General features: G+C 42.8%; 1 protein-coding gene across 2 annotated transcripts; it reads left to right on the top strand.

The window, feature by feature from the left end:
• Positions 1-26,746: 26,746 nt before the first annotated feature.
• On the top strand, positions 26,747-68,052 carry SHISA4 (shisa family member 4). Of its 2 annotated transcripts, none has more exons than XM_073666689.1 (5): positions 26,747-27,015; positions 37,314-37,485; positions 48,143-48,276; positions 53,602-53,877; positions 61,023-68,052. In XM_073666689.1, the coding sequence occupies exons 1-5, from the start codon at positions 26,958-26,960 to the stop codon at positions 61,055-61,057; spliced, it is 675 nt and encodes a 224-aa protein (XP_073522790.1). In that variant the 5' UTR covers positions 26,747-26,957; the 3' UTR covers positions 61,058-68,052. The 2 variants fall into 2 exon arrangements, with proteins under 2 accessions (XP_073522790.1, XP_073522791.1); XM_073666690.1 differs by having other exon boundaries at positions 26,758-27,015; positions 48,140-48,276.
• Positions 68,053-72,089: the final 4,037 nt, after the last annotated feature.

Below are 72,089 nucleotides of genomic sequence, written 5' to 3'. Positions count from 1 at the left end.
AGGGTTTGGCATAAATAAGTACACCCCCTTTGAAAAGTAAGATTTTAATCAATGTCTCACTGAATACAAGACTAATTTCCAACATTTTTACAAGACTGACTTTGATAGCATAAAAGTAAAGTTAATAATACAACTTTCATTACAAAATCTTCAGTTCTTCTCAAATTAGTTTATGCAAAAAGGATGGAGAGTAATGCTCAACTTGTCTCTTCAGAATTCTCCATAGGTCTTCGGTTGGGTTCAGATCAGGAGACACACTTGGCCTCTGAATCACGTTTACCCTGTTCTTCTTCAGAAATACAACAATGACCTTAGATGTGTGTTTTTGATCATCATCATGTTGAAAAAGTACACGTCTACCAAAGACACGGGGTGATGGTAGCATATTCTCCATCAATATAGAGCAGTACATCTGTAAATTTAGGATACCCTCAATGAATTGTAGCTCACCGACAACAGCAGCACTCATGTAACCCCACATAAGGACACTGCTGCTGCTATGTTTCCTAGTAGGCACCATGCATTTAGAAAAATGTATTTAGAAAAATGCCTGGAGCCTAAAGTGGAACATGGTGATGGCAGTGTCCTTATGTGGTTACATGGGTTCTGCTGGTGTAGGGGAATTACAGTTCATGGAGGGCAATATAAATTCACAGATGTAATGCCACTATACACTATAGAGTAGATGCACTATGTATATTGAAAAAAGATGCTACCTTCACTCCGTGCCCTTGGTAGACGTGCTCTTTTCCAACATGACAATGATCCAAAACACACATCTGTTGCATTTCTGAAAAAGAACAGAGTGAACGTGATTCAGTGGTCAAGTGTCTCCTGATCTGAACCCAACCGAACACCTATGGGGAATTCTGAAGAGACAAGTTGAGCATTACTCTCCATCCAGTGTCCAGGCTCTAAAGGAAGTCAATTTTGAAGAATGGTAAAACAGATAGATGTTGCAATATGTCGCTGGCTTGTTCATTTCATTCCTAGAAGACTTGCTGCTGTTCTTAAAAATTATAGAGATCATACAAAATACTAGATGTAGCATTTTTGATGTGGGTTCATTTTTGCATATTCATTTTTGCATCAACTAATTTAAATAAAACTGAAGATTTTGTAATGAAGGTTATATTATTAACCTTACTTTCATGCTATGGGTTAATAAAATGTTATATGAAACTCAGTCTTGTAAAAATTGGAGACTAATCTTGTATTCAGTGAGACATTGATTAAAATTTTATTTTTCAAAGATTGTGTACTCATTTACGCCAAGCACTGCATGTGTATGTATGTATGTGTATCTATATATAATATCAACACTAACAAAAAGTCAGGGTGCCAGGCTTCCCAGGTAAAGATCAAGCCTTAAATAGAACAAGGAAAATGGAGGCAGCACACCAGTTGAAAAGGTGAAAAAAGTGCTATTTATTAGCCCATAATGGCGATGTTTCGGTTCTAAGTGAGAACCTTTCTCAAGCAGTACAGAGGTGCATGTGCATACCTTATAAAGAACGTCAATTACAAAAAGTGTTTAACAGTAATTACACAAGAGAGAGCATATCCCATCATATATAGTAAGATATACATACAGTGAATGTCAATTCATAATGATGACATTGGAATAAAGTAAAGTACATTATGGTGACCACAATAGAAAAACAATGTAACTAATACATGGAAATGATTACATATTAATTAAGAAACAGCTGTATATGACTAATCATGCCATGACTCACCCCATTGTATTTTGAAAAGAGCGCCAATGGGATATGCTCTCTCTTGTGCAATTACTGTTAAACACTTTTTGTAATTGACGTTCTTTATAAGGTATGCACATGCACTTCTGTACTGCTTGAGAAAGGTTCTCACTTAGGACCGAAACGTCGCCATTATGGGCTAATAAATAGCACTTTTTTCACTTTTTCATCTGGTGTGCTGCCTCCATTTTTCTTGTTTTATATATATCCATATATAAATATATATATATATATATATATATATATATATATATGTATGTATTTACATGAATATAAAACAAACGTATGTCCGTTTATATCAATCTATGTTAATGTGTTTAAATGAGTCACTATGTGTGTATATATGTGCTACATAGTCTCAATGTATGTACTTTGTGGGTGTGATTAAATGTATATGTTTGTATGAATTTAAGTATGTATGTGTCTCAGTGCGACATATGTGAGTGAATGTATGTTGGCGAGTGTCACCATGTGTATCTGCAGATATGTAAGCATATATGTGTATCTGTCACAGCGTGTATATGTGTGAATGTATGTGTGATTGTGTGTTCATCATTTTTAAGCAGCCGACCTTTTGTTTGTTCGTCGGGTGATCGCCCCCCTGTTTATACTGCACAATTATCAGAAAATTACGGTTCTTAAGAATGCCAATACCCGATAATTGCCCAGTGTAAGTGCGCCCTTAGTTAGACATAAGCTATAAATAGTCTAGTTATAAGATAAGATAGAAATATATGTATTTGATATGTATAAATATTCCATGTAGAGCTGTGACAGGCCCATCCAGAGCTGACACTGCAGTGGACCAGGGATTAGCCGATCGCCAGTACTTGGGGTCAGGAAGGAATTTTTCCCCACACATGGGGTTGTTTTGCCTTCCTCTGGTTCACATCCTTTTTATGCAGTAAATCCTATACATGGCACTGGATGATTAAACAAAATCTGATAATCAATAAGAATAAAGATGAATAAACTCTATTCATTGTGTTTGTGTCTTCTTTATATGATGTTCTCCCTGCTGAGACTATTATTTTAACTTTGGACTTTTGCAGTGAATGTTACAAATGGCCAAGGAATTAAGAGTAAGGCTGTGTGCCCACGATGCGTTTTTTAAGCGTTTCCGCAGCGGCAATTCCGCTGCAGAAACGCTTAAAAAACGCTTGGTAGAAGGTCTGCTATTTTCCCCAATGATAATCCGCATGTGCTGTGCACATGCTGCGGAAATTTCCGCTGCGGATTATCATTGCGGACCAATCCGCAGCACTACCAATTATTTTGCAGAATCGCGGTGTTTTCGCCGCCATTGACTTGCATTAGACTGCAAGACATCCGCATCACTGCATCTGCAGATGCGGATACCATGCGGATCAATGTGCGGATGGTACCCGGGTTTGGAGAAGAGGAGACTCTCCTCCGGACCCGGGTACCATAGTACCTGTAAAAAAAAGAATAAAATAAAAAATATACATTATACTTACCTTCTAATGGCCCCCGGTGTCCTTAGCGATGCATCCTGGCTTGCCAGCAGCTCGCGATGGTCTAAAAAGGACCTGCCATGAAGTAATTTAGTCATGTGACGGGTCACGCGACCGCCGATGTCAGCGGTCGCGTGACCCGTCACATGACTAAATTACGTCATGGCAGGTCCTTTTTAGACCATCGCGAGCTGCTGGCAAGCCAGGATGCATTGCTAAAAACACCGGGGCCATCAGAAGGTAAGTATAATATTTATTTTTTACCATTCTTTTACGGTCACACTATATAAATCCATGCCGGTTGCATGGATTTATATAGTGTGACCAAGTTGTCAAGCACTTTTCCAAGTGATGCTAAAATCGCTTGGAAAGCGCTTGACAACCCGCATGCGGAAATGCATGCAAAAGCGCTTGACAAACGCTTCTACATGGCAGGAAAAACGCATGTAAAATCTGCATGTGTTTTTTCTGCCAGGGAGATGCAGAAACGCTCAGGAAAAATCCGGAGCATTTCTGCATAGTGGGCACATAGCCTGAATCCCATTTTTTTTTTGCGGGGAGTTGGGTAACGTGATCTCGCTGCCGATTCTTTCATGACAGTGATGTTCTGGCCATCTGTCATATGGCTTTCCCAGACTAATGTCACTGCCCCAATATGCAGCAGATCATCAATCACATGTTGTGCATGCAGGGGTGGATTAAGAGTAACTAGGGCCCTGGGTAGTTTATAATGTGTGGACCCCCCCCCCCCTTAAGCAGAGGAAAGCGGTGCTCGTAGCGCGTCGAGCATGTTTTTCCCTTATGTACAGAACTATACATAACGTAGCGCTATACAGAATAGAGCAGAGGTGGGATATTAATTTTCCCAAGGGGCCACATGAGAGACTGTAACTGTTGTGGAGGCCTAACCAATAGGCTGAAATGAATTCTGCTCAATATTAATATTTTTGTATATTAATTGTATGACTTAATATTAAGCAGAATTAAAGGGAACCTGTCAGGTCCCCTATGCCCTCCAATCCATCAGCATTCAGCTATATGTGATTATACCTCCTCCCTAACTATCCCTGTATAACATAATTCAATAAATAAATGCTTTAAAAAATCATTTATAACCTCCGCTTTCCCTATGCTAATGAGGGCTTTGACTAGTCGATGGGGCGTTAGTTTCCCAGACTAGTCAGTCCTCTTCTATGTTATCACACCCCTGTGGGCGTGATAACATAATTTGCATGAGTGGCATTATCATCGGCTAATGCAAATGTGCGCAGGCATGCTGCTCATTCCGGCAGAGTCACTGCACCTTTGCAGCCAGGTGTATGCTTCCCAGCTTCTGAGGGGAGCACTGTGCATGATCGGAAGTTCAGACGATGGCTTCTGGTTAAGCGCAGTACGCACCTCTGAAGCTCGCATATCAAAGTCACTTATAAAAGTCAGATGTCAAAGATATGTTGGTATGTGACTTTGACATGTGAATTTGATAAATGACTTTGATAAGTGACTTTGATATGTGACTTTTACAACTGAAAAAAAAGTTCTCTGTTCGCTGCTCGGACTTGAACCCAAAACTCTTTGTCTAGAAGCCAGTGCACTTACCATTGAGATATACACTCAGTTGAAGAAACCTAGGCGTTCTATTTGGTTATGTGATTTTCAGTGAAAACCTGTCTGAAACTCATTGGGACTTTCACACAGACCTCCTTTGAGCCAAATTCAAATAATGTGTGACTTTGATATGTCAGACTAATATCTGACTTTCTTCAAACATCAGAATCAGAATTACAATGACTTTTAGACACCCTAAGTATTTTCATGGTTTATCTCATAAGCCAAAAAAACTGCTAGCTGTTATCATTTAACCTTATGGCTGAATGGTAAGGCTTCAGACTCATAGCATGGAGCTTCTAGGTTCAAATTCCAGGTGCAAAAGAACATTTTTTTTAAATTATGCTGGTTAACACACAAACTACAGTGATGTTTTACTTTTAATATCTGACATTCTGATTGTCATCTAGCCGTGTTAAGAAAGAGTTTCAGACACGCTGTCTATTTGCATGGCAAATCACTCTAATAATCAAATTTCTTTATTGTACATTTTTCTTTCCATCCACCCAAGAACTGGCTTCAAACTCCAGCATTAAAAAAAACAAGTTCGATTGCTTCTGGGATTTGAACCCCAAAGCTCCACTCTGTGAGGCTGAAGCTTTACCATTCAGCCATAGGGTCAAGTGATAGTGACTAGTAGCTTTTTTTGTCTTATGGGATCAACTATGAAAATACTCAGTCATTGTGATTCTGATTCTGATGTTTGAAGAAAGTCAGATATTAGAATCGCATATCAAAGTTACACATCATTTGAATTTGGCTTGGAGGAAGTCTATGTGAAAGTACCAATGAGTTTCAGACAGGTTTGCACTGAAAATCATATAACCAAATAGAATGCCTCAGTTTCTTCAACTGAGTGTATAGCTCAATGATAAGTGTACTGGCTTCCAGACATACAGTTTTAGGTTCAAGTCCCAGCAGCGTACAGTGAACTTTTTTTTATTATTATCAGTTGTAAAAGTCAGATGTCAGTCACTTATCAAAGTCACATACCAAAGTCAGTTCTCAGACAGGATATTTAGCCTCAAACTGACATTATTCTGATGTTTGACTTTGATATCTGATCATGTCCTAAAATGGACACTGTACGTCTGAAAGAATTTCCTTGGCAGAAAATGAATCTGAAGATAGATATGGGAGAAGGGGCTTTCAGGAGAGATTTTTTTTAACTTTCTCTTCCTTTTTCTGCTCTCAACATGTAACCCGTATATCTGGAGGCAGATAAAAATATTGTTAAAATAATTTGCAAATGACTGGAAAAAAAAAGCAGCAAAACCGCCTAATTTCTACACAGAAGAAATTTAGTGGAGTAATCATTTTGCAATGTTGAAAAAACACAACAGAGGGTATGAAATATCGATTCTAGAACTAGAAATAAGCAAAAGCAGCCGCACACAAATACATAGAGAATATGCATATATAACACTTGTCATGCTAAGCCCCATAATGACCAGAACAGAGCAGTATATACAGTAAGGCTAAAGCACAATGATGTGAGATCAGCAGAAGGCAGCAGCTTGCAGTGAGCTTCATAGACTACAGCTCTGTACAGGATCTCCCATGATGGTGAATACCTTACAGGCAGAGCGGTACAGTGTTCTGGCAGAGCGCACTGCCAGCATCTATAAACATGGATTATTCACATCAGCAGTGTACCAGAGCTGAGAACCAAGACCCCACAACTGAATAGCACATGGCCTTAGTATAATCTGCCATGCTTTGAGGGAGAGCAGATTGCTCCCTTACCAGCTGTATAAAACAGGAGATTTAGGCCGGGGTCACACTAGCGCAGTGATGGCGAACCTTTTAGAGACCGAGTGCCCAAACTGCAATCCAAAACCCACTTATTTATCGCCAAGTGCCAACACGGCAATTTAACCTAAATATTGAGGTTTTAGTTTAGAAAAAACAACTGATACAATGAGCAAGCGAGCGCAGTATAGAGCAGCCACAGGAAGGAGCAGGGGTATGAGACTGCAGAAATAAAGAATACAGTGGGTACGGAAAGTATTCAGACCCCTTTACATTTTTCACTCTTTGTTTCATTGCAGCCATTTGGTAATATGAGATTGAAGTAATATAGTCACAAGGCACAGAATATGCCAAGATAGCAAAAGAACAAGAGAAAAGGAAAAATGTTGTAGTATAAATAAAAGCTATCATAAAGAACAGAAAGTAACGTCTGAACAGTAAAACCATCAGGGTAATCCAAGACAGAAGCAAAAGTTTTGCACTAAAGCAACAGGATTTAAACTTCCATGACAACACAAATTGAGTAAGAGATCATAGCCATAATAAGGATAACAAAAAAAAGAAGAAAGCATAGAAAAGAAAAAGGCAGAAGAAGAGAGGAGGATTATTTAGATAGTATGGGGTGTCTTTCATGTGGCCTACATATCAGTTTTGAAACCTTCATTAATGCAAAGTCTGCCAACTTAGAAACAGCTCATTAAAGGGAATCTGTCACCCCCTGGGCCGTATAAAACCTATTAATATGGGCATACAAGTGATAGAAATGTAAATCTAGTCCTACCTGTATGCCTCATATTAGCGGTCTTGTTGTTGAGAAGTCTTATTTTATTTCTTTATGCTAATGATTTCTTCCAGGCTCCGGGGCGTAGGGTGCATGGAAGAAATCTCCGGCCCCTCTCTTTATTATAAAACCACCCCCTTCCCATGCACGTCACAGTGCCCTGTGACGTGCAGTTGTGGCGCTGGAATCTCCCGCCTAGTGACATGGACGGACAGTGGGTCCATCCGACTAAAAGGCGCAGCCTCGCTCAATACTAGTGTATGGAGAGTGAAGCCTCGCCCACTGGCCGGGGGTATATATAACTCATACATACCCTCCATAACCGGGTCTCATACTGGCGAATCCCCGCAGCGCACAGTGCCTGCGCTGGGGGGATTCAGAAGTCTGCAGTCTCACAGAGTGACTGCAGACTTGTCACTTTTGACCAGATAACCTCTTTAAATGCAAAGCTTCTATCAACTACAAATCACAGACAGCACACGGATGGCAATGTATGCTGCCCATGATTTTCATAGACACAGACTTGCATTGGCAAGTTTGATCTGTGACTCAAAACCAATGATTCCGTTTTTAGTAAAATAGAATACTTTATAACAACAGCTTGAAAAATGTTTTTAAAATCCAAAATGTTGGCCTACTGAAATGTATGTTCAGTAAATGCACTCAATACTTGGTCGGGGCTCCTTTTGCATCAATTACTGCATCAATGTGGCGTGGCATGGAGGCGATCAGCCTGTGGCACTGCTGAGGGATTTTTCCTTCCACTCAACTTTCCATTTATATGCTTGGATACAGCACTCTATGAACAGCCAGCTTCTTTAGCAATGACCATTTGTGGATTACCCTCCTTGTGGAGTGTGTCAATGACTGCCTTCTGGACATCCTTGATTGTGGAGCCTACTGAAACAGACTAAAGGACATTTTTAAACACTTAGGAAGCCTTTGCAGGTGTGTTTTGTTAATTATTCTTATTTACTGAGATAATGACTTTTGTGTTTTCATTGGCTGTAAGGCATAATCATCAACATTAACAGAAATAAACACTTGAAATAGATCACTCTGTTTGTAATGACTCTATTTTATGAGTTTCACTTTTTGTATTGAAGAACTGAAATAAATTAACTTTTTGATGATATTCTAATTAAGTGAGAAGTATTACACTGCAGGTCTCCTCACAGTGGGAAATCCTTCACTGCTCATGTTATATTTATAGAATTCAAGCAGTGGGAGATTTGCAGTATCTATCACATAGGGGACACAGACTGCTGTATATTAGTGATGAGCAAACGTGCTCGCTGATACAAGGATATCACTCGAGTATCTGGGTGCTCGGATATGCTCAGCAGTCACCGAGCAATGGCTGGTGCTAGGATTTAATGCTCAAATTCTCGCCCCGCATGTTTGGCGTCTGTTACACAGCCAATAAACATGCGGGAATGGACTGCCAGTCACTGCAATGCCGTAGCCATCTTGGTAGTTTCATTACTGTGATTGGCTGGTTGCATTACCTCATCAGAGATTATAAAAGGATCAGCGCCATCATGCTTGGCACACTGCTGCCATTGCACAGCTCAGGGACAGTTGTGATTGGTGGGAGAAAGTAGTTGTCCAGGCCTGTGTGCACAGTTTCAGGAATCAGAGTCCTCTAGTGGTGATACTGTTGCGGATGCTGAACCATCATACTAAAAGTCCTCTTAAGGGTTAATCTTGTGCTTTGCTGCTTCTATGCGATACATTCTGCATTTAGCCTAGGGAAAGCTGCTGGAGCAGGGAGAGTGGCTGAATACATCCTCTAGGCAGGACTTAGGGCTTTGCCGTCCGTTGCTAAATATATAGCTGCTGCAGCCTGCAGGTGACCTCAATTTTTTTTTTTGGGGGGGGGGAGGGGTTGACTATATTGTCATCCACACAGTTTAATGTTAAATTCCAGTGGTATTAAGCTCCAAAAAACGTTCAGAAAAAAATTCGGGATTTAATTTGTCATCCATACAGTTTAACACGCTTTGTTAAACTACAGTGGTATTAAGTTCCAAAAAATGCTTTGCCTGCTGCAGGTGACCAATTTTTTTCATGAAAAAACTTGGTTTCCAGAGATCTAGCAAATAGAAAATGTGTAAGGCATGCGGTAAGGGATGGGGAAGTGCTGATCATGGTGCATGCAGACGTCGAGGACGTAGGGCAGGTGCGACTGCGCCTGTTGCTGGAGCACAACAAACACACCCATTCACAAGACATAGCTTCCTGTCCCACTTTGCAGGGAGGCACGGGACACCACTTCTGAAGCCACACTACTGCAAACAGGTGGTCGGTTGGAATAGCAGATAATGCTTCCAGCATGCTTGCCAGCACCACCCACTCTTCTACATGGTCCAGTCTCACCAGCCAAGAGTCTGGATCACTTAATCCTCACCCTGATCATCCTTCCTCCCACCATGTCAAGTCCCAGGAGATGAGTGATCCCACACTGTGACACTCCAAGGAGCTCTTTACATCATCATTTCTTGATTGTGGCATCTCATCCTGCATGTTTCAAGAGGGACAGGAGGACATGCTGTGTTTAGCGATGCACAAAACTTAGAACAGCCACGGTCACAAGAAGATGACGGTGGGGAACGGCAAATTGTGTTTCAGGAGGTAGATGATGATGAGAGACAGTTGCTGATAAGTCATGTTGTTGTTAAATCACCAAGTCAGGAGGACCAGGGTGCGGCAGTCAAAGATGAGGTGGTGGATGATGAAGTCACAGACCCAATCAGGGAAGCTGGCAGGCAGAGCGAGGACGGCAGCACTGAGGGGGAAGGATTGGCAGCACCGAAATAGGCAGGAAGAGACAGTGGGGTGACCATAGGGAGAAGGCGGGCAACTGTTCCGCAGACCACTGACACTCGAAAATTTCTCCATCAAAGAGTTAGGTGTTCCCCAGTCTGGGACTTTTTTAAAGAGAGTTCTGAGACCAAAAAATAGTCATTTGCAAGCTGTGCCATGCTGAGATCAGCAGGGGCCTGAACAGTAAGAGCCCAACCAGCACCAGCATGATCAGGCAGATGTCATCTAAGCACCAGCCTCAGTGGGCCGAACCCCTGGGTCCACAATTGGCCAGCAGGTGACACCATTGCCTCTTCCCCTGTGCTAGGTGCTTGCCAAATCCCTGTCCATGACACTGGTGCAGATGCCTCCCACCCTGCACCTGTCCTTGCACATTTTGAGGCACAATCATCAGCCACGCCAAAATCCTTGTCCCAGCAGAGCATTCAGCAGTTTCTACCCCAGGCCTTGAAATGAAAAAGAAAGTTCCCAGGCACCCGCCCACAGGCCCAAATGCTAAAAGTGCACATTTCCAGGCTGCTTGCTGTGGAAATGTTGCCATTTAGGCTTGCGGACACGGATTTCCGTGGACTCATGGAGGCAGCTGTCCCTTGGTACTCAGTCCCTTTATCCTGGTGTGGTGTCCCCGCCTTGTACGAGCACGTGTCCAGGAACATCATCCAAACCCTTACCAACGCACTTACTGGGATTGTCTATTTAATGACCGACATGTGGACAAGCGCTTGTGGCTAGGGATGCTACATTTCCCTGACAGTACGCTGGGTGAACATTGTGGAGGCCGGGGCGGAGTCCCACCCTGGCACGGCACATGTGCTACCGATGTCGAGGATTTCTGGCCCTACCTCTATCAAGGTTTTCTCCACCTCCTACATCAGTTCCTGTACCCCCTCCTGCTCCGAAGGTGCAACAGGCTCTGCTGAAGCTAATTTGTCTAGGAGACAAACAGCACCCCGCCGCAAAATCATTGAAAGGAATAATAGACCAGACAGATCTCTGGCTCTCGTCGCTGAACCTACAACCAGTAGTTAACTGTGAAGCTTGGCAAGCTCGCACACGTGCCATGCTTAGCCCACGTGCGCAATTTGGCGGTTCAGCTGTTTCTGAAAACCTACCCAGATTTGCCAGAACTTCTTGTCAAGGTATGCCGCATCAACGCCAATTTATGCAAGTCATCTACAGCTGCTGCTGCCCTGGCAGTGCTGCAGCAGCGCATGCAAGTATCAACTCACTGAAGTGTGTGACGTGACCACGTGCTGGAACTCGACACTGCGCATGCTGGCAAGGCTTTGTGAGCAGGAGAAGCCAATTGTTGAATACCAGCTCCTACACACCCGTAGGTATTCTGGTCAGTCTCTGCACATAACAACTGAAGAGTGGGCATGGATGTCTGACATTTGTGCGGTTCCCCAAGACTTTGAGGACTCCACAAAGATGGTGAAGCTTTGCATGTGGACCAGGTGGAGATGGAGGAAGCCATGAGACAGGGAGATACTGTTCAGTCCAGCCTCATCTCATCTGTTCAGTACGGATTGGGTAACAATGAGGGAGCTTGGCACATATGGCCAACTTTATGTACCGCTGCCTTTCCAATTTCCCATCAGACAATGCCAGCGGCAGGGGACAAGCTTCCTTGCCCAAGCAAGGAGAAGAGGCGAGGGAGACACACATCAGGTACAGCAGAGGTAGGGGTACTCTTTCAAAGGCCTGGGCAAATTTACTGACACCCTCCCAGCGTCCAGGCCCTGGTGACCGGGTATTTTTGACAAGGAGGGAAAAGTTTTTAAATATGATCAAGCAATACCTGGCCGAGTAAACCAGTGTACTCCCGAATTCTTCTGCGACCTTCAACTATTGGATCTCAAAGCTGGACACCTGGCATCAGCTGTCCCTCTATGCTTTGGAGGTGTTGTGCTGCCCTTCCGCTAGCGTCTTGTCTGAGCGGGTTTTTAGTGCCACTGAGGGGCGGGGGAGTCATAACAGACAGGCGTTTTCACTTGTTAACAGAGAATGCTGACAGGCTCACTCTGCTAAAAATGTTTAAACCTGGATTAGCCCAGACTTTTCCACACCACCAGATGATAGCAGCACATACAGTGTTTTTAATCTTCAATATTTGAAAGAGGCCCTCCTGTTGTTGCCTTCAAGGGTCTATGGATGACCCTTCTTATAATTTTTTTTTCTGCCTTTGCACTGTGTGCAGAGCCTTTGAGTGTAGAAGTACCACAACTACACATTCTTAATATTTGAATGAGGCCCTCCAGTTGTTGCCTTCAAGGGTCTATGAATGCCCCTGCTTGTAATTTTAGGCAGGCTTTGCACTGAGTGCATAGCCTTCATGAGTCTAGGAGTACCACTACATGACAATTTGAACAGAATGTGTATGAGGCCCTTCTTTATGTTTAATAGAGGGTGTATCTGAGTCCCTCTTCCATATATTTTTTGTCAGTTCTTGCTTACTTCATAAATTACACTGAAATTTCCAATTTGTCAATAAACATTTCAATTTTGGTTTACTTACAATTTTTTTAAAATCCTTTTTAAATTTTGCCTTATATACAAGTCATTATACAGGAATGTTATTTAACGTGTTTTTTCTTGTAATCTCCAATTTCTCTTTGATGTTGAATGTTTTATTGTCAACCCATAAAGTGGAGTAAAAGTGTGACACCATTGTTCTCAGCAGCGATCTGGGAGTCAGAGATGCTTCCCCATGCTGTTCTCCTTCCATTCAGCACTTTTCCATCTATTTCAACATTTTCACTGCCCCCCAGACCTCCTTGTAGGGTCTGCCGGAAAAAAGATATGAGGCTGCGGCATAGACATCACAGGAGACATGGGGCTGCGGCATAGACATCGCAGGAGACATGGGGCTGCGGCATAGACATCGCAGGAGACATGGGGCTGCGGCATAGACATCGCAGGAGACATGGGGCTGCGGCATAGACATCGCAGGAGACATGGGGCTGCGGAATAGACATTGCAGGAGACATGGGGCTGCGGCATAGACATTGCAGGAGACATGGGGCTGCGGCATAGACATCGCAGGAGACATGGGGCTGCGGAATAGACATCGTAGGAGACATGGGGCTGCGGCATAGACATCGCAGGAGACATGGGGCTGCGGCATAGACATCGCAGGAGACATGGGGCTGCGGCATAGACATCGCAGGAGACATGGGGCTGCGGTATAGACATTACAGGAGACATGGGGTTGTGGTATAGTCATCACAGGACACATGGGGCAGTGGCATATACATCACAGTAGACATGGGGCAGCAGCATAGACATCAAAGGACAAGACATGCGGCTGCGGCATATATATCACAAGAGACATGGGGCTGTGGTATAGTCATCACAGGAGACATTGGTCTGCTGCATAGATTTCACAGGAGACATGGGGCTGCAGTATAGACATTACAGGAGACAAGGGCTGCGGCATATACATCATAGGAGACATGGGGCTAGAGTATATACATCACAGGGGACATGGTGCCGCTGCATAGACATCACAGGTGACATGGGCCTACGGTATAGACATTACAGAAGACATGGGGCTGTGGTATAGTCATCACAGGACACATGGGGCAGTGGCATACACATCACAGGAGACATGGGGCTGCAGCATAGACATCAAAAGACAAGACATGCGGCTGCGGCATAAATATCACAAGAGACATGGGGCTGTGGTATAGTTATCACAGGAGACTTGGGTTTGCTGCATAGATTTCACAGGAGACATAGGGCTGTGATATAGACATTACAAAAGACAAAGGCTGCGGCATATACATCATAGGAGACATGGGGCTAGAGTATATACATCACAGGGGACATGGTGCTGCAGTAGACCTCACAGGAGACTTGGAGCTACGTCATAGGCATGACAGGAGACCTGGGGCTGTGGCACAGACATCACAGAAGACATGGGGCTGCGGTATAGACATCACAGAAGACATGGGGCTGGGGCTGCGGCATAGACATCACAGAAGACAAGGGGCGGCAGCATAGACATCACAGAAGACATGGGGCTGCAGCATATACATCACAGGAGACATAGGACTGAAGTATATATAGGTGCTTCTCACAATATTAGAATATCATCAAAAAGTTAATTTATTTCAGCTCTTCAATACAAAAAGTAAAACTCATATTACATAGAGTCATTACAAACAGAGTGATCTATTTCAAGTATTTACTTTGTTTAATGTTGATGATTATGGCTTACAGCCAATGAAAACAGAAAAAGTCATTATCTCAGTAAATTATAATAATTAAAAAAAACACCTGCAAAGTCTTCCTAAGCATTTAAAAAGGTCCCTTAGTCTGTTTCAGTAGGTTCCACAATCATGGGGAAGACTGTTGACTTGACAGATGTCTAGAAGGCAGTCATCGACACACTCCACAAGGAGGGTAAGCCACAAAAGGTCATTGCTAAAGAAGCTGGCTGTTCACAGAGTGCGGTCTCCAAGCAAAAAATTAATGGAAAGTTGAGTGGAAGGAAAAAGTGTGGTAGAAAAAGGTGCATAAGCAACCGGGATAACCGCAGCCTTGAAAGGATTGTTAAGAAAAGGCCATTCAAAAATTTGAGGGAGATTCACAAGGAGTGTACTGTTGCTGGAGTCATTGCTTCAAGAGCCACCACACACAGACGTATCCAGGACATGGGCTACAAGTGTCACATTCCTTGTGTCAAGCCACTCATGACCAATAGACAACGCCAGAAGCGTCTTGCCTGGTCAAAGGAAAAAAAGACCTGGACTGTGGCTCAGTGGTCCAAGGTGTTGTTTTCAGATGAAAGTAAATTTTGCATTTCATTTGGAAATCAATGTCCCAGAGTCTGGAGGAAGAGTGGAGAGGCACACAATCCAAGCTGCTTGAGGTCTAGTGTGACGTTTCCACAATCAGTGATGGTTTGAGGAGCCATGTCATCTGCTGGTGTAGGTCCACTGTGTTTTATCAAGACCAAAGTCAGCGCAGTCGTCTACAAGGAAATTTTAGAGCACTTTGTTACGCTCGCGCCCGTACTGACTGGCGTGAGCGTGCTTCGTGATCCCACTGTACCATGAACCGAGGAGTGCCTGGAGGGGCGTAACTAAGTATCAACCCGATCCGACCAAGGTCGCACAGCGGCTAGTCGACTCCGTGAACCAGGGAGGAACCGAGCAGAGGGACCAGGTGCTACTCCAGGTCTGACCCCGGTCACAGCTGTTGACCCACACGGCGGAATGCAGGAACAGACAGGTTAGGCTGGCATAAAGACAGGTGGGTGTTGGCTGGCACGGCTGGTATGCAGACAGGGGGGTACTGGCAGGCACGGCTGGTATGCAGACAGGGGGGTACTGGCATGCACGGCTGGCATGCAGACAGGCAGATACTAGTAGGTAGGAGCGCAGGCTGGATAAGGACCAGTACAGACTGGGGTACAGGAACAGAGCCGCAGGTGCGGTGGACAAGCAGAGCAGAACCGCAGGCGCGGTGAGCTAGCAGAGCAGAGCGACACCGCAGGTGCGGTGAGCAAGCAGAGCAGCGCGAAACCGCAGGTGCGGTAGACAAGTGTAGCAGAGCGAAACCGCAGGTGTGGTAGATAAGCGAAGCAGAGCGAAACCGCAGGTGCGGTAGACAAGCTGAGCACAGCGAAACCACAGGTGCGGTAGACAAGCGGAGCAGAGCAAAACCGCAGGTGCGGTAGACAAGTGGAGCAGAGCGGAACCGCCGGAGCGGTGAGTAAGCAGAGCAGAGCGGAAACGCAGGTGCGGTAAACAAACAGAGCAGAGTGGAACCACGGGAGCGGTGAGCAAGCAGAGCAGAAGGTGTAGGCAGACAGGACAGGGCTCTGTTCACATGGAACAGACTGGAAGATACAGGAAGATAGTTAGAATACAAGAAGTAGATGCGGAGGCAGGGAAATGGGACAAGCAGAACCAGATACACACAAGGTACTTACAATGAAGTAGCAAGTGGACACTAAACTCACAAACGGAAGTACAGAGACAACGAGTAGGAGTTAGGTGCAGGTTCAGACACTGCAGGACAAGGGAGGGTACGGACATAGAGACAAACAAGTAACTGACTAGGACACTGTTCAGACAGGAACTGAACCAGGAACAAGATACAGGAACGAGCCTGGAAACTCGGCCCCCAGGGTGGCGGACAGACTAGAGTCAGGATACAGGTAGCGGCTCTGGGTACTCGGCCCCCAGGGTGGCGGAAATAGACTAGAAGTCACAGGTACAGGAAAAGGCCCTGGGTACTCGGCCCCCAGGGTGGCGGAAAGACAAGAGTCAGGACAGGACCTGGCACATCAGTTGCAAGGCACAACTGAAGGTAAGTGTTGCTCAGGCACCTCCCACTGGGTGGAGGGGGTTTAAGTATCCAGTGACTCACAGCAATAGGCTGCGGATGCATTGGGGCTGTGCACACAGTAGCTATAAGAAACAAGCAGAAAGCCGCGCCGACGCCCTAAGTAATCAGACAAGAGACATGGACAAAGCAGGAGCTGGAGCAAAGAGTGCAGCATGGACTGACAGGTAAGATTGCGGTCTTGCATGGTGGGAGGTGGTGCACTATGCAAGCACGCCGCCAGGGATGTTACAGTATCCCCCCCCCCCTTTATGCCCCCTCTTCCTCCAGCCAGCAAGGATTTTCTGCAGAGGATTTGGAGGCTGATTCTTCTCCTCAAGAAGATTTCCTCTTCTGTCCACTAGAGGGAGCAAAGCTGGTCTCATCATCTTGGTAACTAGGATGCTTCCTTCCATCGGGCCATCCTGAGCAACAGATGAAGTGGGCGAGGTACCAGGAACAGGACCCAGGAAAGTCTCTCTCCACTTATCAATATCGGGTAGCACCCCAAACGATTCACGGGACAACTGGAGGTCCTCCACCAGGTTGGAGGAATGCAGAGACTCGGGGTTAACCACCGCTCTGACATACACTTTGCCAAGCTTACTGGATGAAGTGGGCGAAGTACCAGGTACAGGGTGCAGAAAAGTCTCTCTTCATTTGTTATCAGGTAGCACCTCAGAGGATTCAGGAGACAACTGGAAGTCCTCCGCCTGGTTGGAGGGGTGCAGAGACTCAGGGGTAACCACCGCCTCGACGTACACTTTGCCAAGCTTACTGGATGAAGTGGGCGAAGTACCAGGTACTGGGCGCAGAAAAGTCTCTCTCCATTTGTTATCAGATAGCACCCCAGAGGATTCAGGAGGCAACTGGAGGTCCTCCGCCTGGCTGGAGGGGTGCAGAGACTTGGAGATAGCCACCGCCTTTATGGACTTATTGCCAGATTTGTTTGAGATGGAAGATCCTTGACTAGGGACCAACTTCGGTCTGGTTACTGAGATGACATGTTTGCGAGGCGGGGCGGTACCTAAAGCCAGATCATTGGTACAATCGTCGAGACTGTGTGGGAACAATGCCTCCGCTTCCCTTCCTTCGGAGACTTCAGCGCACAGCGAGTCAGCGACTAGCAGATCTGGTGAAGAAGAAGAAACTGCTGACTGTCCTGAAGATATGGGGACTGGACACCTCTTGCACCTCAGCAGTCCCCCAGGAAACACCATACAGGATCTCCAGACCTGAGCGGGCACTAGATCTCTCTGTTCTGGACGACCTGTGGGTAAACCAGACAGCACCTGGAATGTGAACTTCTTCATGTGTAATTCTCCAATCTGGAGCTTAATTTGTACAGACATATTTTGACTGTTTCTGAGTAGGGCTCGTCCTTCCGCAGACAATACCCAAACCGGCTTCTGGAGTTGTCGGACGGGAATCAGACACTGACTCTTCAAGGCTTTACGCCCGAAACTTCCGGTTAATCCGAGGCCTTCACTTGCCACGGACACAGTCATGGTCATCTGTAGAGAGGAAACACTAACGTCAAAGACAGACTCTCCTACAGGCCTAATGTCTTGGGATTCTCCAACCTTCGCTGGACAAAGACCATCAGGGGTCCCAAACAACCGCAGCGGGACTGTAATCCGATTTTGTGACTGAGTTCTGGCCTCTGCTTTGCCTGACGAACATAGTCATCCTTCATGGATTCTGTGCGGAGAGCTGCTTCTACAGGCTGGGGAACAGGAGGTCTTTAGGAGGACAGAACCTGGCGTGACTGTTTACTTCTACGCCTTGCACGTCTGGACTGCCTCTTGAGGTTGGGAAGGGAAGTATTCTGTGGAGCATTGTCATCCTGTGTGGATTCTGTGTGGGCAGCAGTCTCTTCAGGCTGGAGAACTGGAAGGCTACCTACACACATCACCCATCGGGGCTGCTCCAGGATATTGGGAAGGGAAGCTTTAGCAGAAGCTTCAGGATTAGGGTCATCAAAGACCATTAGAAAGGCCAACAGGAAGGCCTGTAGGTCAGAGACGATAGGATCCCATGCTTCCCATAGGGGGGTGATCCATTTCAAGGCATCACCCGCTAGGTAGGACATCATGAATGCTACTTTAACCCGATCAGTAGGAAAATAGTGAGCATAGAACTTGAAATGCGGTATGCATTGCTCCACAAATGCACGGCTACGTTTTGGAACCCCATAGTACCGTGGTGGATCCGCAGGAACGAGTGCTGATAGATCCATTTGGGTTGGTGCGTAAATCGCCTGGGCCACAGTTTGAGAAAAAAAAAAATTATTATTTTTTTCTTGGTGCACGTATTTGCCAGACAAGGATTCAAAATGTCTCTGAGAGTGAAGGGCCGTGGGGCTCAACGGGAATCATGGCCTGAGCAAACTGTTACGCTCGCGCCCGGACTGACTACCGTGAGCGTGCTTAGTGATCCCACTGTACCATGAACCGAGGAGTGCCTGGAGGGGCGTAACTAAGTATCAACCCGATCCGACCAAGGTCGCACGGCGGCTAGTCGACTCCGTGAACCAGGGAGGAATCGAGCAGAGGGACCAGATGCTACTCCAGGTCTGACCCCGGTCACAGCTGTTGACCCACACCGGGGAATGCAGGAACAGGCAGGTTAGGCTGGCATACAGACAGATGGGTGTTGGCTGGCACGTTTGGAATGCAGACAGGGGGGTACTGGCAGGCACAGCTGGTATGCAGACAGGGGGGTACTGGCAGGCACAGCTGGCATGCAGACAGGCAGATACTAGTAGGTAGGAGCGCAGGCTGGATAGGGACCAGTACAGACTGGGGTACAGGAACAGAGCCACAGGTGCGGTGGAAAAGCAGAGCAGAACCGCAGGCGCGGTGAGCTAGCAGAGCAGAGCGACACCGCAGGTGCGGTAGACAAGCGTAGCAGAGTGAAACCGCAGGTGCGGTAGACAAGCGGAGCAGAGCGAAATCGCAAGTGCGGTAGACAAGCATAGCAGAGCGAAACCGCAGGTGCGGTAGACAAGCGGAGCAGAGCGAAACCGCAGGTGCGGTAGACAAGTAGAGCAGAGCGAAACCACAGGTGCGGTAGACAAGCGGAGCACAGCGAAACCACAGGTGCGGTAGACAAGCTGAGCAGAGCGAAACCGCAGGTGCGGTAGACAAGCTGAGCAGAGCGAAACCGCAGGTGCGGTAGACAAGCTGAGCAGAGCGAAACCGCAGGTGCGGTAGACAAGCAAAGCAGAGCGAAAACGCAGGTGCGGTAAACAAGCGGAGCAGAGCGGAACCGCCGAAGTGGTGAACAAGCGTAGCAGAGCAAAACCGCCGGAGCGGTGAGTAAGCAGAGCGGAAACGCAGGTGCGGTAAACAAGCAGAGCAGAGTGGAACCGCCGGAGCGGTGAGCAAGCAGAGCAGAACAGAGCAGAAGGTGTAGGCAGACAGGACAGGGCTCTGTTCACATGGAACAGACTGGAAGATACAGGAAGATAGTTAGAATACAAGAAGTAGATGCGGAGGCAGGGAAATGGGACAAGCAGAACCAGATACACACAAGGTACTTACAATGAAGTAGCAAGTGGACACTAAACTCACAAACGGAAGTACAGAGACAACGAGTAGAAGTTAGGTGCAGGTTCAGACACTGCAGGACAAGGGAGGGTACGGACATAGAGACAAACAAGTAACTGACTAGGACACTGTTCAGACAGGAACTGAACCAGGGACAAGATACAGGAACGAGCCTGGGAACTCGGCCCCCAGGGTGGCGGACAGACTAGAGTCAGGATACAGGTAGCGGCCCTGGGTACTCGGCCCCCAGGGTGGCGGAAATAGACTAGAAGTCGCAGGTACAGGAAAAGGCCCTGGGTACACGGCCCCCAGGGTGGCGGAAAGACAAGAGTCAGGACAGGACCTGGCACATCAGTTGCAAGGCACAACTGAAGGTAAGTGTTGCTCAGGCACCTCCCACTGGGTGGAGGGGGTTTAAGTATCCAGTGACTCACAGCAATAGGCTGGGGATGCATTGGGGCTGTGCACACAGTAGCTATAAGAAACAAGCAGAAAGCCGTGCCGACGCCCTAAGCAATCAGACAAGAGACATGGACAAAGCAGGAGCTGGAGCAAAGAGTGCAGCATGGACTGACAGGTAAGATTGCGGTCTTGCATGGTGGGAGGTGGTGCACTATGCAAGCACGCCGCCAGGGATGTTACACACTTCATGCTTCCCTCTGCCGACAAACTTTTTGGAGATGGAAATTTAATTCTCCAGCAGGACTTGGCACCTGTCCACACTGCCAAAAGTACCAATACCTGGTTTAAAAACAACAGTATCACTGTGCTTGATTGGCCAGCAAACTCGACTGACCTTAACCCCATAGAAAATCTATGGGGTATTGTCAAGAGGAAGATGAGAGCCACCAGACCCAACAATGCAGATGAGCTGAAGGCTGTTATCAAAGCAACCTGGGCTTCCATAACCCCTCAGCAGTGCCACAGGCTGATCGCCTCCATGCCACGCCGAATTGATGCAGTAATTGATGTAAAAGGAGCCCCGACCAACTATTGAGTGCATTTACTGAACATACATTTCAGTAGGCCAACATTTCGGATTTTAAAAACATTTTCAAGCTGGTGTTATAAAGTATTCTAATTTACTGAGATAATGACTTTTGTGTTTTCATTGGCTATAAGCCATAATCATCAACATTAACAGAAATAAACACTTGAAATAGATCACTGTTTGTAATGACTCTATGTAATATATGAGTTTCACTTTTTGTATTGAAGAACTGAAATAAATTAACTTTTTGATGATATTCTAATTTTGCGAGAAGCACCTGTACATCACAGGAGGCATGGGACCGAAACATAAATATCACAGGAGACATGGGACCGAAGCATAAATATCACAGGAGACATTGGGCTGCAACATAGACATCACAGGAGACATGGTACATAGATCACAGGAGACATGGGATTATGGCATAGACATCACAGGAGACATGGTACATAGATCACAGGAGACATGGGGCTGCAGCATAGACATCACAGGAGACATGCGGCTGCGGTATATATATCACAGGATACATGGGGCTGCGGCATACTCATCACAGGAGACACTTTGGTGCTGGGACATAGATATCACATGAGCAATGTTGCGGGGGCATAGACATAACAGCAGCGCTAACTCCGCCCACAAAGTACGCCTTGACGCTGGCACTGGCCAGCGTGAGATCAAAAACTATCAATACATGTGCCGCAACGTTCAGTAGTGAACACTGCGTGTGCATGCTTGGCAAGTAAGCGGAATTTAAAGAGCTGGCGGCTGTCAAAACACAGCTGCTGGCCCAAGCACTGGAGAAGAGGTCATCGTGGGCAGTAAATGGCCTGCAGTTCTGAGGTTCCTCACCCCTGGTCTAAATTATGCCTAAATATACTAAATATGAACTATGGTTTGCCATGCCCCTTCCGCTACATCTCACCCATTTTTTCTCACAAATGTCTCCACAAAAATGGCGTGCACCAAAACATGCACCTTGTTTATACCATGAAAGAACAGTCCTGATAACCCCCCCTCAAAATTAAAAAGGTAAATACAGTATAAAAATTTAAAGGGGCTGTCCACTACCGAGCGACGTCAGCGTTGCTGTTCCCAGAGAGTGATGTGACTTGATATGTTATGTAATGGCAGAAGCTCATCAATATTCCATCAAGGCAGACAACCGCCCTGCAGAAGTCACTCTCCGGGAACAGTGTCGCTGACGTGGCCGGAACAGGGCTGCTGCAAGAGATGAGTATCCAGTTTTTATTTGTATTGGGCTTCTGAAATTATTAAGTTGGAGATGTCCAATAGTGGAAACCCCCTTTTAATGGCGATATGGAGGTCATGCCCCATAAAAAGCCTAAGGACAACCCTTGAGCTTGGTCATAAGAACTGTCCGTGTTGGTCTTTTAGCATATGATAGTTTTCTTGTAAGTACCAAGCACTTTCTACTATTGTACCCCCCTTATTTCCTTATAGATTGTAAACCTGCGAGCAGGGCCCTGACTACTCTTGTAACTGTTGAACTATGTGTTACTTTGTAATGTCTTTATTATTTGTTAATTTCCCCGATTAATTGTAAAGAGCTGCGCTATAGAAATAAAATAGTTATTAAGTATGGTATATCTGTGCACTCATCCCGTTACTGCACTAGAAAAAAACAGGTTCCCATTCTTTTCCATTGTGGGGAGCCATGATCAGCAATCGTGGAGGGGTTTCCAATAAAACCCTGTTTTTCTTAAAGGGGATATCCGGGACTTTAAGAAAAACAGAAAATGTGCTTAAGCACCAACAGGCAGGTAGTTGCTACCTACCTGTGAGTTGTGCACAGTGCCGTTCTTCCCTGGCATAGGCCGCTCCTGACGGGGATTCAGCTGCCTCTGTTGATGTCACGTCGACAGAGCAACAGCTTTTTTTCCGCCCTGCTCTGTCGACGGGATGTGACTTCCGACGTCATTCTGATTGACAGCTGGCTCCCCCAATTAGGCAGCAAGAATCCAGCTGTCAATCAGAATGATGTCAGAGGTCCCGCCCTGTCAACAGAGGAGAGCATAAAAGAATCCGCCACTCTGTCGTCATGACGTCCGCAGAAACAGCTGAATCCCTGGCTGGAGGAGTTTGTGACCGCTCTGTGCCAGGCAAGAACGGCACCGGGCACAACAGGCAAGTAGGTAGCAACTACCTGCCTGTTAGTGCTTAGGCACATATTTTGTTTTTCATAAAGTCCCAGATATCCCCTTTAAGTCCAAGTTTCTCATCCTAGCTAGATGAGGAAATGTCAGACTGTACTTTAGTGCCAGGGGAAACGTACCCTTTGTGAAACCTGTGCAACAGCTTGGGTGCCAACATCTACCTCCAGAGCAGCAAGCGGCTTCTGTCACAGACATACAGTGGGTATGGAAAGTATTCAGACTCCATTAAATATTTCACTTTAGATTCCCCCCCATACATATTCAGACCCTTTGCTCAGTGTTGAGTAGAAGCACCCTTTTGAGCTAGTACAGCCACGAGTCTTCTTGGGAACGATGCAACAAGTTTTTCACACCTGGATTTGGGGATCATCTGCCATTCTTCCTTGCAGATCCTCTCCAGTTCTGTCAGGTTGGATGGTGAACGTTGGTGGACAGCCATTTTCAGGTCTCTCCAGAGATGCTCAATTGGGTTTAAGTCAGGGCTTGGCTGGGCCAGTCAAGAATGGTCACAGACTTGCTCTGAAGCCACTCTTTTGTTATTTTAGCTGTGTGCTTAGGGTCATTGTCTTGTAGGAAGGTGAACCTTCGGCCAAGTCTGAGGTCCAGAGCACTCTGGAAGAGCTTTTCATCCAGGATATCTCTGTACTTGGCTACATTCATGTTTCCTTCAATTGCAACCAGTCGTCCTGTCCCTGCAGCTGAAAAACACCCCCATAGCATGATGCTGCCACCACCATGTTTCACTGTTGGGATTGTATTGGGCAGGTGATGAGTAGTGCCTGGTTTTCTCCACACATACCGCTTAGCATTATCACCAAAAAGTTCTATCTTCGTCTCATCAGACCAGAGAATCTTATTTCTCATAGTTTGTGAGTCCTTCATGTGTTTTTGAGCAAACTCTATGCGGGCTTTCATATGTCTTGCACTGAGGAGAGGCTTTCGTCAGGCCACTCTGCCATAAAGGCCCGACTGGTGGAGGGCTGCAGTGATAGTTGACTTTGTGGAACTTTCTACCATCTCCCTACTGCATCTCTGGAGCTCAGCCACAGTGATCTTGGGGTTCTTCTTTACCTCTCTCACCAAGGCTCTTCTCCCATGATTGCTCAGTTTGGCTGGATGTCCAGGTCTAGGAAGACTTCTGGTGGTCCCAAACGTCTTCCATTTAAAGGGGTTGTGCGGTACTTTAGATTACCCCCCCCCCGTGTAGCCCCCCCAGGTCCCTAAGACTTTTTATAAATACCTTCTGCTGCGGATAATGCCTGTGAGCGGCGCTATCGGTGGCCGCTCACAGGCATCACGTGACCACCGGCTGCAGCCGGCTCTGACATCCACTGATGTCACGACAAGTGCTGGCAACAGCAAGGGGGGCACCATCTTCCTGGTTCCAGGTCGATGCCAGGCTGTGGGTGGGGTCCCCCCGTGTCACACCGGGTATCCACCGCGCGCTCTGCCTCTCCCCATTCATTGGGAAAGCGTGCGGTGGATGCCGGGTGTGACGCGGGGGGTAACCCCGCCCACAACCCAGCAGCCACCGCGGGGACCCCAGCGCTGAGTCACGCCTCACTTGTCGTGACGTCAGCGCTAGGGTCACGTAATGCCTGTGAGCGGCCACCGATAGCGCCGCTCACAGGCATTATCAACAGCAGAAGGTATTTACAAAAAGTCTTAGGGACCTGGGGGGATACATGGGGGGGTAATCTAAAGTACCACACAACTCTTTTAAGGATTATGGAGGCCACTGTGCTCTTAGGAACCTTGAGTAAAGCAGAAATTCTTTTGTAACCTTGGCCAGATCTGTGCCTTACCACAATTCTGTCTCTGAGCTCCTTGGCAGTGCCCTTGAGCTCATGATTCTCATTTGGTCTGACATGCACTGTGAGCTGTGAGGTCTTATATAAACAGGTGTGTGCCTTTCCAAATCAAGTCCTATCAGTTTAATTAAACACAGCTGGACTCCAGTGAAGGAGTAGAACCATCTCAAGGAGGATCACAAGGAAATGGACAGCATGTGACTTAAATATGAGTGTCTGAGCAAACGGTCTGAATACTTATGACCATGTGATATTTCAGTTTTTCTTTTTTAATAAATTTGCAAACATTTCTACTTTCTGTTTTTTTCCAGTCAAGATGGGGTGCAGAGTGTACTTTAATGAGAAAAAAAATGAACTTTTTAGAATTTACCAAGGGCTGCAATGAAACAAAGAGTGAAAAATGTAAAAGGGGTCTGAATACTTTCCTACCCACTATAGAACGCTGCGGTTTGCACGCATCCAATCCACAGCATTTACTGATCGTGTGCACGTACCCTAATAAGACTGTGCCTCCTAATGAGCGTCCGAGTCCTACACGACCCCTCATCTTGATTGGTGAGATTATCACAAGTGTTAATAAATGGGGGCCATAATGCGGAGCTACTGGCCAGCCAAGGGCCCATACACTGCCCTGCACAGGGACCCCATTCTGTCTGGTGCAGTAAGGCTGTGTGCCCACGATGCGTTTTTCAAGCGTTTACGCTGCGGAATTTTCGCAGCGTGAACGCTTGGTAAACCTTCCCCCATGGTCTCCAATGCAATTCTGCACTTTCAATGCCCATGTTGCGGATTTTTCCGCAGTGTTCATGCTGCGCTCAAAAATCCGCAGCATGTCCATTAATTTTGCGGAAGCGCTGCGTTTTCGCCGCCATTGACTTGCATTAGAACGCGCCAATTCCGCAAGACTGCATCTGTACTTGCAGAATTGGCGCGTTCTAATGTGCAGATGGTACCCGGGTGTGGAGGACAGGAGACTCTCCTCCACACCCAGGTACCATAAAAAGCTGTAAAAAAAAGAATAAAATAAAAAATAAAGATTATATTCACCTTCCGACGGCCCCCGGACTCCTTCCCTGTGCTTGCCGACAGATCGCGCAGGACTGAAGGACCTGCGGTGACGTCAGTCATGTGACGGCAGGTCTTTCAGTACAGCGTACCGCGATCTGCCGGCAGCCAGCACAGGAGAGCAGCAAGTCTCGGGGGCCATCAGAAGGTAAGTATAGATTTATTTTTAACCATTCTCTCGGGTCACAGTATATAAATCCATGCCGGTTGCATGGATTTATATAGTGTGACCAAGTTGTCAAGCACTTTCCAAGTGATGCTAAAATCGCTTGGAAAGCGCTTGACAACCCGCATGCGGAAATGCATGTGAAGAGCATCCGCATGTCCCTGGCAGGAAAAACGCATGTACAATCCGCATGTGCAATCCGCATGTGCAATCCGCATGTGCAATAAGCATGTACAATCCACATGCGTTTTTTTCTGCCAGGGAGATGCAGAAATGCTGCAGAAATGTTCTGCTTAATTTCTGCATCGTGGGCACATAGCCTAACTGACATGGGCGCCACACTGGTGACTGGGCAGCACTGGGGACTTGAGTGGTTTGTGCTGGGGTTTGCTGAGCAGTTTCTTGTTGTCTCCTCCAGCCATTCTCTTCAGCACGCTCATCCCCCTGACACACGCCCAGCCAGCCATCACTGCCTCCGGAATCCATTGCGTTCAGGACGTCTCCCAGCCGCCAGCCTCCCTGTGCAGACTCCCACTCCTGGCGTCTCAGCTCCGCACAGAAGCAGGAGAGGTCATGTGACCGAGTGTCTTCTACGTCATCAGCCGTAGCAGCCGCGTCTCCACTGGGACTCGGGCTCACAAATACTTCATCAGTTCTGCTGAAGATGGCAGCGCCGCTTCTGGGAGCCGCCTGCCTCGTGCTGTCCGCCTTGTCACCCACCGGTGAGCTGCTCTCTTATGTACAGCCGTATTATAGGAGCTGCGTGTCGTTACTTTGTCTGTCATTTGTATGGGATACAGTGAATGTACTTCTGGGTGGCGCTGACGTGTTGTATGTATGGATGAGGACATCTCTGAGCTGGATATGTACGTCATAATAGCGGTGACGTCATTGTGGGGTCTCAGTGGGGCACAGCTTCCTTCCCTTGCTTGGGGGCGGGATCTGATGACTACAGACCCCTCTTCTGGGTGTTATGAGACCATGCTCACATCTTGGTGATAGTTTGCCTGTGGCTACCATGTAACCACATATTTCTGCCTGTCCAGACCCGTAGCCATGTGTATTCCACATGGGGAGGTGGTCTCAATAAGATATTGTCATCCAGAGGGGTCCTCACTGTGAACCCTCCAGAGATCTGCCATTATAAGGAAGAGCTGCTATTATGTACCAGCACATGAACGCTGCCGCCAATCACTGGCCTTAGCAGGGATGACATGTGAGTGGAATGATCAGTGATTGGTGGCAGTGTTCATGGCTCCTGGAATATAAACAGAGAAGGACAGGGAACATTGGAGTATCAGCCATTGGTCTGAACCCGTGCACATGCATGCAATGGATTTCTCAGTTGCAGACATTTCTGGTAACAAACCTGTTGTGTGTGAATTCATACTTAAATAAGTTGTCCACCACTTGGACAACTCCTTGTCATCCCTCACGCTTGACCCAAATAAAACAAAAAGCCTATACTCACCTCCTGTGCCAGCACTGGTCCAGCGGTGTTGACACTTCCGGTCCCGGGATGCCCGTGATGTTGTTGTGACATGTGAGTCCGGCGCCCAATCAGCGCTGGTGTCACTGTCTCCATCTTCGTGCGAATTGAACAGGAAGAGGAAGTCAGAGATCAGTTGCTGCCCGGACTACGTCTTCAGGAGGCGCGGACAGTGACGCCAGCGCTGATTGGGTGCCGGACTCTCGTGTCATAACAACCGCATCACAGCTCCGGGATCGCGAGTGCTGACACGACTGGAATGGCGCCAGCACGGGATGTTAATATAGGCTTTATTATTTTATCAGGGCCAAAGATTTAGATCAAGAAGGGGTTGTCCCTAGGAGCAGACAACCCCTTTAAACCACTTTCTCTCTCATGAGCGCGTTTTACATTAGTATTTGTATGTAAAAATACGGAGTGTATTCAACATTGAAAAAGGGCAAGTCTTTGCATTATAGATTTCTCTATGTAGATGCTGATTACAAATACTCCTCACAAGACACACGTATGAATGAGACCTTGGCACCGCATGAACCCTTAAGCAGATGTTGTACTACACATTTTACAGATGGTGGGGGCATGGACGTGCGAGCATGCGGTGGGGACTTGTCTCTGGAGAGCTCCCGCTGCAGTCATCCTGTAAGACACGTGGAAAATATTTTCCTAAAATTACTGTTTTTGAACTCTATGATAAGTTATATCACAACTGACGTAACTTTCCCCATTATATTGTCAAAATATTTTGAAAGTTATATTTATTTCTTTATTATGTGGTGCATGTATATTAAATTCCAGTTGAAACGTGTTTCATAAACTACCACTGACAATAAGGCTGTGATCAATATGTATATGAGGAGCATCTCTCGATATACACCACATTCCAAATTATTATGCGAATTGGATTTAAGTATCAAAGGTGTAATTTTTTTTGTTTTTTCAATTAAACCCATGGATGGTATTGTTTCTAAATACTCTTTGGATCACTGAAAGCAGTCTCAAACACCTGTGATGATTAGTTTGCTAGTTGAGCCAAATTAAAAGAAAACTTCTTAAGAAGGACATTCCACATTATTAAGCAGGTAACAGGTTTCAAACAATATGGGAAAATGATATCTCTACTACTGAAAAGCATCAAGTAGTGCAATGCTGCTGGTGCCATTTGTTGTTCCGCGAACCTCAAGGTGTAGGATCCTCCTGAGGCTTGCAATTGTGCATAATCCTATTATTCGGCCACCCCTAAACACTGCATAAAAGCAGAAACTGTTGCAGTGAGCCCAGAAATACATGAAGACTAATTATAAAACAGTCTTGCTTATTTATGAGTGCCGTGGAACCCTGGATGGTCCAGATGGATGGAGTAGTGGATGGACACCATGTCCCAACAAGGCTGTGACGTCAGCAAGGAGGTGGCGGAGTTCTGTTTTAGGCCGGAATCATGAGGAGAGACCTTTTAGGGTCCCTAAAGGTGTAAAAATTACCTCAGCAAAGTATATAGAGTTTCTGACTGACCTCTTTCTTACACGGTACAAAGAAAAGAACCGTGTCATCCATAACAAAATCATCTTCGTGCGTGATAATGCACCATTTCATGCTGCAAAGAATAACTCTGAGTCATTGGCTGCTATGGGCATAAAAGGAGAGAAACTCATGGTGTTACCACCATCATCCCCAGACTTCAACCCTATTGAGAACCTTTGAAGTACCCTCAAGCAAAAGATCTATGAGGGTGGGACACAGTTCACATCAAAATAGCTGCTCTGGGAGGCTATTCTGACATCCTACAAAGAAATTCAAGCAGAAGCTATTCAAAAACGTGCAAGTTCAATGGATAAAAGAATGGTGAAGGTGATTTCAAAGAAGGGGTTTTCTGTTAACATGTAACTTGGCCTGTTAAGATGTTTTTGATTTGAAAAAGATTTTGATTTCAGTGAATGTGACTCTTATTTCTGGAAATTCAACAAATGACCATTTTCAGTTCTTTACAACCTATAAAATGTTTGGAGACTGTTGTGCATAAGAATTTGGAACAGTACTTTTTGAGGGTTTTTTTGTTTTGAAAAAAATACTGTTATCATTGGGAGGTTTGTCCAATAAAATCTGATTTATACACAAAACGGTTGATGATTTGAGCATTATACTGACTCACTTACACCGACCATTTAGGAAAATCAGAGAAAAATAGCATTTGCATAATAATTTGGCACACGGTATACATGCCAATGTGCCTACAGAGTGTCCTTTTCTTGTATGCTTCTCTCCTTTCATTATATTGACAAACTTGGTTGACTACCTTTTTTGTGCAATGGGATCCTACAAAACAATATATCCTGTGGTATACATTCTTTTATAATGGGACACACTTATGTAAATTTATAGACAGAGTAAATTACATCTACTGCATATGTTCTGTGACATATTTCAATGTGTATGTCAAACTCCGTGTTAACACAACCTAAAGAAGCAAATGACAAAGTAGTTTTTTTCCTGTCCAATATCCCAGCTTAGCCAAAATAAACATAGTCCATCTTGACAAACATAAGCCTACCGTCACATACTTTGTGATATATATTGTAGGGTTTTCTGCTCTCTGATAGCAACTTGGATATGCACAGGGTGTTTATATCAAAACAGAATAAAGTTTATTGTCCTTCATAAACGTTTAGCTCCAAACTGAAAACAGCCTTTCTTCAGCACAAATGAATAACAAGAAATAGTCCTTTTTCTGGTTAAAGCAATATAAATCAATACAATCTCACCAACTTGGTATTACAGGCACTTCTCAGTCTCTAGCATAGACTGGTCTTTCTCCAGCTCCAACACAACACACTCTGCTAAGTTAACTCCGTTGTATGTTATTATGCCTGTAAGACCTCGACTGGAGTATAGGAGCGACCTTTCCAATCTAGGCTCTTTTTGTTGCTCCTAAATCCTGGACCCAAAATCCAATCAAATGAAACCTATTGTTACTTGTGCAATTTATCCCAGGACTTGCATCACCGAGGCCAACTATCCCGGTGACACATACCTGCCATCCAGGACCTTGCCTCCTACTTTCTTACATAACCCGCCCCGTCCGTCCAAAGCAGGGGGCTGGGCACTTTCTGCCAACAAACTGTGTACCCTCGATAGAGCATCGTCATTTCCAAGTAGCTTACCGGGTGTGAACCTAGCCTTACTTAGCCAATCACATTACTAATGCACACATATTTACGCAGGCTGGTCAGCAGTTTTTGATTACACCTGATTCAATACAATAAACTTCAGGATATGATCACACACAAGAGCTCAGCAAATGAGGTGCAAACGTGTCCTGACAGCACACAACTGTAAAATAGATTATAGGAAAAACTGCTCAAAGAGTGTTGTTCACTATTTTAAGACATTTTATTACTGGGCTCAGGTTTGTTAAAAAGTTTAAGATATTTACCTATTAGAGCGTTAAAACTCCTACCATACGGCTAACGGCATCCCCTGCCTGTCTGCTCTTCTTCTGTGGGTAGGAGGGAGTCAGGTGACTGCTGGAGCCAATCAGCAGCTACTGATCAAATATAGCTTTAATATACACTACTCAAAAAAATAAAGAAAACACTTAAACAACAGAATATACCGTATTTTTCGGACTATAAGACGCACCGGACCATAAGACGCACCTAGGTTTTAGAGGAGGAAAATGTTAAAAAAAAATTTAAGCAAAAAATGTGTTCATGATGCACTTTTAAGGGGGAGGGGGTCTTCTGCTGACACTGGTATAGGGGTAATGTCCCACAATTCTGACAATATCCCCTATCCTGGTATATATGCCCCCCCCTTCCTTTTATATGTGGTCCCCATCCTGGTATGCCTGGCATCCCTCCATCCTGGTATGCATGGCACCCCTAATCCCTATCCTGGTATGCATGGCACCCCTAGTCCCTATCCTGGTATGCATGGCACCCCTAGTCCCTATCCTGGTATGCATGGCACCCCTAATCCCTATCCTGGTATGCATGGCACCCCTCATCCCTATCCTGGTATGTATGCCCCCCTCATCTTTTTCCTGTTATGTATGGCCCCCTCATCTTTATCCTGTTATGTATGGCCCACTCAGCGTTACCCTGGTATGTATGGTCCCCTCATCCTTATCCTAGTATGCATGGTCCCTCTAATCCCCCTCAGGCTGCTCATAAAAAAAAACACTCATACTCCCCTTTCTTCTCTCTCCTCCAGCGCTGCGTCCGGTCTGCCCGCACTGATCTCTCCATGTGAGCCGCGCATGACATCACTACCATGCGCGGCTCACAAGGAGAGATCAACTGCTGGAAGTCACTGCTCCCCATGCCGGGACTGTGTGCGCGGGGAGCAGAGCAGTGACTTCACTCTCCTTCATAGCCGGCACGCAGTGTAGCCGAGCTGCGGTTCCCGCTGCTGCCTGGCTATCGCGTGTGCCCGTTTATTAAAGGGCATGAATATTCACCCCTCCCCACGCCCATGGGCATGGAGAGAGGTTGAATATTCATGCCCTTTAACAGCGAGCACAGGCGATTCCGGCAGCAGCAGGAGCCGCAGTGCAGCTACACTGTGTGCTGCTATTAAGGAGCATGAATATTCCGTGCTCCCCATGCCCCATGGGTGTGGGGAGCAGTGAATATTCATTTTCTTTAGCAGCGGGGACAGTGTAGGCTGCTACCGCTCCCCCCACACCCCACATATATATACACACACACACACCCCTCCCCCAACATTCGGACTATAAGACGCACCCCCCATTTTCCTCCAAAATTTTGGAGGAAAAAAGTGCGTCTTATAGTCCGAAAAATACGGTAACTCCAAGTAAATCAGAATTCTGTGAAATCAAACTGTCCACTTAGGAAGCAACACTGATTGACAATCAATTTCACATGCTGTTGTGCAAATGCAATAGACAATAGGTGGAAATTATTGGCAATTATCAAGACACACTCAATAAAGGAGTGGTTCTGCAGGAGGGGACCTCAGACCACATCTCAGTACCAATGCTTTCGGGCTGTTGTTTTGGTCACTTTTGAATGTTGGTTGTGCTTTCACACTCGTGGTAGCATGAGATGGACTCTACAACTCACAGAAGTTGCTCAGGTAGTGCAGCTCATCCAGGATCGCACATCAATGCGAGCTGTGGCAAGAAGGTTTGCTTTGTCTGTCAGCGTAGTGTCCAGAGGCTGGATGCGCTACCAGGAGACAGGCCAGTACACCAGGAGATGTGGAGGGGGCCGTAGGAGGGCAAAAACCCAGCAGCAGGACCGATACCTTCGCCTTTGTGCAAGGAGGAACAGGACGAGCACTGCTAGAGCCCTGCAAAATGACCTCCAGCAGGCCACAAATGTGCATGTGTCTGCATAAACTGTTAGAAACCGACTCCATGAGGGTGGTATTAGGGCCCGACGTCCACAGATGGGGGTTGTGCTCACAGCCCAATACCGTGCAGGACGCTTGGCATTTGCCACAGAACATCAGGATTGGCAAAGTCGCCATTGGCACCCTGTGCTCTTCACAGATGAAAGCAGGTTCACACTGAGCACATGTGACAAACGTGACAGAGTCTGGAGACGCCGTGGAGAGCGATCTGCTGCCTGCAGCAACCTTCAGCATGACCAGTTTGGCAGTGGGTCAGTAATGGTGTGGGGTGGCATTTCTTTGGAGGGCCGCACAGCCCTCCATGTGCTCGCCAGAGGTAGCCTGACTGCCATTAGGTACCGAGATGAGATCCTCAGACCCCTTGTGAAACCATATGCTGATGCGGTTGGCCCTGGGTTGCTCCTAATGCAGGACAATGCCAGACCTCATGTGGCTGGAGTGTCAGCAGTTCCTCCAAGATGAAGGCATTGAAGCTATGGACTGGCCCGCCCGTTCCCCAGACCTGAATCCGATTGAGCACATCTGGGACATCATGTCTCGCTCCATCCACCAACGTCACGTTGCACCACAGACTGTTCATTTGTTAGTGGATGCTTTAGTCCAGGTCTGGGAGTAGATCCCACAGGAGACCATCCGCAAGCTTATAGGGGCATGCCCAGGCGTTGTAGGGAGGTCATACAGGCACATGGAGGCCACACACAATACTGAGCCTCATTTTGACTTGTTTTAAGAACATTACATCAAAGTTGGATCAGCCTGTAGTGTGTTTTTCCACTTTAATTTTGGGGGTGACTCCAAATCCAGGCCTCCATTGGTTAATAAATGTGATTTCCATTGATGATTTTTGTTGTCAGCACATTCAACTTTGTACAGAACAAAGTATTCAATGAGAATATTTCATTCATTCAGATCTAGGATGTGTTATTTGAGTGTTCCCTTTATTTTTTTGAGCAGTGTATTTTGTCCAAACAGGAATAGGCATCCTATTTGTACAGAATGTCAATTCTGCTGCACGTTGATTGGCTGATGTGGTCATCTACTCCCTTTCTGAAAGAAGAGGAAACATCTGCTATTTGACCATTTTGGACCCATTAATTAAATGTCTTGAAATACTAGACAACCCCTTTCGTAACAGGAGCTGGTTATATTGTACCGCCATCATCTGCCTCTAACAGCTATCAAAGTTAGCTCTGATCGCTACTGTTTAATCACTTAAATGTTGCTGTCAATTTCTTGGCAGCACCGTTGGTGTGGCGTGATCCTGGTGGAGGGGGGGTGTTTGTAAAATGAGACCTCTGGGTGGATATGGGTTGCCATGGCAGCCAGTGGACAGCTGAAAGCCCCTTTTAACCACCATCATGGTATTGTAATATTTACTATATATTGAACATTTCAGTATATAGAACAAAAGATTAACCCCCCCACCACCGACATTTGCAGTATGAACCAGCAAAGTATATATAGTCGTGCTCATCATTATTGGCACCCATGAAGTTTAAGTACATAATGTGGAATATCTCCTGAAAAAAATGAATCAAGTGAAACAGTTTTTTTTTGTATAGAGCAATCGAATAAATACAAAAGTGCAAATGATAAACAATAATTTAAAATAAAAAACAATGGGAGGGAAAAATAGAAAAATCTAAAGCTTGCTGTGATACTGGTATTGGCACCCTTTCCATTAATTTAGTATGGAAACACATTTTGACTCGTTTGTGATAAATCACAAAAGAGATTCACCTGTGATTAATTGTCGGTGCCCATGTGACATGAATTAGCCAATGAATGATGACTTCAGTGTTTTAAAAAGCCACATGGTAGGCCTTGTTTCTTTGTCAGAATGGTGAACACAGGACTTCTAAAGGGTATAAGGCCATCTCCAAAGACCTTGGTATCCCAGTTTCAACAGTGCGGAATGTTATTAAGAAGTTTGCCAAGCATGGAACGAACCATCAAGAACCTCCCTGGACATGGGGGAAAGAGAAAAAAGAGATGTCTTCGAAGGTTCATGTGAATGGTGGAAAAAACACCACGTCAAACATCCTGAAGGCCAACCTGGAACAGTCTGGGGTCATAGTTTCAACAAGTACCATACGCCGCATACTAAACCAAGCAGAGCTTTATGGGCGAAGGCCAAGGAAGACACCATTCATGAAGAAAAGACATAAAAAGGAATGACTGATGTTTGCCAAAGAGTACTTTTACAAACCACAATCCTTCCGGGAAAATGTTCTGTGGACAGATGAAACAAAAATAGAGCTTTTTGGCAATGCAAAGGAACAGTTTGTTTACAGATGGTGCAATGAAGCTTATAAGGAAAAGAACAACTTACCACAGTTAAGCATAGTGGAGGATCCTTAATGCTGTAAGGTTGTTTTGCTGCGTCTGGTGCTGGAGGCCTTGACCATATTACAGGAATCATGAAATCAGAGAATTATCAAGAGATTTTAGAGCGAAATGTCCTACCCAGTGTAAGAAAATTTGGTTTGAATTGAAGATCATGGGTCCTCCAGCAAGACAAGGACCCAAAGCACACGTCCAAAAGTACACAGGAATGGTTGAAAAAGGAAAAATGGGCTGTTTTAAAATGTCCAGCAATGAGTCCTGACCTCAATCCAATTGAAAATCTTTGGGGTGAGCTGAAATCTGCCATTGGGAAAAAGAACCCTGCAAACATTCAAGAGCTTGAACAAACTGCAAAGGAAAAGTGGGAGAAAATTCCAGCTGAGAAGTGCAAGAAGCTTATAGATGGCTACAAGAAACGTTTGGAGGCTGTCAGCAATGCCAAAGGGTGTACAACCAACTATTAATTAGGAGTGCTTTTATTGCTGTACATGCTGTTTATTCTGTTTCTGGTTTGAAATTGCAACATGGAAGTTGAAAAACAATGTTTTATTGTTGTATTACTTTGGACCACTAATTAAAAAATCCTGAGGATATAACTTTGGTACATTTACATTTATTTCTGAAGATATTGTACAGTCTATGAAAAAATTGAAGGGGAGCCAATAATGGTGAGCAGCACTGTATATGTAATGTCATTCATGCTATCACCGTGACTAAACACACGGTGATCGCATGAAGGTGCTTGCTATTTCTGACAGTAGGGCACTGGGACTCGTAGCCGGGAGGGGGGGGGTTCGCGCCGCCCCAACTCCCCTGCAACTACGATCGCTGTGATTGGCTGTTCAGAATTGAACAACTAATCACATCGATTTCAGTGAAATTGCCTGAAACACTGATGTCCAGCCTATGATTGGTGCTGTACCAGCACCGATCATAGGCTGGAAGCTAGCAACACCTGCATCACCAGGCCCAGCACTGATTGGTGCGATCGGACGATGACGTCGATCTCAAAAATCAGACGTCACTGCACCAACTCACTCACTAAACGTGGTTTATTGTCTACCTCTCCTGAGATCAGCCCTCTGGTTGGGCTGAGATACTAACACTCCACCCCTTTAAACATTTCCTGCAGGTAGCTCAAAGGATGAAGAATGTTCCCGAAGCCCAATCTCCAGCCTGTTTGTAGGGTTGTGTATTAGGGATGCCCCCCGCAGACAGGAACAAAGACACATATAGTAACGTAGGCTGAATAAAGACCTAGGTCCATCATGTTCAACCTTTCTCCCCCAATTGTACTCCCTACACTAACTTACTGGGACTAGGCCTCACAAATGTGTTATTATTACCATTTTTATTATTGCTGCACTATAATGTCCCCCCACCAAATGCAGGACAGAAATGCTAATGTAGACCTTATGTATACATGAGATCCTGCCCGCATGTCTTCCTCTGCTTACAGTCACTGAATAGAAACATTGATTCCTGAGGCTGAATACTTTCCAGAGATTTGTGCACCTTAAACTGACGAGCAAGCAAATCTCTAATAAAATACAACAATAAGATCGACGTAACTTGTGGTCCATGCTGGAAAAAGTCTGCATCACTTAGAGCTGTGGACCCCGCTCTACGTCCATTGGTTGAATAGTCTTTAGTCCGTGGCCAGCTCTTCACAGGGTGTGAAAGCTTTTTGGCAAGCTTTCTTTTAAAAACTGATGAACTAAAAAGTTTACTGTGATGCTTCATTCATAACATTATGCAATGCCCCTTATTGTGATTATACAAAAATTAATACATAGCTTCTATTTTTTTTTTTAGTTTTGGGAGATGAAGACTGCATTGGATATCATGACCCTGGAGGTTATTGGCGTCCCAAGTTTGATTGTAGGTTTGGTACCTTTTGCTGTGGGAACTGTGAGCACAGATATTGTTGTATCGACCCTATGAAATTGATCACGGAGAGGATGCAAAAGAGCTGTCTATTTATAAGGTGAGTTTTTGGAGTATGATTCTTTAACACATTTTCATACACAATTGGGTCCATAAATACTGGTATGTAAATTTTGAACAAGTTGTTATTTTGGCTGTCTAGTATAAAAAGGCTATGTGCCCACGATGCAGAAATGCTCCGGATTTTTCCTGAGCGTTTCTGCATCTACCTGGCAGAAAAAAACACATGCAGATTGTACATGCGGATTGTACATGCGTTTTTCCTGCCAGGGACATGCGGATATGAAGCGTTCTTCACATGCATTTCCGCATGCGGGTTGACAAGCGCTTTCCAAGCGATTTTAGCATCACTTGGAAAGTGCTTGACAACTTGGTCACACTATATAAATCCATGCAAACGGCATGGATTTATATAGTGTGACCGTAAAGAATGTTTAAAAATAAAAAATAAATCTATACTTACCTTCCGATGGCCCCCGGTGTCTTGCTTCACTCCGTCCTCTCATGCCGGCAGATTGCGGTACACTGAAGGACCTGCCGACGTCAGCGTCGTGTGACCCGTCACATGACTATGACGTCAGCGCAGGTCCTCCAGTCCATCGCGATCTGCCGGCATGAATGGACGAATTCACCGGGGGCCGCCCGGTGAATTCGTCCATTCATGCCGGCAGATCTTTTTTTTACAGTTTTTTATGGTACCCGTGTCCGGAGGAGAGTCTGCTCTCCTCCACACCTGGGTACCATCCGCACATTGAATTCATGTATTCCGCATGTGCTTATCTAGTGAAGCGGAATCCATGCGTTCTAATGCAAGTCAATGGCGGTGAAAACACAGCGCTTCCGCAAAATAATTGGTAGTGCTGCTTTTTTTTACGCAATGGCAATCCGCAGTGGAAATTTCCGCAGCCTGTGCACAGCACATGCGGATTATCATTGGGGAACATGGCAGGCCTTCTACCATGCGTTTTTTAAGCGTTTCTGCAGCATTTTTGCCGCTGCGGAAACGCTTAAAAAACGCATCGTGGGCACACAGCCTAAGAGTTGAGAAATAATGGGGACAGATTTGCTATAAGGGTATTTCTATCCAAATTGAAGTATTGGCGCAAAAATTACTGATAATTTTCATACGTCACCAACTCATTTTAGGGACTCAAAAGTAATTAGATTATGCTAGAATAACACAGATCATTATCCAACTGATATGTAAGAAAATGAGAAGTCTGCAGGCAATTTAAAATGCTGTCCCCGACAGTGAAGAAAGTCATTTCTGGACTATAAAAATCCAAACAAATCAATAATAATGATGGCAAAAAATATTAGGTGAAAAAAGAGAAAAAGAAAAATCCCTATAAACACTATGCTGTCTAGTGTAGATATCCTAACATAAAAGAGAATATGATGGTACTGTATATAGTAGGTAAAAAGCGCTTATCTTTTTGATTTTTAGCAATCCTGGCATAACATTAGCATACAACAATAGTATAGTTAGCTCCTGATCCTCCCATTGGGTGGATGTAAAGACTTTCACCAACGCTGGATAAACAGGTGCATGATAAAAATTCATGATATACGCGACTGACAAGTAGAGTCCAAAAGTCTAGATTTGTAATATCACTTCTTTATTAGTAATCAGTAGATACGTGTTTAAGTACTAAATTGGTATCTTCTTTAGGCCAAATATTTGAGAACCATACCAATTTAGTATCAAAACGTCTGTCCAGTGATTACCAATAAAGTACTATTACAATTCAGGATCTTTGTTTTTCAGATGTTAAAAAGGGTAAAACTCTGAAAGATACCGTCATCAAGTTTTTCTACCCCAAACTATTACCATCTATCTAAAGGCGCTGTAATGCTGATTACATTAATACATTTATTTTAGAAATCTGGGTTTACAGTATAGACAAATGTATTGCTAAATTGTTGTGCAAATGAGCCGCAAGTGCAGTGGGCGGGCATAGCACTTACAGCTCTACTGTCTCTCTTCTCTATTCCCCATCCACCGCCTGGCTCCTGTCAGTGATTGACTGGTGACTGCTCATTCCGTGACCTGCATCTTCCCCCTGAGATGTAGTTCAAGCATTGTCATTCACTGATTGCTGCACAATTAGTTCCTGGTGAAGAAGACTGTCAGTGCCTGGCACAGTCTACATAGTTTGGGGGTGGGAGCGAGCAGTAGGAGTGAAGTATATGGTCCATGTCTGGCCTGATCTGAAAACTATTCAAATTGTGCCAAACAAGGACAGTCTTCTTCATCTGGACCTTACTATGGGAAACGACGGCACTTGCACTAGATCTCGGGCAGGAGATGCAGGTCCTTGAAAGAAAAGTGTCCTGTCAATCACTGACAAGAGGCAGGCAGTGCTTAGGGAATAGGGAAGAGAGACAGCACAGCTGTACATGCTATGCCTGCTGTCTACACTTGTGCTTCATTTGCATAACAAAGTATTGGATGTAATTAGCATTACAGCGCTTTTACATACAGTGCTGGCCAAAAGCATTGGCACCCCTGCAATTCTGTCAGATAATACTCAGTTTCTTCCTGAAAATGATTGCAATCACAAATTATTTGGTATTATTCTCTTCATTTAATTTGTCTTCAATGAAAAAATCACAAAAAGAATTGTCCTAAAGCCAAATTGGATATAATTCCACACCAAACCTAAAAAAGGGGGTGGACAAAAGTATTGGCACCCTTTGTAAAATCATGTAATGCTTCTCTAATTCGTGTAATTAACAGCACCTGTAACTTACCTGTGGCACCTAACAGGTGTTGGCAATAACTAAATCACACTTGCAGCCAGTTAACATGGATTAAAGTTGACTCAACCTCTGTCCTGTGTCCTTCTGTGTACCACATTGAGCATGGAGAAAAGAAAGAAGACCAAAGAACTGTCTGAGGACTTGAGAAACCAAATTGTGAGGAAGCATGAGCAATCTCAAGGCTACAAGTCCATCTCCAAAGACCTGAATGTTCCTGTGTCTTCCGTGCGCAGTGTCATCAAGAAGTTTAAAGCCCATGGCACTGTGGCTAACCTCCCTAGATGTGGACGGAAAAGAAAAATTGACAAGAGATTTCAACGCAAGATTGTGCGGATGGTGGATAAAGAACCTCGACTAACATCCAAACAAGTTCAAGCTGCCCTGCAGTCAGAGGGTACAACAGTGTCAACCCGTACTATCCGTCGACGTCTGAATGAAAAGGGACTGTATGGTAGGATACCCAGGAAGACCCCACTTCTTACCCCGAGACATAAAAAAGCCAGGCTGGAGTTTGCCAAAACTTACCTGAGAGCCTAAAATGTTTTGGAAGAATGTTCTCTGGTCAGATGAGACAAAAGTAGAGCTTTTTGGGAAAAGCATCAACATAGAGTGTACAGGAAAAAAAAGAGGCATTCAAAGAAAAGAACACGGTCCCTACAGTCAAACATGGCGGAGGCTCCCTGATGTTTTGGGGTTGCTTTGCTGCCTCTGGCACTGGACTGCTTGACGGTGTGCATGGCATTATGAAGTCTGAAGACTACCAACAAATTTTGCAGCATAATGTAGGGCCCAGTGTGAGAAAGCTGGGTCTCCCTCAGAGGTCATGGGTCTTCCAGCAGGACAATGGCCCAAAACACATTTCCAAAAGCACTATAAAATGGTTTGAGAGAAAGCACTGGAGACTTCTAAGGTGGCCAGCAATGAGTCCAGACCTGAATCCCATAGAACACCTGTGGAGAGATCTCAAAATGGCAGTTTGGAGAAGGCACCCTTCAAATATCAGGGACCTGGAGCAGTTTGCCAAAGAAGAATGGTCTACAATTCCAGCAGAGCATTGTAAGAAACTCATTGATGGTTACCGGAAGCGGTTGTTCGCAGTTATTTTGGCTAAAGGTTGTGCAACCAAGTATTAGGCTGAGGGTGCCAATACTTTTGTCTGGCCCATTTTTGGAGTTTTGTGTGAAATGATCAATGATTTGATTTTTGCTTCATTCTCTTTTGTGTTTTTTCCTTGCAAGCAAATTAAGTGAAGATAATAAGACCAAAGAATTTGTGATTGCAATCATTTTCAGGAAGAAACTGAGTATTATCTGACAGAATTGCAGGGGTACCAATACTTTTGGCCAGCACTGTAGATGGCACTAGGTTGTGGTAGAAAAATCTGATGATAGGTTCTCTTTAACCCCTTAACAATATGCTTCGTACATGTATGGCACTGCAGGAAATGTGTTCCCGCAAACCGCTTTACATGTACAGCGCAACGATATCACAAGGCTCACTAGCAGAGCCGGCAAAATCATCAGCGGACGTCATCTATACATCATAACCGACACCCTGTAGCAACACCCGCGATCGCCACAGCGACATAGATCTGCTTGTAGATGTAGGGGGCTTGCTTGCGTCATGCCAATGGTCTCCATGGTGAACTCAGGTCAAAAATACGGTGGCCTGTAAGGTCCTGGCTTCAGAAGAAACTGACACGCCTCCTGCCTGGGTCTGATTGACTGCTCTAATGCCCTCCAATTAGACCAGCGATCAGACTAAGGAAAGTTGTTGTCCCATACTGGAACTAAGTAAAAAAGTAAAAGAAAGTGAAATAAAGTTTCTAAAAATGTGAAAAAATAAAAGAGAAAGTCCAAAAAAAAGGAAAAATGTTTTGCATATGAAAACGCTGTTTTTGTGTAAAATGTAAAGGAAAAAAAGTGACCATATTTGGTATTGCCATGTCCAGAACAATCCAATGTATAAAACGGTCACATTATTTAACCTGTTTGATGAACACCGTAAAGAAAAATAAAAAACACCCAAAAAAAAACAAGCCCTTATAGGGTTCTGTCGTCAAAAAAAAAAAAAAAAGTTGCAGATATCAGAGTTTGATGATAGAAAAAAGAATTTTGTAAAAGGAAAAAAAAAAATTGATTTTATTGTGCACAAGTAGCAAAGCATAAAAGAAACGTATAAATCTGGTATCACTGCAATTGTAATGAATCTATGAATAAAGTTGCCAGATCACTTACCGCACTGTGAATGACGTGAAAAAAAGAAATAAAAACCATTTATGAATTTTTGGCTTTTGTTCACTCTGCCACCCAAAAAAAAATCTATCAAAAAATGTATGTGGTCCAAAATGGGATGAATAAAAATGTCAACTCATCCCACAGAAATCAAGCCCCTCACACAGCTCATTTAGCGGAAAAATAAAAAAATTATAGCTCTCAGAATATGGCGATACAATAACAAATACTTTTTTTTGTAAATCAGTGTTTTATCATTAAAAAATAACAAATTATTAAAATACTTTATAACCCTGCAAATGTACTATCCCAAAGAATAAAGTCACCTTATCACGTTTACGGCATCGTGAACAGCGTAATATAGCATTAAAAAATTAAAGAAAATTCCTGAATTGCTTTTTATTTGTTCATACTGATTCTCAGAAATTAGAATAAAAGAAAAGAAAAAATGATACATACCCCCAAATGACACCAAAAAAACTTCATCTCATCCCGCAAAAAAACAAGCCCCTATTCAGTTCTGTCATATGTAAATTCAAAAATAGAGGTTGTCCATGTTCCTAGTAGTTCAGAGGCGCTGGAAAAGTGATATGGCTCCCAAAAAAACAATACAGTAAAATCCAAGCTCTAAAATCCAAATGGCCCCCTCTTCTGAGCCCTGCAGCGTGCCTAAACTAGACTTCATGTCAACATGTATGGCACTGATGTAGAGAGGAGAACGCACTTAAAATTTCTCTGGGTCCTTTCATTGATTATCCACTGGGCAGTTCTTCAACTTAAGATCGGAGCAGGTCCAACACCAGCACACCTATGCATCAGTTAAAACTGCTTCGGCAGTGGCTGGACCTAAGCGATGTACAGGCTGAACACAGCAGTCCTGCACATTGCTTAGTTGACCAGTACGGAGCTTTATCTCCCATTGAAGTGAATGTATTGGGCTAAGTGCCCACGATGCAGAAATGCTGCATATTTTTTCCGCTTCTCCCTGGCAGGAAAAACGCATGCGGATTTTACATGCGTTTTTCCTGCCAGGTAGAAGCGTTTGTCTAGCGTTCTTCACTTGCATTTCTGCATGCGGGTTATCAAGCGCTTTTCCAAGCGATTTTAGCATCACCTGGAAAAGTGCTTGACAACTTGTTCATACTATATAAATCCATGCAACCGGCATGGATTTATATAATGTGACCAAGTAATAGTATAAAATAATAATAAGAATGGTAAAAAATAAAGATTATACTTACCTTCTGATGGCTCTTGGTTGTTTTCTCCGCTACTTCCGGTCTGTTGTATGGGTCGCGGTGGTGTGAAAGGACCTGCCATGACGTTATTTAGTCATGTGACAGGTCACGCAACCGCCGACGTCAGCGGTCCTGTTGCATTTGAAGAGCCCCCTGGCACCTTGGGGGCTCTTCAAATGCAACATGGCATTTATAGTGTATTACTGTCAAATCTGCGTTCGAAAAGTCAAATAGCGCTCATTCCCTTCCAAGTCCTATTGTGCACCCAAACAGTAGATTTCCACCACATATGGGGTATCTGTATAGTCAGGATAAATTTCACAACTAATTTTGGGGTCCATTTTCTCCTGTTACCCTCATCAAAATGAAAAATTTGGTACTAAAGCATTATTTTTGTGGGAAAAATTAAAATTTTCTTTTTTTCCTTCCACATTGCTTTAATTCTAGAGAAGCACCAAAAGGGTTAGTACACTTCTTGGAGGTGTTTTTGATTACTTTGAGGGGTGCAGATTTTAAAATGGTGTCAGTTTTGAGTATTTAATGTCAAATAGGCCACTCAAAGTCACTTCAGATGTGATGTGGTCTCTAAAAAAATGGTTTTGTAAATTTTGTTCGAAAAATTAAAACTTATAAACTTTTAACCTCTAACTTCTTAACAAAAATGTATTTATTAGCTATTTTGTGTGGTATAATTATCTGGTTTAGGGGCATAAAAATTGTCAAATTTTTGCTTTTTGCATAAATAAACGTAAATTATATCAACCTAATGTTACCACTAACATGAAGTACAAAGTGTCATGAAAAAAGAACATTTTACAGAATCGCCGAGGTAAGTTGAAGTGTTCCAGAGTTATTACCACCTAAAGTGACATTGGTCAGAATTCAAAAATTTGGCCTGGCCAGGAAGGTTAAAAGAGGCTTCGAGTGAAAGGGCTTAAATACATCAAAAAGGCCCCGAAGACAGAATTTTATTAATACAATCAAGAACCCCACCAGGGGGCAGGCATATCTGAATGGAGTTTGTCTTATAACCTCTAAACCGGATCAACACGTGCTAAAGTGATGGAAAGAGAAGAAGGCAAAAGGAATGGAACTGGTGATTATCCAACGCATACTGCTGTCAGGCGTTGTGCAGATACTGTTCTGGAAAGCGTATGTATGGCTGCCAACAAAGCTGCCATGTATATATTGACAATGTGATTACTAATAAAAGCAGTAGAATGATTTTTGAGGGTGTTTAGAGCTATATTCTCTGCTCAAATCCACACAAATGCCTCAAAATTAATTGGATGGCCCTTCACCGGGTAGACATGCACCCAGTGCATACTGCTGAAGCTTCCCAGGGCTTTTTTCTTTTTATAAAACTGCTTTGTTCTGCAAAAGTCCTGAGCATGCAGTTTATACCAGGAATGGAGACCTGGCAGAATAATAAGTAGGTAAGAAATCCCTCTGTGTGTCTGTGGGTTCCAGACTTCCAGACTTCAGGCAGTCATTGACTGCAAACAATTTGCAGGCCAGAATGGAGAATTGACAGTTTAATTTATGGTTCTTAGTTTACTTTGTCCAACTGCTTTTGAATCTATAAAAATATTTTTAATTCCTTCACTTGATTTAGTTGTAATACTATAATATTAATCCCTTGCAAACTTCTAGCATCATGTGTCTGGTGAACAATTGTGAAGTGGGCACTGTAGATAAGTATAAGGGTACTCTCACACTGGCGTATAACACGGCTGTGTTATATAGAGGAAATATAGGGGGCTTTCCACGTTACTCGTAGTACTAAGGCTCTGGAAAAGTGCTATGGCTCCTTGCCCCCCAAAAGAAATCCAGTGAATTCTGCTCTCCCAAATCTAAATGCAACCCTCTCTTCTGAGCCACAGTGTGGCTAAATCACATTTAATGTCCACATGTTTGGCATTTCTGTAGTGATGAGAGCCCGCCTAATTTATGGATGCGTGTCTCCAAAAGCACGAGCTGGACACAATGTACAGGCACTACAACGTGCTGGTCACTACAACGGCAGTTTGCAATTTTCACTCAGCAACATCCACTGTTGGTTGTTTCTGGAAAACACTCATGGAGTCAAAATTGTCATTACACCTGTAGATAAGTTCCCAAAGGGGTATAATTTCTAAAATGGGGTCATTTGAGGGTGGATCTGCTCTTCTATCCCTTAGGGGCTCTGTATATGGAGTCTTCAAACTATTCTAGGAAAATTTGTGTTCCAGGATAATAGCACAAATACCCTCCTGAATCTCACTGGTGTAGTGCTGTAAAGCCACATATGGGGTATTTCTACATTCAGCAGAAATTGGGGGACAAATTTTGGTACCATTTTTACCCATTTCCCAGTGTGAAAATATAAAATCTGGGGCTAAAACAAAATTTTGGTGGTAAAAATGTAATTATTTTTTCTTCACTGCCCAATGGTATAAAATGCTGTGACACACTTGTGGTGTTAATATGATCACTGCATCTTTAGATTAATTCATTGAGAGGTGTAGTTTGTAAAATGGGGTCACTTATGGGGAGTTCGGCTGTTATCGCACCTTAGGGCTGTACCAATATGATATGGCACCCTCAAACCAGTTCATCAAAATGTGAACTCCAATATGGTGCTTCTTCCCTTCTGAGCTTTGCACTGTGCCTCAAAAGTAGTTTTCGACCACATATGGGGTATCTGCGTACTGAGGAGAGATTGCACAGCAAATTTTGGGGTTCATTTTCTCCTGCTATTCTTGTGAAAATGAAAAGATTTGGGGCTAAAACAGCATTTTTGTGGAAATCTTCTTTTGTTTTCATTTTCACATATCAACGTTGTAAAATTCTGTGAAGCACTTGTGGGTTCAATGAATTCCTTGAGGGGTCTAGTTTCCAAAATGGGGTCACTTGTGGGGTTTTTCCACTGTTTAGGCACATTAGGGGCTCTCCAAAAGCGACATGACACCCGCAGACCATTCCATCAAAATCTGCATTCCAAAACGTCACTTCTTCCTTTCTTACCCCTACAGTGTGGCCAAACAGTAGTTTTCACCCACATATGGGGTATGTGTACTCAGGAGACATTGGAGAACAAATTTTGGGGTCCATTTTCTCCTGTTACCCTTGTGAAAATGCAAAATTTGGGGCTAAAAAAAAACATTTGTGTGGGAAAAATTAGATTTTTTTACATGGCTCAACATTCTAAACTTCTGTGAAGCACCTGGGGGTTCAAAGTGCTCACCACACATCTATGCAAGTTCCCTGAGGGGTCCAGTTTCCAGAATGGTGTCACTTGTGGGGGGTTTCCACTGTTTACGCACATCTGGGCTCTCTAAACGCAATATGGTGTCTGCTAATTATGCCAGCTAATTTTGCATTCAAAAAGTTAAATGGCGTGCCTTCCCTTCCAAGCCCTGTCGTGTGCCCAAACAGTGGTTTTCCTAGACATATTGGATATCTGCATACTCAGGAGAAATTGCACAACAAATTGTATGGTGCAATTTCTCCTGCTACCCTTATGAAAATGCAACATTTGGGGCTAAAACACATTTTTGTGTGAAAAATGTCTATTTTTTTATTTTTATGGCTCAACATTATAAACTTCTGTGAAGGACTTGGGGGTTCAAGGTGCTCACTACACAGCTATGCAAGTTCCCTGAGGTGCCCAGTTTCCAGAATGGTGTCACTTGTGGGGGGTTTCTACTGTTTAAGCACATCAGAGGCTCCCCAAACGTGACATGGTGTCCGCTAATTATGCCAGCAAATTTTACAAACAGTCAAATGGTCCTCGTTCCTTTCCGAGCCCTGCTGTGCACCCAAACAGTGTTTTTACCCCAAGTGTTGTGGGCTCAGGAGAAATTGCACAACAAAATTTGGGGTCCTCCACAGTCACCAGACCTGAACCCAATCGAGATGGTTTGGGGTGAGCTGGACCGCAGAGTGAAGGCAAAAGGCCCAACAAGTGCTAAGCATCTCTGGGAACTCCTTCAAGATTGTTGAAAGACCATTTCTGGTGACTACCTCTTGAAGATCATCAAGAGAATGCCAAGAGTGTGCAAAGCAGTCATCAAAGCAAAAGGTGGCTACTTTGAAGAACCTAGAATATAAGACATATTTTCAGTTGTTTCACACTTTTTTGATAAGTATATAATTCCACATGTGTTAATTCATAGTTTTGATGCCTTCAGTGTGAATGTACATTTTTCATAGTCATGAAAATACAGAAAAATCTTTAAATGAGAAGGTGTGTCCAAACTTTTGGTCTGTACTGTGTGTGTGTGTGTGTGTGTGTGTGTGTGTGTGTATGTGTGTATATATGTATATATATATATATATATATATATATATATATATATATATATATATATATATATATATATATATATATATATATATATATATATATATATATATATATATATATATATTTCTCCTGCATTCTGATCCTCCAAACTAATAAGCTTTTCTTCCCCAGTAGCCCAAAGACGATTGCTGGAATTGGCTTTGCTGTCGTTCTCTTCTTTGTGGTGATCGTCACACTCATTTGCTGCTTCATGTGTTCTTGCTGCTATTTGTACAAGCGGCGACACCAGCGAGGAACACCATACTTTGGTGAGTCTGATCTTAAATGTACATCACAGTCAACATGTGTTTTTAGATAAGTTAAAAGAAGTACAGTAACATTTCTTTATTCCAACATCATTGTCAGGATAAAGTCCATCATGAAGACAGCTCAGTTTAGAATGTGCATGGGGTTTTATCACTAATGTGGCATTGAGGATTTATCCTGTTTTGTGGCTGCTGCCCAATAATGCAGATCAGCTCCTGTTATTGGAATAGGTACTGATCTGCAGTTCCTGGTAGCTGCCACTAAGCAGTGTCACAGAGGGGTAGTGTTCCGCCTTTGGGGGTACTGGGTGCTGATGTGGATGTGATAATCAGAATCAAGGTTAAGGCTGGTTTTAGACAAACAAATTGCAGTAGAAATTCAGCTCACCTCTAGTCACCAATGTCAGACTCAGTGAGGTCCAACAAACGGAAACTTGACTACGACAAGACTGTTCCCACACCACACACTCCAACGCATGTTTCGCTTAGACTTCCACAGGGAGCATGTGGGAGAGAGAGGTCTATATATACCAGAGAGGTCGGCTGTATGTAATTACCCAATAAAGGTTGGTGTCATCTTATCGGGTGCTGGATGCCACCCTGATATGGCTGGTGGGACCGATGTCAATAAAATGCAATCGGGTTTGCAGTTTATAATGGTAAGTCACACCGATCACATCATGAAGGGAATCACAGACATACGCAGAGTGACCCATAACATCACCCGCTGCTATGTTGGAAGATGTAAAAGTGCAAGATAAGGAAAGGAATATTAACCCCTTTAAAAATGCAATGCACTGTCATCAATTGCTGACAGTGCGTCATATTTTATAAATAGTTAAGGTAAAGAATATTATCACATACTCTTGTACTTTTCCACCTTCCAATATGGCTGCAGGTGACATTGTGCTCCGCTTTGCACATGTCTAGCGTCAAGTAATGATCTGCAACCTCGATTGCACTTAGTGACCCGGTCCCCCCAGCTATGTTACAGCGACATCTATGTCGTGTGCAGGGTGGTGGTCCGGTAAGATGACACCACCCTTTATCAGGTAATTACCTACAGCTGACCTGTTTGGAATATGGACCTCCCTCTCTACTGCTCTCACCCTCACTGAGGAAGCCTACGTGGAACACACATTGGACTGTGTGGTGTGGGAACAGTCCACCTTCATCATGCAATGGGGTCTGTAATTACTTTCTGGCCATGATTGATGTAATATAACATATTTGGGTTGGTAAATCATTATATCTCATCGCACTGTCACTTTATTATACACTTTATTATACTTTTCACCCATTATACACTTGACTTTATATTTTGGTATTCATATTTTGGAAGTTTTATCCGTTAGTCAGTAAATTCTGTATAAATTTTTATATTGGCCTTCATATGTATGAATCACATCACCCAATGTACCTCCAGTATATACATTACTTGTGTTCACTATGCATGAACTTCTAACTCTTTTTATCTATTTATCCATGATATATTTTTGAGTAATTACATATCTGTTCCCTTGCCGTTCTTGTCTTTAATTCATTTTTATATGTCTGGCGTGGTATATACGAGTATGTTTTTTAAACAAGGTCTTTTTTTGACAAATAAAGTAACATATTTTTGTCCATATATCGTCCTTATATTTACCTCTTTCATCAATTCATTCACTAAGGTATTTCCTCCTAAAATAAGTCCACAAAATTAAATCTGGAGGCCTCAAATGCTAACATATTACACCATCACACTGAAACATTTAGGGTACATTTACATGAGCCGATTTCAAGCCATTAAACAAGCGCCAATCCACCATGTTCAAATCGCTTGGTGTTTGTCAGTCTGTGTAAAGAGGCTGGTAAACAAAGAATGATGGGGACAGAACAATCGCTTATATGGTCATTCCCCATTCACTATCATGTTATTGCAAACACATTTCCTGTTTACACCTTGTAATGTGCTACTGGGAACGATAATTGTTCAGCCATAAACAATCCAATCACCCCATGAATGAGCGTTTTGATCATGTTTGCACTTTGAACAGTCATCTGCACTGCTGGTATTTTTAAATGTGGATGGTACACACTCTCTATGTTAGACACATAATGTATGTTACACACACACACACACACACACCATATTGCTAAACACACAATGAATGCTACACGGGTATACACTCTCCATGTTAAACACACACAAACACACTATGCTACATGCACTGCATGATACACACACTGTATGTTACACATACACTCCATGCTACACACACACACACACACTGTATGTTACATACACCTACACACTTCAAGTCACACAAACACACGCACTGTATTTTACATACACTCTGAATGTTAGAACCAGGGCTGTGGAGTCGGAGTCGTGGAGTCGGAGCCCATTTTGGTGCAGGCAAAATCTGTGATTATCAGCCTGCAACAATTGGAAGACAACATTGATGGCAGAAATTTACCCACTGAGATACCATGATAAATACTAATTGGAGCATCATGAAAGTCACAGGGCTCGCTTCGTCACACTATTGTTAGGCCTGGCATTGGAGTCTCCTTGGCTGAAGCTTTTATAAGGACAACTCAAAGCTTAACAAAGGCCCCCAAACTGCAAAAGATAAAGAGTAACATGGTGATTTGAAATAAATAATTACGATATATATATGTGCCAGGTTACTTGACTAAGGGTAGTGTTAATACTAGACCATTTACTGACTGATGGCAGAATTACACTAGATTAACCATTCTCTGCTATTGCATTCCCTTTCCTCCCCACCAAGTCAACCTTGTGCTGTATTCTATTATTCTACGGACACCATTCTGCTACTATTAGTTTATATTAAAAATATGACAACATATATGCATAATTACTGCATACTATATTGTATGATTATATTGCACTGTACCTGGAAAGCAGCTTAGTAAATGTTTTATACCACCTATATTATATAGCTGCACTGGGCACCTGATTCCAGAGTAATATTCAGTCATTCATTAGGCTCTTTTATATAGATCCACTAGAACATTTTGGGGTACATATAATAGAAGAAAAATCTGATATTCCTATGGGTGAGGGCAGATGGCAAAAAATAACTTGTCAGTATGAATATAGGGATACTAAATTATTATTTTTTTAATTACTTTTGCACAACAAAAACACTTTTTTTAATTGCTCACATTTATCAATGAACCCTGAGAGACATTTTTTTTTACTGACCCCCGAGCTTCCTGGAAGGTAATTTTTACTTTTCAGTGCTAACCTTTTTTCCCTGAAATGTTTTTTTATTTTTTTTGTAGTCGCAATATGGGACTTGACTATGTGTTTGTTTGATCACTTATAAAATGCTCTGCAATGCTTTTGTATTGCAATTTATTATATCTCTCAACATAGCACTTTACAATTTAGGTTAGCATTTGCGTTTAACCAGTTAGGGCTGTCTACAGTAGAGAGAAAGCAGGAGAGAATAAACAAAGCAGTCAATAGGTAGGATTTGCAAAGGAAGCCGTTCCAAAAATATTGGAGTGATAATAAAAAAAAACAGGATAGTTCATTGTCTTTTGTAGTCAACAATAAAAGGGATCATTCATACAATTTTATGTGAGAACCCGTAAAAGGGGTGACATCTTCTATCCTTCTAGTATTGACATTAAGAGCCTCTAATTTTCTGTATAATGACAGCCAAAGTTCTCCCACAGTAATCACATAGAGACCTTGTGCTCTCCACTTACCTTTTACAACATTTTATGCTATAGTAGCTTTTCTGTGGGCTCAGATGAAATTGGCTACCTTTCCCTACTTTCACTCATCAGTGAGCCTTGGGTTCTTTTGCTGGTTCACTGGTTGTCCTGACCACTGCATAGTGGGAACACCCCACAAAACCTGCCATTTTGGGGATCCTAGGACCCAGTTATTTTTGTTTAATAATAGGGCTTGACATAGGGATACTTCAGGGTTAGCTGTCGATGAGTGGGGTGGCACTGTCGTTATTTAGGGTGCCAACCTCCGCGGCAAGTTAGGGAACATATTTTTGTAAGGGCCATTAATAGGGACTTTTAAGCTTTTGACATTGCCTTAGGTCTGCTTTCCCAGATACATTATTGAACCCTGTATCCCTCTTGTACTTAATGTGCATATTTTGGGAAATATATATGGATGATTTTGTTACTATTGGTTACATCCACTTACCATACTTCTTCCCTATGAACTAATAATATCACATATAAATAGTTTTTGTTTTGTTTTTCTTGTGTTGGTGGGCCATTTTAAACATTCTGAAATAAACATTTAATATTTTATATATAAGGGTAGCTATTGTCCTGGACACTATTATATTTTATACCCCAATATGCTATCATTTGTAAGCTATAACAATCTGACTCTTGTCAAAGTAACACATGAACTTCAAGATGCCATTGTTATGAGATAAGCAATGTTATTCATTTCACCTGTGATATTGGGGTGAACAATTAACAGTTGAATAACCACTAACTTTATAAACATAGACTGAACACATTATTAACCCCTTCCCAATATCCAAAAATACACATACAGGCTGTGAAGTCGGTTTCCACTTTGGTGGAGTCGGTATAAAATGGGCCGACTCCAACTCATATATTAAATTGGGTTCATTAGTAAAATGCAGTATGTGCTGTAAATTTTTTAATAATTTAGGAAAGTTATGAAATGTCCTGTAAATGTCTGCTCTGTCCCTAATCTAAGGATTTAGGCTTTCAGTTCAGATGAATTTGTGCTGTACTTTATGCTCATTAGTCTGGCAGTGCCATGGAGTCTGAAATCAAAGAAATTGAGGAGTCAGAGTCAGAGGTTTGGCTTATCGACTCCAAAGCCCTGTAAAGCCCAAGTCAGGTGCGGAAGTATGGAGCAGACTCAGGAGCTGATCCTGTACCATACCCTCATATCCAGCAGATTCTGGCTTTGTTCCACAGCCAGCATCTGCTTTTAACCAAATTTCTGAATTTTTTTCCACCAGTAAAATAAAAATATATGTACTGCATATAAAAATTTGGTACAGTTGTACTGACCTCTATAATTATGTTGACAGATCAATTTTACCACACTATGAATGCCTTAAAAAAACTAAATAATGGTGGAATTGGAGTTTTTGTTCCATAATTTCACCACATCTGGATTTTTATTTTCCATTTTCCAGTAGGTTGTATCAAAAAATAAATGGTGCCATTCAAAACTACAATTCCTCCCACAAAAAAGCATATGGCTATATCAACAAAACAATACAAAAGTTATAGCTCTTGTAAAAAGAGAGGAAAAAACAAAGTCACTAATTTTATATTTATTTTGTCTTTTAGTGCAAGAAACCCAGATGTCAGGAATTTCTCAGCAACCACCATATCCTACACAGCCTTCATATCCTACACAGCCTACATATCCTATGCAGCCCGCATATCCAATGCAACCTCCTTACCCTATGCAGTCTCCTTATCCCCCACAACCACCGTACCCAATGGACCCTAAGTTTGCACCACCACCACCAGGATATGAACCTGTGCCTGTGTATCAACCAAGTGGTCCAACACCACAATATCCGATGTACCCTCCAGGACCTCCAATGTACAATCCAAATGGTAAGACACACATAGTTTTGTTTAAAGGGCCTGTCAGCACAGAATAACTGTTCAAACAAAGTACAGGCGCTCAGTGCACCATGGCGGGGACAAACATTTCAGTGCACCTTCCTACCTACTTGTTTTCTTTCTATCTCCGCCCTTCTATGGCTCTTAGCTTCATTGAGTGACAGCCAAAGTTCTCAATCAATGTATGGAGGGGTGGAGAAATAGGGAAAATAAGTAAGTGAGAAAGGTTCACTTAAATGTTTGGCCATGCCAAGGGTGCACCGAGCACCTGTACTTGGTTTGAACATTCATTCTGTGCCTTTAAAGGAGGAAAGTTTCTACTTGTGGAGAGTGTCAAGTCGACTTACAGGGGTTGTCCGGTCAAAAGTGATAAGTCTGCAGTCACTCTGTGTGACTGCAGACTTATGAATCCCCCTAGCGCAGGCACTGTGCACTACGGGGATTTGCCGATATAAGACCCGGGACTGGAGGCTATGTATACGTTATACATACCCCCCCGGCCATTCAGCACCGCCTCACTCCATACACTTGTATGGAGTGAGGCCACGCCCTGTCTAGTGATGTGGACGGCCAGTGGGCACGTCCAACTAGAAGGCGTGGCCTCGCTCAATACAAGTGTATGGAGAGCGAGGCTGCGCCCACTGGCCGGGGCTATGTATAGCACATACATACCCTCCATTACCAGGTCTAATACCTGCGAATCCCCACAGTGCACAGTGCCTGCGCTGGGGAGATTCATAAGTCTGCAGTCACATAAAGTGACTGCAGACTTACCACTTTTGACCTGACAACCCCTTTAAGGATGCTAATAGGCTGTGCAATGCTTCTTTAGGAGTTTAAAGCGAACCTGTCACGAAGAAAATGCAGTGCGATCTGCGGGCATCATGTTATAGAGAAGGAGGAGGTGAGCAGAATGATATGTGATTTTGTGAGACACGATTCAGTATAACATGTGATTTATTAATTTGTACCTCTGCTCTTTCTGGGATTTCCAGTCCAGTGGGTGGTTGTATCAGTGACTGACAGCTATTTCTGTATGCACACTTATACACGGATAGCTGTCAGTTATTAATAGCCCCGCCCACTGGACCAAAAATGCCAGAAAGAGCAGAGGATTAAATGATGAAAATACAGGTTATACCTAGTCTTTTCTCACAACCCTATACATCAATCTGCTGAGCTCCCCCTGCTTTATAACATGATGCCTGCAGATTATACTGCATTTTCATGGTGACATGTTTCCTTTAAATAGTTTCTTCAGGAACAGAACTGGACCTCAAGAACTGGACCTATTGGATGACCTACAGTATTGGAAATAGGAATTAGTAATCCTGAAAGTCAATATCAATCCTTTTAATTTTTCTTGCCACAGTAGTTAGAATAAGAAGCCAAACCAGAAACTCTATTTGCAAACACGTTTCAAGGTGTTTACCCCTCAGTTTAAAGTAGGAAGTCTGATTTGGCTGGGTGAGAGGCCTCTGATGAGGGTCTAAGACGTTTTTAAAACGTCCTGGTTGGGAAGGACTTCCCGACCTTGGACATATGGACATGCCATGGCAATTTTGCAGAGTGTTCAGCGAATATGACAGCTGACATCCGGTCCTCACTGCCGGGAGCAGTGCCCGCACCGTTCCTGGCAGTTTAACCCCCTAAATGGTGTGACAGTTATAAAGCATTGCAATGCTTTATAACAGTGATTAGAGTGCTAAAAGTGAAAGTCCCATAAAGGAATTAAGTAATAAAGTAAAAAAAATTGTAAAAATATTTTTTATAAAAAAAATATGTCTACTTTTTTTCCCATAAAAATACTTATTTATGGGTAGATTACATATTTGATGTTGCTGCGTCCGGAACGACCCAATTTCTAAAACTGTCACACTAGTTAACTCCTTCAGCGAACAGCGTAAAAAAAAAAAAAAAAAGGCAAAAAACGTCATCTTGTCCCGTAAAAAAACAAGCTGCCATACAGTTCAATGAGCGGAAAGTTAAAAAAGTTATCGCTCTCCAAATACAGCGATGCAAATATAATTCTTTTTCTATGAAAGTTTTTACTGTGTAAAAGCGCCAAAACATAAAAAATTATATAGATGTGGTATCGCTGTAATTGCACTGACCCAAAGAATAAAGCTGCCTTGTCAATTTTTGACACACGGAACGGCATAAAGAAGACCTTCCCGCAAAATAGAATTCCTGAACTGCTGTTTTTGGTTTATTCTGCCTCCCAGAAATCAATGTGCCTTGAAAATGGTACCCATAAAAACGTCAAATCGGCCCGCAAAAAAAACAAGCCCTCACATGACTGTTGGTAGAAATATGGAAAAAGTATAGCGCTCACAATTTGGCGATGCAAAAACTATTTTTGCTAAAAAAAAGCGTCTTTTAGTGAACGAAAGCATCCCGACATAAAAAACAACATAAATCTGGTATCGCTGTAATCGCACCGACCCGAAGAATAAAGTCGTCTAATCACTTATACCGCATGAGGAACAGAGTAATAAATAAATAAAATCAATTCTTCACCTGCTGTTGATTTGTTCATTCTGACTCCCAAAGATTGCAGTATGGCTCATATTAATCCTGCGCTGAGCTCTTACACTCTGGTTTATCTCTATTTATCTCCATGTAAAACAGAACTCCCAGCAGAAGATTCCCTATAATGAGGCAGATCGAGGCACTGTAGAAGCCATCTGGCCTATAATCCGGCGGTGTCTGTCTTTTTAGGCGTGCATAAAAGTGCCGTCGGTCACAGTTTTATGCACTTCTGAAAAGAAGGACACTGCTGAACAGAGGCCAGACGGAGTTCAGAGTAAGTCTGCTGCCTCATTATAGTGAATGGATCCCTCGGAGGTTTCATGTGAATCACTTCACTCGTAGATTTAGATGGAATCCCGATGTAAGTGCTCAGCATTGAGTAATCCCAAACATTATGTAAAATGTTCCCAATAAAAGCTTCAACTCAATCCACAGAAAAGCAAGTCCCCACTCAAGTCTGTCATCTGTTAATGGAAATATAGGGGGCTTCCACGGTACTGGTAAAAACAAAGGCTCTGGAAAAGCATTATGGCGCCTGACTCTCACCCCCCCCCCCCCCCCAAAAAAAAAAAAAAAAATCCAGCAAATTCTTATTTCCAACAAAATTTCTGTTGGTAAATTGGTATAAAATTCTGTGACAGACCCGTGGTGACAATATGATCACTGCACCCTTAGATGAATTCATTGAAAGGTGTAGGTTGTAAAATGACATCAATTATGGTGGGTTCTGCTGTTCTGGCACCTCAGAGGCTCTTTCAGTGGGTCGTGGCAACCATAAACCATAACCGTAAAATCTACACTATAATATGAAGCTCCTTCCCTTCTGAGTTTTGCACTGTGCCTCAAAAGTAGTTCCTGATAACATGTAGGGTATTGGCTTACTCAGGAGAAATTGCACAACAAACTGCGAGGTCCATTTTGTTTCTTATTAGCCCTTATAAAAATTAAACATTGGGGGCTAAAACAACATTTTAGCAGTAAAAATTTAATTATTCTTTCTTCACAGCCCAATGGTATAAATTTCTATGAGGCACATGTGGTGTCAACATGCTCACTGCACCCCTATATGAATTCATTGAGAGGTGTAGTTTGTAAAATGACGTCACTCATGGGGGGTTTCTGCTGTTCTTTCACCTCTGGGGCTCTGCCAATGTGACATGACACTCGCAAACCTTAACAGTAATATTTGAACTCCAATATGCCGCTTCTTCCCTTCTGAGCTTTGCGTTATGCCTCAAAAGAAGTTTTTGACCGCATATGGGGTATTTGTGTAATCAGGAGAAACTGTACAATAAATTTTGGGGTACATTTTCTCCTGTTCCCTTGTGAAAATAAAAACATTTGGGGCATAACCAACTTTTCTTGCGGGAAAAATGTATTTTCTCATTTTCATGGTTCAACGTTATAAACTTATGTGAAGCACCTGAGGGTTCAAAGTGCTCACCACAAATCTAGATACATTTCTTGTAGGGTTTAGTTTCCAAAATGGCATTACTTGTGGGGGGTTTCCACTGTTTAGGCACATCAGGGGCTCTCCAAACCCAACATGGTGTCCGCCAACGATTCCCGACAATTTTGCGTTCAAAAAGTCAAATGACTCTCCTTCCATTCCTGCTATGCGCCCAAACAGTAGTTTTCCCCCACATCTGGGGTATTGACGTACTCAGGAGAAATTGCACAACAAATTGGTGTAATTTATCCTGTTACTTTTGTGAAATTCAAAATTTGGGGCTAAAAGAACATTTTTGTGGGAAAAATGTGACTTTTCATTTTCACGGCTCTACATTATAAACTTCTGTGAAGCACCTGGGGGTTCAAGGTGCTCACAACACATCTAGATATGTTCCTTGAGGGGTCTAGTTTCCAAAATGGGGTCATTGGTGGGGGGTTTCCACTGTTTAAGCACATCAGGGGTTCTCCAAACGTGACTTGGCGTCTGCTTTTGTTTCTAGCCATTTTTGCGTTCAAAAAGTCCAACGATGCTCCTTCCCTTTCAAGTTCTGCCATGCGTCCAAACAGTAGTTTTCCCCCACATATGGGGTATCGGTGTACTCAGGAGAAATTGCACAACAAATTTTGGGGTCTAATTTCTCCTGTTACTCTTGTGAAAATAAAAAATTTGGGGATATAGTAAAATTTTTGTGAAAAAGGTAAAATGTTTATTTTTTTCTTTCCACATTGTATTAATTCCTGTGAAGTAACTGAAGGGTTAATAAACTTATTGAATGTGGTTTTGAGGACTTTGAGAGGTGCGGTTTTTTTTAATGGTGTCGCTTTTGGGTATTTTCTGTCATATAGGCCACCCAAAGTCACTTCAAATGTGATGTACTCCCTAAAAAAATGGTTTTGTAAATTTTGTTGGAAAAATTAGAAATTGTTGATCAACTTTTAACCCTTCTAACTTCCTAAAAAAAATAGTTTCAAAAATTGTGCTGTTGTAATGTAGACATTTGGGAAATGTTATTTATTAACTTATTGTGTGACATAACACTCTGGTTTAAAGGCATAACAATTAAAAGTTTGAAACTAGTAAAATTTTCACCAAATTTCCGACATTTTCACAAATAAATGCAAGTCATATCGAACAAATTTTACCACTATCATGAAGTACAATATGTCACGAAGAAACAGTCTCAGAATCAGGGTGATCCTCTCAGAATCAGGGTGATCCGTTGAAGTGTTCCAGAGTTATTACCCCATAAAGTGACACTGGTCTGAATAGTAAAATTTGGCCTGGTCATGAAGGGGAAAACTGGCTTGGGGGTGAAGGGGTTAATCCCTTTAAAGCCTGGCCATCACCCCCGGGTTCAGTGAGGGCTCCGGCGCTGAGCCCGCACTAAACCAAGCACATGTCAGCTGTAAGAATCAGTTAACATGTGCCACAACAGCCGCAGGTGGAATCGCGATCCACCCACAGCTGTTAACCAGATAAACGCCTCTGTCAATCTCTGACAACGGCATTTAACAGCGCCGCGCCAGAAGCGCGGCCTTAGCTTCGCTCATCAGTAACCCCATGACGTGATCGCGGGTCACTGATAAATGGGCATGGCAACCCGGGGTCTGCAGCAGACCCCTGTGGTTGTCATGTCTCGCTAGCTATGAGCGCCACCTAGTGGTCGGCGCTCATAGCACTGGAGCATTTCTCCTGCATACAGGTGATCTGCTCCCTTGCCTGTATGCAGGAGAAACGATCAGGAAACTGCAGCTTCTAGTCTCCTGTGGAGACTATTGAAGCATGCAGAAAGTGTAAAAAAAATGGTTTTAAAAATAAAAGTTTAAATCACCCCCCTTTCGCCCCATTCAAAATAAAATAATAAAAAAATATTCCCACATACACATATTTGGTATCGCCGCATTCACAATCGCCCGATCTATCAATATAAACTGTAAACGGCGTAACGAAAAAAAATTCTAAACCCCAGAATTACGTTTATTTGGTCGTCGCAACATTGCAATTAAATGCAATAACGGGCGATCAAAACGTCAGATTTTTCCCAAAATGGTATCAATAAAAACGTCAGCTCGGCACGCAAAAAATAAACCAACACCCGGCCCCAGATCCCAAAAATGGAGACTCTATGGGTCTTGGAAAATGCCGCCATTTTTTAAAATTTTTTTTTTAAGCAAACTTTGGATTTTTTTTCACCACTTAAATAAAAAAGAACCTATACATGTTTGATGTCTACAAACTCGTAATGACCTGGAGAATAATAATGGCAGGTCAGTTTTAGCATTCAGTGAACGTGGTTAAAAAAAAAAAAAAAAAAAAAAACAACTGTGGAATTGCATTTTTCTGCAATTTCACCACACTTGCAATTTTTTTCCCGTTTTCCAGTACACTATATGGTAAAACTAGTGATGGCGTTTAAAAGTACAACTCATCCCGCAAAAAATAAGCCCTCACATGGCCATATTGTCCAAAAAATAAAAAGGCTATGGCTCTGGGAAGAAGGGGAGTAAAAAATGAAAACGGAAAAACCCAAGGTCCTTAAGGGGTTAATGAGAGCTATGCCTTCTTACCCAAAGTCATGTGTCAAGAATGGTTAAGTGATAGATATTGACTTTTAGGCTATGTGCCCACGTTGCATTTATGAAGCAGAAAATTTCTGCTGCATAAATGCAAGTCCTCTCCCGGAAAAACGCATGCGGAATTCCGCACGCGTTTATCGTGCATTTTTCGCGCGTTTATCACGCGTTTTCCACATGCGGAATTGCCTTGCGTTTTTTATGCATTGGACAAAGGCAATTCCGCTTGCGGAAACGCAAAATTAAATGACATGCTGCGGATTTTTGAACGCGGCATAAACGCTGCGGAAAAATCCGCAACATGTGCATAGAACTTGCGGAATCCCATTGGGGACCATGGGGTGCGGATATACATGCATTTTTCAAGCGTTTACGCTGCGGAAATTCCGCAGCATATACGCTTGAAAAATGCTACGTGGGCACACAGCCTTAGGAGTGCTACATCCTATAGGTGGCACTAGAAGTCCACTCCTCTTTCCCTCTGAAAAGGCTATTTGCATTGTTTTGTTTAGTCATTTTTGTATATTCTTGCAGGGTTTTTTACCTAAAATGATGGTAACCGACTTTCTTTTCCTTAGTTGCGCCTCCAAACACAATGTATCCTGGAGTATGACAAGACAAAAGCAGAAAAATGGATGCCACTGGTTCATTTCATCATGTCTTCTATTGATCATCTCAGAGGGATACTCTATATTTATTTTGTTTGTTTCATCGCAGACCTTCTGTATAACCACTGTTGTACCATATAATGAAAATATACATGCCATTATCAGGAAGACTCCCCTCTTTGACCGCATATGGGGTATTTGTGTATTCTTGTGGACTAACATGATGTCCATTAAACAGTTAAATTGAACAGTCAGAGCTCTCAGACTATGTTTATAGCAAATTAACAGTTATTATTGTTTTAATTATACATTGTGTCAGTTCAACAGCAAAATCTTATCAGCTCCATGTAAATACAAGCCAAGGTTCTTAAAGGGGTTGTCTAGTCTCAGGCAAAAAGTCTGCAGTCACTCTGTGTGACTACAGACAGCTGAATAATGACCTTTTGTGATGCGCACAGTGTCACAGTTTCCCTTTATGACTACATGCATGCGATTTGCATACTCATGTTCACATGCCAACTATTCTCACACTTCTGCGCTCACTTTAAGATAATTGTGAGAAGTGTCATAGGCAAGGGGGCCGCGACTGCAAGTATGTGAATCGCATACATCACGTGACCACCCACCCGCACAGGCAATAGAGTGGAATCATGACAGTGTGTGCATTGCACATTGTAATAATTTGACTTTTTGCAGAATTTTCTTCTAATATCGGACAACCTCTTTAGGGGTTTACTTACATATTTACCAAAAGCGAGGATCTCACTTGAGTGTGTTGCAGCATATTACAGTGTCCTGGTGTAATCATTTGGTTTGTCACAAATTAAAACAAATGATAGTGAATTATTGAAGCATCCTGAATCTTAAATTCACAAATATGTTAACGTTTGCTTTGTTTATATGTAATTACCAGTACCAGCACTTCCTGTCATAATAAACAAGATGTGTTTTAATTGTGTAGTATCATTGTATTGTCCATCTGTCAATAACCAGAGTCCTGTAGGGGCAGGGCAAAATTTGGACCTGGGCCCCACACCATCAACATGTTGCTCATATTCTTGGGCCCTAGTGGCATTAATGGAGTCTGTGTTAGAGACTACCCCCATAAAAATGAAAAATTCCAAATATGTGAAACGGACCATAGTTATCGAATAAAAAAATATCACCATACTGTTACTATATAATGTTCACTATGCTAAGACCAATATTACCAATGCACACATATGTGTATATATATAAATTGGCAAGTGCTTATGTATTCACCCCTTTTGCAATAAAGCCCCTAAATATTTCTGGTGCAAGCTATTGCCATCATAAGTCACATGCTTAGTGAAAGAGAGTCCACTTGTGTGCAATCTAAGTGTCACATGGTCTGTCAGTATATACATCTTTTCTGAAAGGCCACAGAGGCTGCAACACCATTGAGCAAGAAACGCCACTAACCGAACAACACCATGAAGACCAAAGAGATCTACAAACGAGTCAGGGACAAAGTTGTTGAGAAGTACAAGTCAGAGTTGGGTTATAAAAAAAAAAATAATAATAATAATAACCCAATCTCTGATGATCCCCCAAAGCACCATCAAATCCATTATCATCACATGAAAAGAACATGGTACCAGGGGAGGGCTTTAATCAGAGAGGCAGCACAGAGACCAAAGGTAACCCTAAAGGAGCTGCAGAGTTCTCAAGCAGAGACTGGAGTATCTATCCATACAACCACAATAAGCCGTACACTCCATAGAGGTGGCCTTTATGAAAGAGTAGGCAGAAAAAAAGCCTTTACTTAAACGCAAAAATTGTAAGCTCCTTTTGAGTTTGCCAAAAGACATGTAGGAGTCTCCTCAAATGTGGGTGCTGTGGTCAGATGAGATCAAAATTTGAACTTTTGGGCCTCCAAGGTAAGCGCTGTGTCTGGCGCCAAACCAACACAGATCATCACCCCAAGAACACCATGTCCCTGCTGGCGAAAAACTTCCTCACAGCATGATGCTGCCACTTCCATGTTTCACTGTGTTTTTTGTCAGCAGAAACAAGGAAAATGGTCAAGGGGAAGATGGATGGTGCGAAATACAAACCTGTTTGTCATTGATTTCAGACTGAACAAGACAATGACCCAAAGCATATTGCTAAAGCAACACTTGAGTGTTGTCTACGAGGGATCCTCAACATTTTTCATGACACCAACTGAATCTATGGAATGGCTACAGCTTTATTCAGGAACACGCTTAAAAAACCCTTGACTCCTTCACCGCCGTCTTTAGGATCTTTCTTTTCTCTCCCTACTTAAATATGTGAAGAAGGAAATGGAACTTTTTCTAACATCTGGTAAAATGGGAATTCTTCCCATCAGTGTTCGTTACAACATCAATACCGGACGCTGAACTCAGTGAGGGTATACTCTTTCTGGTGTATGACGGGAGCATGAGATCATGCTCCCTTACTAAGGTTTATCATATGTTCTTTTTTCTAACTTTGTTGGTTAATGTTCATATATATAATGTTGCCAAAACACTAGACCAGCTGTCTGTTAAATCTAGCTTATGGAACCATAAGACTAGCACTTACATTTTTCTATGGAAAACATGGGATCTGAAGTTGTGGGTATGATTTCTTGTAGGATGGTGGGACAGCAGTCCGGCGCTTCAGGGATGGAGATATATGCCGACCCACCAGTGTTCACATGAATATAAACCTTATTTCCTAAAGATATCAGCGCATCCATTTATATATGCTAATGTATGATATGTATAAGCTGCAATGGCATCATGTGACCACAGGAGGTCACTGTTTCCTTACTACTCTCTGCAATGGTTTTTTTAATCAGTTAATCAGTTTGAGTGCAGGAGGAGAGAGGGGAGACGGCGCCGCCATTTTGTTGGATGGAAAAAGGACCGCAGATGGCAAAGGTGGGCGAGTACAGCCGGAGGACCACGTGAGGAGTGACGGTCGTCTGGATGGATATGCCCCCGTTTGGGAAGGAGGCCCCCTCAGCTGCCTGCTAGCACCTGACGTGTCAGACATTTAAGGCCCTCGGCATCATTGTAGAGGGTAACCGTGTACGCAACTACATTTTTTTGGCGTCTAAACCAAAGTCTGATCAGAGGCCTCTATATAGCTAGTCAGTTAGTTAGACGGTGTTTTTGCTCAGGCCAGAACTTACCCAACTAACGGAGCCCGGGATCTTGTTGTTATTTAGACTTTTATTTTTTTATTTTATGCTGGACTCCTGAGTATCTAGTATGGTGTGGCCGTACCTCACGTGCTATATAATTGAGTAGCTTTGAACCTTACGGACAGACTTGTTTTACATAGTAAGGTGCTTGAAAGGCACCTATGAACATTGCTATCGTAAAAGTCCCTGATCCAAAGTCCTGTTGAAGCAGCTGCTGTTAAAATGTAAATGTGAACACTAAGCGCTTTGGGGAGCCGGGATATTTAGAAGTTATAAGATTGTAAACTGCTGTGTTGCACCGCGGGCAGCCCAGGCCTCGTATTCACTGAAATTGTTCCTGGTTCGAGTATTAATAGTTTTTATATTCTGCAGTACATATCGTGGGCTGCCCTGCTGTACTGCATAATAGTCTCAACTCTAGGCTGAGTGTTTGGATTTGTATATGTTGTGGGTGTAGTTTCATATAGCTCCCTCTTGATTCAGTTATCTGGGGATAAACTGTCTGGGTCGTCTTCCTTGTCTGTGACTTCATCGTATCCTGAGAACCCCCTCGGTACTCTGCTTACATGCTCATGAGAGAATCAAGGTCTTCTCTCAGATAAAATGCTACCATCCTCACATTGTGTCTCTGGTGGAAACACATTTGACAAGAGAGTCGGTTAAGTATGTTCAGAAACCTTGGGTACAATGGTCTATTCACGCATTTCACGCTAGTTATTCTAGAGGTGTATCTCTATTAATACATAGGTCTATCAGATGGCAGATAAAAGTGGCTCGTAACGGCCCAGAAGGGCAATTTGTTTTTGTACGTGCACTAATAGATTCTAGAGATTATGTTATAATATGTATATATAACCCCAGTCCAGCTAATATGACAATTCTCAAAAAGGCGGTGAGCTTTGCTCTGAACTATCCAGATGCACATGTTCTGTGTATGGGGGATTTCAATTTAGTAATAGATAACGATCTGGATAGATTTAGAGTGGAGGATGGAGTCTCTCACGCGGTCTCCTCTCCTCAGTTATCAATGTTTATGGAGAGCAATGGCTGGTTGGATCTATGGAGGCTACGCCATCCTGATGTGAGAGAATATACCTGCCATTCATCTACTAGGCGAACTCTCTTTCGTCTGGATTATACAACCCCTGGCAAAAACTATGGAATCACCGGGCTCGGAGGATGTTCATTCAGTTGTTTAATGTTGTTGAAAAAAAGCAGATCACAGACATGGCACAAAACTAAAGTCATTTCAAATGGCAACTTTATGGCTTTAAGAAACACTAAGGAAATCAAGATAAAAAATGTGGTACTCAGTAAGGGTAATTTTTTTCAGACCAAAGAGAGGGAAAAAATGATGGAATCACTCAATTCTGAGGAAAAAAATATGGAATCATGAAAAACAAACACACAAAAGAACACTCCAATACATCACAAGTATTTTGTTGCACCACCTCTGGCTTTAATAACAGCTTGCAGTCTCTGAGGCATGGACTTAACGAGTGACAAACAGTACTCTTCATCAATCTGGCTCCAGCTTTCTGTGATTGCTGTTGCCAGATCAGCTTTGCAGGTTGGAGCCTTGTCATGGACCATTTTCTTCAACTTTCACCAAAGATTTTCAATTGGATTGAGATCCGGACTATTTGCAGGCCATGACATTGACCTTATGTGTCTTCTTTCAAGGAATGTTTTCACAGTGTTTGTTCTATGGCAGGATGCATTATCATCTTGAAAAATTATGTAATCATCCCCAAATATCCTTTCAATTGATGGGATAAGAAAACTGTCCAAAATATCAATGGAAACTTGGGCATTTATTGAAGATGTAATGACAGCCATCTCCCCAGTGCCTTTACCTGACATGCAGCCCCATATCATCAATGACTGTGGAAATTTGCATGTTCTCTTCATGCAGTCATCTTTATAAATCTCATTGGAATGGCACCAAACAAAAGTTCCAGCATCATCACCTTGCCCATTGCAGATTTGCGATTCATCACTGAATATGACTTTCATCCAGTCATATACAGTTCACGAATGCTTTTCCTTAACCCATTATAACCTTGTTTTTTACTGTTTAGGTGTTAATGATGGCTTATGTTTAGCTTTTCTGTATGTAAATCCCATTTCCTTTAGGCAGTTTCTTATAGTTCGGTCACAGACATTGACTCCAGTTTCCTCCCATTCGTTCCTCATTTGTGTTGTGCATTTCCTGTTTTGGAGACATATTGCTTTAAGTTTCCAGTCTTGATGCTTCGATGTCTTCCTTGGTCTACCAGTATGTTTGCCTTTGACAACCTTCCCATGTTGTTTGTATTTTGTCCAGATTTTAGACACAGCTGACTGTGAACAACCAACATCTTTTGCAATATTGTGTGATGATTTACCTTCTTTTAAGAGTTTGATAATCGAGCTTAGTAAACCTCTACCAAATTTTCAGACACTCAAGGCAGTTATCACCGTCTGGAGAAATCTGCTCAAAAAAACAAAGTCAAAATTTAAAGATTTGAAGCTTAATTCTCTTCCAATCCAAATTTTAGAAATTGTAATCGCTAAGCTGAAATTGAGTACATGGTTGGAATTGGGTATTTTAGTAATCCAAGATATAATTCTGGATAATAATCTTATTACTTTTCAATCCCTCCAGGATAAATATACTTTACCTAACAAAGAAATTTTGACATGGTTAAAATTACAATTATTCCTGACTTCAAAAAACATTCTCTTTTCTCTTCCCCAATTCATTATTGACCTTTTATCTAAACCCTTTGATAGCCCCAAATGGGTGACAAACCGTCTGTATAGGATTTACAATGATGACATTGAACTACTAAACACTAAAAACATAATAACATGGGAAAAAGAACTCCAAGTTCAAATAGACATATCACAACTCTCTTCATCTCTAGACATCATTTACTCAAACACTCTGTGTGCTTCTCTACATGAGTCCCATGATAAGATCTTGTCTAGATGGTACTGGACACCGGAGAGAATTTATTAAATCTCACCATCGACATCATCTGACTGTTGGAGGGGTTGCGGGAAGATGGGGACCCTCTCACATGTTTTCTGGGGTTGTCCTAAGCTCAATAATCTTTGGACAGACCTTAGAAACCTTATTAAAAACCTCACTAGCTTACGAATTTCCGTTAATCCACAATTGGTTCTTCTGCTGCTAGTTATAGATACTTTCCCCAACAATCTAAGGCACATAATTTGTCACATTTTAATAACTACTAAATTGTTGATAGCTTCACGTTGGAAACAAGTTGAAGCTCCAACCATAGCAGATGTAATAGACAGAGTTTCTATCCACAATATCTATGAATACAATATAGCCCTTAGACAGAAGGACTTGAATAAATATAAATTTAAATGGGATATTTGGTCGCAAAACTTTATGCCAAACTTAATTTCTTGACACTGCATTAACATTGTGAAACTACGATTTTTGAATTCTGATTCAATAACGGTGTATTTATATCATTTTGTTTAATTCACTAACTGAACTTAGTTCCGAAACTTAGGCTATGATACTCTTTGTAAGAATTTGGGATGTTAAAAGTAATGTATTACGCTTTTGGTTAACCAACTTGTATGATTATGTTGTAAGTTCCTTTTATGTTGTCTGTTTTTCCCCTTTCCCCAAATTTATGTTATTTCCTTGTAAATCTGTGATTAAAACATATTGCATAGATATATCTGTATTATATGATAATAACTCACATATGTTATATCTACAATAACCACTCTGTATAATATAATACATAAAGTATTTACAGTTTTGTTAATTGAAAACTTCATAAAAATATTTTAAAGCAAGAGTTTGATAATCTTCTCCTTTGTTTCAATTGACATCTCTCGTGTTGGAGCCATGATTCATGTCAGTCCACTTGGTGCAACAGCTCTCCAAGGTATGATCACTCCTTTTTAGATGCAGACTAACGAGCAGATCTAATTAGTTTTGGAAATGAAAATTTACAGGGTGATTCCATAATTTTTTCCTCAGAATTGAGTGATTCCATAATTTTTTCTCTCTGTTTGGTGTGAAAAAAATTACCCTTACTGAGTACCACATTTTTTTCTTGATTTCTTTTAGTGTTTCTTAAAGCTCTAAAGTTGCCATTTGAAATGACTTTAGTTTTGTGCCATGTCTGTGATCTGCTTTTTATCAACAACATTAAACAACTGAATGAACATGCTCCGAGCCCTGTGATTCCATAATTTTTGCCAGGGGTTGTATATTTGGATCCAGTAACTTGGCAGTTTGGGTGGGAGAGGTAAAGCATGGGAATAGAAGTATTTAAGACCACAGCCCAGTAATAATTAACATTAAGTCCGGTCAGACTGGTAATAATTATTTTTGGAAACTAAATCCATTCTGGCTGAAATTGATAGGCCCTATCGACAGAATGATAGACAAACTGGACTGTTTTCTTTCGACCCACCCTGAACCCCAAAACACCAATCTATTCTGGGATACAATAAAAGCATACATCAGAGGCTGTCCTCTACAATATCATATATCAAACGAGTAACATCAAAAGAGGATGAGGAAATGGAAGAAAAATTGAGAGAATCGGGAAAACCTTACATTTCTAATCAGGCAAATGAAAGTAGAATTGAATGGTTAAGCTCCCATAGATTATACACACAATATATAGATACAAAATCCAAACGTAAATTATTTTTTACCTGTCAATCATACTTTGAACTAGATAACCAATCCAGTAAATTACTAGCATTTATGGTCCGTCAGCACAATACATCGAATACTACAGTATACTTCAAACTCAAAAACCAAATGGCCCTTTAGCCACTTCAACTGATGATATAATTGAATGTTTCTATGAGTATTACAAAACATTATATAGATCTGGAAGTGAAACTGATACTTCAGAATGCCTTAAATATTTATCGGATATAGCATTTCCTACATTAAGTATTTCTCAACAATCCTTTCTAGATGCGGATTTTACTCTGGAAGAGATAGACAGGACCATTACAGATATGGCATTGGGTAAGACGCTGGGACCGGATGGTTTTCCCATAGAAATGTATGGAAGATATCGAGATATGCTGGCGCCTCTTCTTCTAGAAGTGTTCCAACAAATCAATGAGGGAGTTTGTCCCCCAAACTCCTTCTATGAAGAAAATATAATAGTACTTAAAAAAAGAAGGAAAAGATCTGTTAGAATGTGGGTCCTATCGTCCCATATCACTAGTGAATGTAGATTATAAAATTTTCACTAAGATTTTAGCAACTAGGCTGAACTGAATAATCTTGACAATAATACATTAAGACCAAACTGGCTTTATGCCCGGAAAGAGTACATCCATAAATATTAGAAGAGTTCAATCGGTTGTACAATACAGTTCCATGGTACCTGATAATGAATGGGCTATAGCCTCATTAGAAGCAACTAAAGCTTTTGACTCTGTGGAATGGTTCTTTGTATTTTCTTGTCTTCAGAGATACGAGTTTGGTCCTAGACTTCAAAAGTGGATACGTATAATATATAGAAACCTTAAAGCCCGAATAATAATCAATAATTCTAGATCTGAGGTGTTCTCCCTGGCGAGGGGAACGCATCAAGGGTGTCCTCTATCCCCAGCCCTCTATGCCCTTGCTATTGAAGCACTGGCAATATGGATATGTTCCACCCAAACCATTAAAGGCATTACTATAGCAGACCGTTTAGATGATATTGACTTATATGGCGATGACATGGTGATTTTCATGGATAAAGTAGAAGAAACATTATCTGAAGTGATTGCGACTATAGATATCTTCAGTAAATGCTCAGGACTATATATAAACTGGGAAAAGTCTGCACTGTTGCCTCTTTATTATGGGCCGACAGATCACCTGGAAATAACTTGGGAATAAATATAACCAAACACCGTAAATATGACCTACAATTAAATATTTTGCCATTACTAGAACACATTAAACTTAAATTTGCCCTATGGAGTAAATTACCACTATCTGTATCTGGTCGTATAAACCTAATCAAGATGATTCTGCTTCTAAAGCTTAGTTATTTTCTTCAACACAATGCAGCGTCAATTCCTAAATCCTTCTTTTCAACCCTTAACTCACTGGTCTCTTCCTTTATATGGGGAAGTGCTAAACCTAAGCTTAAACTATCAACTCTACATAGATCTAAACAAATGGGAGGAGCAGCACTGCTAGAATTTTTTCTATATTATCTAGCAGGACAACTTAACCCCTTTCTGACGTGCTCAGTAATAGTATGTCGTACTGACCTGGGCCTATTGGACTGCACAAGCGGTGCGTGGCGATCGCCGCCAGTTGTCAGTTAATTCTCACAGCTGACACCGGGTGCTATGCGCAGGAGCGGTCAAACACCGCTCCCGGCACATTAACCCCCGAAATCGATCGCAGCATTCCGGGAGTAAGGGGAGGTAAGCGCGGCTTATTTACCTCCTCTCCAGCGTCCCGCGTTGTCTGTGCCAGGTCCCGGTAGTTGTCATGGTGACCCGATGTCGTCATGACGACATCTGGGTCACCAGGCACCAGGAAGTTACTTTGATCTTGCGCAGTGCACGATCAAAGTAACTTCTGAGTGTGCAGCACTGACATGCATCTCTATGCTATGCAAGTGATCAACCTGAAAAAATTAAAGTTCCATAGTTTGACAAAGTGTAAAAGTAAAAAAAGCATCAGAAAGTGAAAAAAATATTTAAAAAAATATAAAAATATAAAAAAAATGAAAAAAATAATCCAAAAAATATATATATATACTGTACCCATAAATAACGGAACAACCTGACCTATAAAACTGTCCCACTAGTTAACCCCTTTATTGAACACGGTAAAAAATAAAAAAACTAAGCAAAAAAACAATGCTTTATCATCATACCGCCAAACAAAAAATGGAATAAAACACGATCAAAAAGACGAATTTAAATAAAAATGATACCGCTGAAAACATCATCTTGTCCCACAAAAAAACAAGCCTCCATACAGCTCTATCAGCCGAAAAATAAAAAAGTTATAGCTCTCAGAATAAAGTGATACAAAAAAAATAGTTTTTCTATAAAATAGTTTTTATTGTGTAAAAGAGACAAAACATAAAAAAACAATATAAATGTGGTACCGCTGTAAACGTACTGACCCAAAGAATAAAGCTGCCTTATCAATTTTACCACACACGGAACGGCATAAAAAAAAAAAAAAAACAACAATTCCTAAATTGTTGGTTTTTGTTTATTCTGCCTCCCAAAAATAGAAATAGAAATAGAAAGCGATCAAAAAATGTCACGTGCCCAGAAATGGTACTAATAAAAACTTCAACTTGTCTCGCAAAAAGCAAGCTATCACATGACTCTGTCGGCCGAAATATGGAAAAATTATAACTCTCAAAATATGGCGATGCAAACACTAGTCTTTGCAAAAAAAAGCATCTTTTAGTGTGTGATAGCTGTCAATCATAAAAACCCAATATGAATCTGGTATCGCTGTAATTGCATCAACCCGAAGAATAAAGTCGTCTAATCAATTATACCACATGAGGAAAGGTGTAAAAAATAAACTCTAGGGTTAGGGTTGTGCTAGGGTTAGAGTTAGGGTTAGGGTTGTGCTAGGGTTAGGGTTAGAGTTGTGCTAGGGTTAGGGTTGTGCTAGGGTTAGAGTTAGGTTTGTGCTATGGTTAGGGTTGTGCTAGGGTTAGGGTTTTGTTGGGGTTGGGATTTTTTCAAAAGGAAAGGAAAAAAAATGATGACGATATGGCGACTAGTGTTGAGCGCAAGTGCTCGCTACTCAAGTTTGAATTGGGTACTTTGGTATGCATCGAGTATCGCGGGTGCTCGAGTGACATGCTCGAGTCTCTGCC

Source organism: Phyllobates terribilis, unplaced genomic scaffold, assembly GCF_046119375.1.
Source record: "Phyllobates terribilis strain yellow unplaced genomic scaffold, ASM4611937v1 Scaffold_2__4_contigs__length_985480577, whole genome shotgun sequence".
Lineage (NCBI taxonomy): Eukaryota > Metazoa > Chordata > Amphibia > Anura > Dendrobatidae > Phyllobates > Phyllobates terribilis.
This window is presented reverse-complemented; position numbering and strand designations above follow the sequence as displayed.

Bases quoted from the DNA above. Each gene is read 5' to 3' on its own strand.
- SHISA4 (XM_073666690.1), top strand. From the start codon at position 26,958: ATGGCAGCGCCGCTTCTGGGAGCCGCCTGCCTCGTGCTGTCCGCCTTG. The intron at 37,486-48,139 runs GTGAGTTTTTGG...TTTCTTCCCCAG, and splicing joins AAGAGCTGTCTATTTATAAG to TAGCCCAAAGACGATTGCTG. The intron at 53,878-61,022 runs GTAAGACACACA...TCTTTTCCTTAG, and splicing joins TCCAATGTACAATCCAAATG to TTGCGCCTCCAAACACAATG.